At 48.1% G+C, this 71531-nt stretch overlaps 1 protein-coding gene across 1 annotated transcript; it reads right to left on the reverse strand.

Annotated features, from left to right (window-relative positions):
- Positions 1 to 8468: 8468 nt before the first annotated feature.
- On the reverse strand, positions 8469 to 35941 carry LOC308355046 (spermatogenesis-associated protein 31E1-like; the record flags this gene model as incomplete). Its single annotated transcript, XM_080822950.1, has 5 exons — positions 8469 to 8813; positions 29353 to 31836; positions 32350 to 33502; positions 33755 to 33815; positions 35899 to 35941. The coding sequence occupies 5 exons, from the start codon at positions 35939 to 35941 to the stop codon at positions 8469 to 8471; spliced, it is 4086 nt and encodes a 1361-aa protein (XP_080679076.1).
- Between the last annotated feature and the right edge of the window lie 35590 nt (positions 35942 to 71531).

Consider the following 71531-nt stretch of genomic DNA (forward strand, 5'->3'; position numbering starts at 1 on the left):
AAGGGAATGTTTGGAAAGGAATGTCATGCATGGTCAGGAGGGCCTAAGATTGGAACGAAGAATTTTCCAATCAAAAGTAAGCTGGTAAAACATCAGAATTTGGTTGTCCTTCCTCAAGAGAATGAAGGATTTTGTGGATTTTTTTAAATTTTCTTTGGAAGGGCGCCTGGGTGGCTCAGTGGGTTAAGCCTCTGCCTTCGGTTCGGGTCCTGATCCCAGGGTCCTGGGATCGAGCCCCGCATCGGGCTCTCTGCTTGGTGGAGAGCCTGCTTCCTCCTCTCTCTCTCTGCCTGCCTCTCTGCCTACTTGTGGTCTCTGTCTGTCAAATAAATAAAAAAATCTTTAAAAAAATTTTTTTTCCTTTGGAGTATTGGCCCACTTCATTCTCTTTGACCTGGAACATCCCTAAGGATTTGCTAAATTAATTTAGCTTATTTGATATGTTAAATTACATGGGAATCATTGTCAAATAAAACTTCATACTAAGTTTTTTTTTTTGGTATTATAGTTGTAAGATTGTGGCTCATGTAGATAAGGTCCATTCTGGTTCAACAAAACATGGCTCCTCATTGCCAGATGCAGGCCATCCTGATGTCCTTGTAACATGGCACCTGTTTCCTTCTGAATCAGAGAGAAGAAGGTGGGTAAAGAATGGGAGTGACTTAAAGAAAGAGTCAGGGCTACGGGAAAACCAAGACAACCACTCTGTTCTTCCCAGATCCCTGGCAAGCCCCATTTTTCTTGATTGTTTTTTTCATTCCTTCACCCACCATAGGGAATTTAAGATGATTCAAATGATAAATGGACATCAGTGGGAAGTCTTCTAAAACAGTAAAAAAAAAAAAATGTTCATCATCACTAGCCATCAGGGAGATTCAAATTAAAACCACATTGAGATACCACCTTACACCAGTTAGAATGGCCAAAATTAGCAAGACAGGAAACAACGTGTGTTGGAGAGGATGTGGAGTCAGGGGAACCCTCTTACACTGTTGGTGGGAATGCAAGTTGATGCAGCCACTTTGGAGAACAGTGTGGAGATTCCTCAAGAAATTAAAAATAGAGCTTCCCTAGGACCCTGCAATTGCACTACTGGGTATTTACCCCGAAGATACAGATGTAGTGAAAAGAAGGGCCATCTGTACCCCAATGTTTAGAGCAGCAATGGCCACGGTCGCCAAACTGTGGAAAGAACCAAGATGTCCTTCAACGGACGAATGGATAAGGAAGATGTGGTCCATCTACATTATGGAGTATTATGCCTCCATCAGAAAGGATGAATACCCAACTTTTGTAGCAACATGGATGGGACTGGAAGAGATGATGCTGAGTGAAATAAGTCAAGCAGAGAGAGTCAAGTATCATAGGGTTTCACTTATTTGTGGAGCATAACAACATGGAGGACATGGGGTGATGGAGAGGAGAAGGGAGTTGAGGGAAATTGGAAGGGAAGGTGAACCATGAGAGACTATGGACTCTGAAAAACAGCCTGAGGGTTTTGAAGGGGCGGGGGGTGGGAGGTTGGGGGAACCAGGTGGTGGGTATTAAGGAGGGCACGTATCGCATGGAGCACTGGGTGTGGTGCAAAACAATGAATACTGTTATGCTGAAAATAAAAAAAAAATTTTAAAAAAGCAAACAAACAAAACCTGTTTACCTAGTGTCTAACCAAGTGTCTAACTTGTCAGGTCCATAATCCTGAACAACTTTTTGTCTCCAGAGGCTTCAGGCCTCCTTCCTGTGGACCCTTTGAACACCTGCAGCTGGGTTCATTCCACTGCCACTTAGTAGGGTTTGTCATATACCATTGTTGTTGTTTCTGTATTTTCTGGATCAGTTAAAGCCTTTCCCTGCCGAGAGACTGATGATTGCACTGTGACAAAGACCCTGTTAAAAATGGGTTTCTCCCTTGGGGCACACTTTCTGTGATCGCCAGTGACCAGGGCACATATTTCACTGGGCAAACCACAGGAGCCTTTAGGAAATTCTTGCAGACTTCGTTGAATTGTCTCAGTGTACAACCTTTTACTGATCCATTGTGTTGCACGCCGGTCTATCCAACTACTGTAAGACTGCGATGTCCAGTGCTCAAGCCTGTCATCAACAGGTTATGGAAGCCTTCCTAGATCACAGTTAAAAGGATCCTCTCCAACACAGTTCAGCCTGGTGATTAAGTATTTGAGACACATCATTAGAGGAAGGCAACCCTTGAAAGCCAGTAAAAGAGGGACCTTGCTAAGTCTCCTTCTGCAAAACTCATAGGTATTGAGCCTCCAGTGCACATCCCACAGCTACAGAAGTCTCCACCTGACACCTGGTCCTGCACAGACCCTTGATATTTCCGAATCTACTTGGAAGAAAGTGAAATAGCTGACATCTAGGTAGACCGTGCTCACCCAAGACAATGGATCAAGACTCTAAGCTTTGACCAAACATGTGATCATTTCTCTCTCTTCTCTTTTCCTTTATTCTGGCAATGGCCTGGAAAGGTAACACCCTCATCTGTATTGTCCAACCGGGTCATTACTACAGCAGTATCCTCTGGAATTTAGAGCTACCTTTTATTTCAGGCTACCAGAAAAGTCAACCCTGGTCTGAAATTACTCAAGCTAAATAAGACATTTCATTGGTTAACTTCCCTACATTCATGTTCTGAGTTAGAAGGGAACTACCAGGAAAAATTGTGTTCCAAGATTCATGTCTTTGGCTGGCCTTACTTCCCTGGTTAGGGACAAACGTAGATGGAGCATGATCAAGACCTTTTCCTTCGTTCTTGAAATTGTTGCAGGACCCCTTGCCAAAGCAATGTCTGCCCAACGAGAATCCTTCCACTCTGGCCAAAGGAGTTCTTGAAAATAAGACAGCCCTTGGTTATCTCTTAGCTGAGCAAGGCTGGGTCTGTGCAGTAGACAACAGCATGTGCTAAACCGGGATGAACAGTTCTGGGGGAAGTTGAAGCCCAATAACATCAGATTACTGAGGAAGCCACGTGGCTTAAAAGAGTGACTCCTTCAGCAGGGTCTTTCTTACTCGTTTGTTTTTAATTGCTTTGAGTCTTGGAGTACATAGCCTCAAGTTGCACTCCAAACATTGGGAATTATCTGGTTTATCATAATCAATATAATCTGTGTGGTGCTTTATGTTTTCTCAAAAGCTCTAAATGCAAAACAGAGACACTAACCTGCATACTAATGATCTTTCTAAGACTGGAACATCAGGAAAAAAAAAAAAAAGAAGAGCATGACCAACTCAAAAATTGTAAGACTGCAGTGGTGACCTGTGAACATCACAAGGGCTAATCAGAAAGGTCAAGAACTCTGAATAATACATTGAGGAGCAACAAGTACTGTGAGCACTTCAGAGCAGTTGCTGAGAGTGGCGTTAATGCCTTCAATTTAGATCTCTCAGTTAAGCTGAGAGTCTGATCAAAAGCTGGGGTTGTTGAAAAGGAAAACCACAGGCTCAAAATGCCCTCACATGGCTTAAGGCCCTAAGTTGGTAAGTCAAGACTTAATACCCACCGAACTGCAGTTTCAACATCCAGAACTATATAACCTTTAGCCAGTCCAGGTGGGAATTTCCTGGTCAGCGCTAGGAAGTCTACTGATTGGCCCCCTCTGTTTCCCTTAGGAGGGTGATCTTGCCAAAAACAATGGATTCTTAGCTGATTATGTTTTATTTTCTCCCTTGCTGTCTTATTTTTAAGATTTATTTATTTGTGGAGGGGTCAGAGGGAGAGGGAGAGTGAAACACAAACAGGCTCTGTGCTGAGCACAGATCCTTGTGAAGGGCTGGATCCCAAGACCCTGAGATCAGGACCTGGGCCAAAGCCAAGAGTGTGACACTTATCTGACTGCACCACCCATGCACTGCATCTCACAGGCTATCTTGGAAGTCGTTTCTTTCTTGTGGCCACTTGGAGCGCCCCTCTATCTACTGGATAGGATACTATCCAAGTCATTAGTAGATCAATTAATACAGCCCATTAGGTCTCAAAACTTACTGGGCTGCATTTGTCTTATTTCACAGATTCATATTTTGTGCATTTACCTTTGTTTACCTTTTATATACCATAAACATTTACCTTTTCTTTCACCTGGAGTGTGATGAAGATCCCATGAAATCATGTCAGTGAAAATGCTTGCCGTGGAAAACATAACAGGGGTGAATTTATTCATATTAATGCACATCTTATCCTAAAAGTAACACAAGTATGATCACAGAGTCAGCCCCAAGGTTTCAGTTCTACTGCTAACAGAGCGCAAAGCATAAATTTAACATAATCACTGGGCTAAGTGTGCTGTTAAATTTTGATTTTTCTGGTGACCAGAGCAAAGTAAAATGGAGAGTTAAGTTCCCCAGTGAGCATTACGGTAAGGGAGAAGTTCTTGTTTATGATGTATTTCACTCGACACTTCTTTATCAAATGAGTATCTCCCAAGGTCTTCTCATACAACAAAGCCAACGAGGGCATTTCTGTTCATGCAATTCTACGGTGGACATCTAGTGCTGGTTCTTGGGAGCTTTTTTTTCTTTTAGTTTTTGAGAAAAGCTTGTTCATATGTCCGTACACTATACGTGGAAGCCCAGAACAGTGAGTGATTCTGAAGACAAATAAAACTCATCTTTTCCATGATTTTGACCAGCCTGGGTTGAGAAAGAGCACTTAGACACATAGACACATTTTGTTATGCAAACTGTTTCCTTAATGTCTGTATGTCAATCGATGCACATGATGTTAAAAGATTTTTATTTATCTTTTTTACAGTTTTTATTTTCATTCCAGTTAGTTAACTTAAGATTATAATATTTTCAGGTGCACAATATGATGAATAAAGTCACTGTATGGAAAAGAAGGAGACATTGAAAGCACTTTAAGTTTAGCTTTTTAGGCTATTTTAACACTTAACATAATTACGCCAGCATTTTCCTTCTTGGGATTTACTCCTGTGCCTCTATCTCCAACCCTCTTCCAGAACACACCTGCCGCCAGCCCTTATGCAGGAATTCTCTTAGGGCCCACTGATGACGTCCAGGGCGGGCCAGGCAGCTGCTGGGCAGCGGTAAGGGAGTAAGGAGGGCCTGCGTGGGGGACGCGACAGGGGCGGGGTGGGAAGCACAGCAGGGAGGGGTGGCAGAAACCACAGGGGTTGCAGTGAGGCAGTGGGGCCAACAGGGCGGGGCAGCGGGGAAGCGACGGCTCGGGGTGGTGGGCCGGTGGGCGGTGGCTGGGGTGAAGGGGTGGGGAGGTGGGGAGGCCAACACTGATACAGAGGTGTGAGGTGGGACGCACCTGGGCCTCAAGGGGGCGAGGGAATGAGGCGGCACGAGGGAGGCACGGCGGGGGAGGCAAGGATTTGGCGGGGGCAGCCAGGCAGTAGCAGCGGGGGACGGGAGGCGGGAACAGCGGGGTGGGAGCCCTTGAAAAAGGGGAGGGCAGCAGGGCAGCACTTGGGGGTGGGGAGTGAAGGTAGACAGTAGCTCGCAGGGAGGAGAGGGGACCGGGGAGGGGGATGGAGGCGAGGCCACGCCTGGCGTGGTGGGCAGGACAACAGGCATGTGAAGGGGGCGGGGCTGCGAAGCCGGCGCGACAGCAGCGTCTGGACCTGGGACAGCAGCCCATCGGCAGTGAGGCGGCGGTAAGGGTCACAGGGACAGAGAAGTGGCGGGGGGAAGGGTTTGCTGGGGCCACATGGAGGGCGGGGCGTGCAGCCGGGCCAGGAAGCAGGGGAGGGCGGGCAGCGGGGAGGCAGTGTCACTGGGTCGCAGTCGCAGAGGTGTTGGGGAGGTGCGGTGCGGTGGCAGTGGCGTTGGCGGGGCACAGTGGGTCGGCAGCAGAGTGGGGGGGCGAGGCAGGACAGTACTGGGGTGGGGGTTAATGGTGGGGGGTGGGCGGGACCAGCGGGGCGGCGGTCTCATGGTAGTGGGGCGGCGGTCTCATGGTAGTGGGGCAGGGCAGGTGCAGCAGGGCCACCAAGGAAGGGGCGGTGGCCTTGGAGACCCTGGCAGCAGCAGCAGGCCGGCGGGTGGTGGGGCGGGGATGGGGGCGGGGGCAGGGCGGCAAGAAGGGGCAACGTGGGCAGTAGCTTGGGGACGGCTGCAGCGGCGCTGGGCAGATGTGCAGCGGGACAGCAGGTCCTGGGGTGCGGTAGATATGGGGGTTGGGCGTGGCAGCGGGAATCAAGGGCAACTCAGTGGGGCAATGGGGCAGTCATGGCATGGGGTGGTAGGTGGGGCCGTGGGGCTGCCCAGGCGGGAGGTGGTGGCAACCAGGTGATGACCCTATGGTCGGGGGGCGGGACCGGTGGGGGAGGGAGCCGGGGTCCCCAGAGCCAGGTGAGGGGACAACCAGGCGGTAGTGGCACAGGAGCGGTGGCGGGTTGTGGTGGGGGAGCTGTGTGACAGCCAAGTGGGGCAGCCAGGCGGCGACTGGGCGGGGGATGGAATCTAGACAGCAGCAACCGGAGTGGGGGTGGGACCAGCCCGGAGGCGGCGGCGGGGCAGCGGCAGCAGCAGCTGCATTGGGGCTGGCGTGGTGGGCGGGCCCATCGTGCCTGTCAAGGGGGCGGGGCAGCAGCAGTGCGGAGGGCGCGGTGGGCGGGCCCACGGTGCACGCCAAGGGGGCGGGGCAGCAGCAGTGCGGAGGGCGCGGTGGGCGGGCCCACGGTGCACGCCAAGGGGGCGGGGCAGCAGCAGTGCGGAGGGCGCGGTGGGCGGGCCCACGGTGCACGTCAAGGGGGCGGGGCATCAGCAGTGCGGAGGGCGCGGTGGGCGGGCCCATGGTGCAGGTCAAGGGGGCGGGGCAGCGGCAGTGCGGAGGGCGCGGTGGGCGGGCCCACGGTGCACGTCAAGGGGGCGGGGCGGTGAAGCGCGGAAGAGGCCGGGGCATAGGGCTGCAGCGGAGCGACGGCAGCTGAGGTAAGGGGGCCGGTGTGAGGGGCGCAGCAGGGTGGCAGGGGTGCACGTGGCGGTAGCATGTGGTGGAAGCCCGGGGAGGGGCCGGATATTCAGGGCGCTAGTAGTGAGGTAATACGCCTGGCAGCGGGGAGGCGACGGAGCAGGGGGGAGGGGGAAGCCGTCAGGCGGTAGTGGCGTGTGCGGGGAGGCGGGACGGGCCGGGCGTCCGCGGGGCGTCAACGTCACGGCGTGGTGGGCGGGGCTGCATGGGCGTGCGGAGTTGGCAGCCGTGAGACAACACTGAGGTGGGGGGACGGGATCACGGGGAGGGAGCAGGGGTCACCAGAGGCGGGGAAGGGGGCAGGCAGTAGCGGCACAGGGAGGGGTGGGAGCTGCGTGGCACCCGAGTGGGGCAGCCGTGCGGAACCTGTGGGGGATGGGCGGAATCTAGGCGGCAGCAGAGGGGGTGTGGGGGGGGAGCAGCCCCAGGCAGCGGTGCAGCAGCAGTAAGGCGGGCGCGGTGGGCGGGCCCACGGTGCACGCCAAGGGGGCGGGGCAGCAGCAGAGGGGCGGGCGTGGTGGGAGGACCCATCGTGCACGTCAAGGGGGCGGGGCAGCAACAGCGGGGCGGGCGTGGTGGGCGGGGCCATCGTGCGCGTCAAGGGGGCGGGGCAGCAACAGCGGGGCGGGCGCGGTGGGCGGACCCACAGTGCACGACAACGGGGCGGCGTGGCGAGGCTTGGCCGAGACTGGCGGCCCAGGGCCGCGGCGGAGCGGCTGCAGCTGAGGAAAGGGGGCAGTGTGAGGGGCACAGCAGGGTGGCAGGGGTGCATGTGGGCGGTGGCAATGTGCTGGAAGCGTGGGGAGGGGGGCGGATATTCAGGGCGGTAGCAGCGCGGTAATGCAGTGTCAGGGGGGCAGGGGAACAGGCGTGCGAAGGAGTAACGCACGTGGCAGCGGGGAGGCAATGGAGCCAGGGGAGGGGGAAGCAGATGGGCGGTCGTGGAGGGGAGGGACCAGCCTGGCATCATCAGGAGGCCAGTGTCTTGGCGTGGTGGGCGGGGTAGCAGGGCTGCAAGGGTGCCAGGAGGTGTCAGGTGAAAACGCTCAGGTATGGGGGCGGGACCAGCGGGGGAGAGAGCTGGGGTCACCAGGGTCGGGGAGGGGGCAACCAGTCAGTAGTGGCACAGGGAGGGGTAGCGGCCCGTGGGTCGGGAGCTGTGTGCCATCTGAGTGGGTCAGCAGTGTGGCACCTGGAGGGGGTGGGTGGAATATAGGCGGCAGGGCAGCGTAGGGAGGGTGGGACCAGCCCTGAGGCAGCAGCACAGAGACAGCTTGGCTGGCTTGCTGGGCCTGCTCATAGTGCATGCCAACCAGGTGAGGCAGCGAAGCCCAGCAGAGGCCGGGGGCATAGGACAGAGGCAGCGCAGCAGTAAGGGGGCCTGTGTGGGGTGCACAGCAGGGCAGCAGGGGTGCATTTTTGGGGGGCAGCAAGCTGGTAGCAGCGCGGGGGGTGGTGGATGTGCTGGGCAGCCACACGCTTGGCAGCCAGGAAGCATCGGAGTGGGGGGTTAGTAGCTAGGCGGTAGTGTCGCTTGGGGGTGGGCAGGACTAGCTGGGTATAAGCGGAATGTCAGTGTCATGGCGTGGTGCGTCAGGCAGCAAAGCAAGGGCCTGGCTTTGCTGGACTTGATGCATGTGTACAGGGCGACACCACTGTTAGCAACAGCAGCGAAGACCCAGGGCAGCAGCGGAGAGGCAATGGTGGTTTTAAGTGGGGGCGCTGTGGACGGGGGTGCAGCGTGGTGGGTGCGGCTCATGTTGTGGGGGCAGCCTGGTGGTACCAGTGCAGGGAAGGTGGAGTAGGACACTTGGGGCGGCAGCAGCGTGGCAACAGGGGTAGGGAATCGGGAAAGCTCCAGAGTGGGGGGCAGGGGTAGCGGCTAGGTGGTAGCTGCAGGGAGGGGTGGGCAGGAACAGCAGGGGGCAGCGTGGCAAGTGGGGCAGTCATGCAAGTCAATAGGGCAGGCCTGCGTAGGGATGGGCTACAAAGCCCAGCAGCTGCAGGACCCAGGAAAGCAGCGGGACGTATAGGGCAAGAGTGGGACACAGGGTGGCACCAGATCAGAAGCAGGGTAGCGGTAAGGGGGCAGTGATGGCGAGGGGCAGAGGATTGGTAGTGGGGGTGTGGTGTACTCGGCAGGGTAAAGGTGTGGGGAGAGCAGAGAGGGGTGGATGCAGCAATGCGGTGGGGCAGCAGGACAGTAATGAGCATGCTGGTGGGCGGGGTGGGACAGCGTGGCTGGACGGGTGCATGTGGGGTGGCCGGCAAGTGGTGGCGTGTGAAGGGGGGACGGAATCAGCTGGGAGGCAGCGGCACAGCAACTGCACAGGAAGGGCATGAAGGGTGGGGTAGGGCCTTAATGCATGTCAATGGGGTTGGACAGTGAAGGTCAGTAGTGGCCTGGGGCACAGGGCAGAAGTTTAGCTGCAGCAGCGGTGGTAAGGTGGACAGTAGGAGGGGTGTGCTGTGGACTGCAGGGTCACGAGGCAGGGGCACCCAGGTGGTGGCAGCATTGCGAGAAGGCTGGGATGAGTGGGGCGGCAGCAGCAGGTCAGCGGGGAGGGAATCTGGAGGCACCGGAGCAGGGGTAGGGGGGCCAACAGGTGGTAGCTGTTCAGGGGTGTTTGGTGGGACCAGCAGGGCAAGAGCATCAGGTTCATAGCTGTGTGGGCAGGGCAGTGGCTCTGCACAGCCGCAGCAGCAAGGGGACAGTATGCAGTGAAGAAATGGTGCGGGGGGAGGGGCAGTGAGGCAGCAGTGACTTGAGGAAGGAAGTGACTTGAGGAAGCGCAGTTGGATGACAGCAGACGTGGAGGCAAAGCAGAGAGGCAAAGCGGGGAGGGATTGGCCCAGATGTGGTTGGGAGGGACTAGTGGCGCAGCAGGTACGTGGCAATGGTGCGGCATGGCTTGGGGGCCGGGTGGAACAGTGGAGATGGGCGGGAGCAGCAGGGTGACCGCGGTAGCAGTGGTGGTGCTGTTGGAAACAACAGGCACCAGGGCAGTAGAAGCACTGGAGGGTGGCGCAGCAGGGTGGCAGAGTGCTGGGAGGTGCACACGGGAGCGGTAAGGGCAATGGGGGTGGCACAGCAGGGCATCAGTTGCAGCAGGCAGGGCAGCAGGGCGGCTATGGCGAGGGTTAGCCGTTGTGGGACAAAGAGGCAGTGCTGTGGAGTAGCAGGGTGGAGGGTGGCAGCGCTGGTGGCAGCGGCCTGTCGGGAATGGGGGGTGGAAGGGACCTTGGCGGGTGTGTGGGGCGCAGCAGGGTGGCAGTGGGGGGATGGCACAGTGGTGTGGCAGTGGTACGGGGTGTGGGGATGAGCCAGGTGGCAGAAGCACAGGTGGGGGGGGGCAGTGATTTGGTAGCAACGCTATCAAATGCTTTTTGTGCATCTGTTGAGATGGTCCTATGACGTCGACCCTTCGTTTTGTGAATGCGGCACATTAGTTTGATTTGTGGATGTTGAACCACTGTGGCATCCCTGAAATAAATCTTACGGGTTCGTACCTCTTCCTGTATTGTAGAATTTGGTTTGCTGATATTTGGGTGAGGATTTTTATGTTTACGTTCATCACAGATAATAGTCTGTCACTTTCTTGGGGCACCTTGGGAGGTTTCGATAAGGGCCATGCTGGCCTCATAAAATGAGGTGGGGAGCCTTCCTTCCTCTTGTTTTTCTGGCAGAGTTTGAGAAGGATTGGTATTCATTTTTTTCTGTGTATGATTCATAGAATTCACTGGTGAAACCATGGGGTCCTGGACTTTTGTTTGTTGGAAGTTTTTGATTTCTTATTTAATCTCCCTACTGGTCATTGGTCTGTTCGGATTTCTGTTTCTTCAGGATTCAGTCTTGGCAGGTTGTATGTTTCTGGGAATGTCTCCTTTTCTTTTGGATTATCCAGCTTGTTGGGGTGTAATTGTTCATAGTACTTTCTTATGAGCCTTTGCATATTTATGGTATCAGGGAACATCTCTTTCATTTCTGATGATGAGTCCTCTTTTTTGTTAGCTTGAGTCTGGCTGAGACTCTGTCAGCTTTGTTCTTTTCAAAGAACCAGCTCTTTGTTGATCTGTTTTTTTTTTTAATATCTTTCTGTTGTCTTTTTAGTCTGTATTTCATTTATTTCAGTTCTGATGTGTTCCTTTCTTCTACCAACTTTGGACTTTATTTGTTCTTTTTCTGTTTCCTTGAGGTATCAAGTTAGGTTGCTTATTTGAGATGTTTCTTGTTTCTTGAGTTAGGCCTATATCAGTATACACTTCCTTCTTAGAACCACTTTTTTTTTTTTTAAAGTTAGCTCTAAGGGGTGCCTGTGTGGCACAGTCTGTTAGTTCTTGGCCGTTGGCTCAAGTCATGGATTTAGGGTCCTGGAATGGAGCCCTGCATCAGCTCCCTGGTCAGCACGGGGAGCCATTCTCTCCCTCTTCTACTGCCTGCTGCTCCTTCTACTCTGCTCAGTCTGTCTGCCTCTGTCTCTCTCTCTCCCGCTCTGTGTCAAATAAATAAATGACATCTTTAAAAAAATAAAGTGAGCTCTATGCCCAGCGTGAGGTTGAAACTCCAAACCATAAGATCAGGCGTCACAGAGCTCCACCGACTGATCGACTCGACTAATCGACTAATCGGGTGCCCCATTTTAGAACCTGTTTTACTGCATTCAGTAAATTTTGTTTCATTGTATGATTTTTTCATTTGCCTCAGAGTATTTCTGTGTTCCTATTTTGGTTTGCCCATGAACCCAGTTGGTTGTTCAGTAGCATGTTGTTTAGTCTCTGTGTTTATGAATTTCCAGTTTTCTTCTTGTAATTGATTTCTAGTTCTATATCACTGTGGTTGGAAAAGATGGTTGATTTGATTTCAGTCATCATTTGGGAAAATTCTAGGCTTCTGGAGTTTATTGACTCGTCTTGTGGCCTCATATATGACCTATGGTGGAGAATGTTCTAGGTGTACTTGAGAGGAAAGTATTCCATGTGCTGCTTTTGGATGGAGGGTTCTGTGTGTATCTGTCAAGTCCATCTAAGTAACGGGTTGTCTGAGGCCGATGTTTCCGTTGTGATCTTCTGTCTGGATGGTGTATCACTGAGATAAGTGTGTGGTATTAAAGTTCCCTATGGTATTTGTGCTGATTGCTTCTCTTAGGTTTGTTCATATATGCTCTACATATTTAGTTGCTCCACCGTTGGGTGGGTAAGTATTTATAAATGTTGCATCGTCTTACTGCATTGATTCCATTAGCAATTTGTAGTGCCCTTCATTGGCTCTTGTTACAGTGTTTGGATTTTTTCTTTTTCTCCTCCATTGGACTGAAAATCAGAAGATCATCTCTTAGCTCTGCAGCCATGAACAAAGCACACCCCTGCTCTAAGTCCGGTTTTCTTTTTTTTCCTCTGTAAATAAACACAATAAATTCTTCTCCCAGGACCATATCCTGACTCCAATAAGACAATGTGTATAAAAGTGCTTTGTAAACGAGGAGATACTGCCCAGTTATGAAAAGGATTATGCAACCACCAAATGTTCAGGATAAGATTTTTTAAGACATACTTATTTATTGTAGAGACCGAAAGAGAGTGCATGCACAAGCATATGCTAGAGAGGGGAGGGTCAGAGGGAGAGAGGGAATCCTCCAGCAGCGTCCCCGCTGAGTGTGGACCCTGGTGCGGGGCTCTCTCCCAGGAGCTTGGGATCTTGATTTGAGACAAAATCAAGAGTCAGCTGCTTAACTGACTGTGCCACCCAGGTACCCCAAGAATCAGATTTTTTAAAACATTTTTTGAGGGCTTACTCTCATAGGTACTATTCTAAGTGACCTCTATTTCATTCAATTCTAAAAACTATTCTTAAATTAAAAATAGAAGCTGTTCTAAAAGCAAATATTCATAATATCCTCAGAGGTGGGCAAACAGGCGGAAAAGGGGTTAAGTAGGGGCACTGGGGTGGTTCAGTCGTTGAAGCTTCTGCCTTTGGCTCAGGACATAATCCCAGGTTCCTGGGATCGAACCCTAGGTCAGGCTCCCTGCTCAGTGCGGAGTCGTCTTCTCCCTCTCCCTCTGTCCCTCCCCCTGCTTGTGTCCCCCCCTTCTCTGTCTCTCAAATAAAAAATTAAAAAGGTAAGTTACTTGCTCAGTGACATGATAAATATTAGAACTAGATAGAGTCCTGAGTGTGTCACCCTGAAGAATGTGTTTTTTCATTTTTACATTTACCAAAAAATACCTAGCTCTCAAAATACTATAGATTCAATTAGTTTCCTCTTTCTCCATACATTGAGTATCGGAAGATGCTACAATTCCAGGACCCTGGCTGGCTGGGTGGATGGAGTGTCTGACTCTTAATCTCCGGGTTACGAGTTTAAGCCATGTTGGTGGTACAGATTACTTAATTGAAAAAAAAAAAAGATGCTATAGTTGGGCTTGTTTTCTTTTTTCCTTTTGACCCCTTCACCCATTTCTCCCACCTCCAACCCCAAACTTCTGCCATCCCCCATCTGTTCTGTCTGTAAGCTCATATTTTTGTTTTTGTTTTGTTGAAGGTTCTACATGTGATTTCTAGTATTTGCCTTTCTGTCTGGCCCGTTTTACTTAGCATAATGCCTTCGTGGACCACCATGTTGTAAATCGAAAGATTTCATCCTTTATTATGGCTGAGTAGGATTCCACTGTGTTTATCGACCACAATTTCCTTATTCATTCATCCACTGATGGCATTTAGGTCGTTTCTTTATTTTCACTGTTGTAAATAATCCTGCAGTGTACACAGGGCTGAATATACCTTTGTGAGTTAGTGTTTTCATTTCCTTCAGATAAATACTCAGAAAGGGAATCGCTGGCTCCTTTGGGTGTTCCATTTCTCATTTTTTTGAGGAACTTTTGTATTGTTTTCCATAGTGGCCGCACCCATTTGTACTTCTAGTAATGGTGCGCTAGAGTTTTCCTCTACTCTACATCTTCACCAAAACTTGCTATTTCTTGTGTGTTTTTGATAATGGCCCTTCTGACAGGTGTGAAGTGGTGCCTCATTCTGGTTTGATTTGAATTTCCCTGATGATTAGTGATGTTGAGCATCTTTTCATGTACGTGTAGACCATCTGTATGTCTTCTTTAGGAAAATGTCTATTTGGATCTGCTCCTGTTACATTAAATTACTTGTGGAGTTTTTGTTGTTTTTGGTGCTTTTGTGTGTTTTGTTTTGTTTTTGTTTTGCTGTTGAGTTGCATGAATTCTTTATATTTTGAATATTAACCCCTTACTGGATGTATAATTTACAAATGTTTTACCTTAGGTTACCATTTTATTTTGTTGATGGTTTCCTTTGTTTGGACATTTTATACTTTGATGTTGGCACATATTTTGCTTCTTTGTTTGTTTTTACTTTGGTATAAGCTTAAAAGCACCACTACCAAGACCTATGTCAAGGACTTTTCCAAACCCTGCGTTTTCTGCCATAAGTTTTATAGTTCCAGGACTTGAATATATTCAAGTATTTGACCCATTTTGAGTTAGGTTTTGTGTATGGTGTAAGAGAATGGTGCAGTTTTGTTCTTCTGCATGTGGCTCTCCGGTGTTCCCAGCACCATTGATGAAAGAGACTATTTTCTCCCCCTCGTTTATTCTTGGCTCCTTTGTCATAAGGTCCCGGACCATAGATGTATGTGTTTACTTCTGGGCTCTCTCCTGTCTTCTGGTGATGTGTGTGTCTGTTTTTATGACAATGCTAGATTGTTTTGATTACTCAAGCTTTGTCATTATTCTGAAATGAACAAGCGCAATGCCTTTAGTGTGGTTCTTCTTTCTCTAGATTGCTCTGGTATTCTGTCTTTTGTGCCATCATACAAATTTTTAGATCCTTTGTTCTCTTTCTGTGAAAAGTGTCCTTAGAATTTTGATAGGAATTGCAATGTAGATGGTTTAGGGAAGTATAGACATTTTACCACTATAGATTCTTCTCACCCATGAATATGCCATATCTTTCGGTTTATGTGTGTTGCCTTCAGTTTCTTTCCTTACTGTCTTGTAGTTTTCATTATACAAGATTTTACCTCTTGTTGAAGTTTATTCCTGGGTATTTTTTTTAAAGGTTTTATTTATTTATTTGACAGAGAGAAAGATCCCAAGTAGGCAGAGAGGCAGGCAGAGGGAGGGGGGGAGCAGGCTCCCTGCTGAGCAGAGAGCCTGATGTGGGGCTCGATCCCAGGAGCCTGAGATCATGACCTGAGCCGAAAGCAGAGGCTTAACCCACTGAGCCACCCGGGCGCCCCTATTTTATTCTTTTTGATGCAATTTCAGGTGGGATGATCTTCCTAATTTATTTTCTGATGATTCGTTCTTAGCGTATAGAAACACAGCAGGTTTTGGGGTAGTGATATTGTATCCATTCCCTTTACTGAATTTAGTCATAGTTTGAACAATTTTTCATTGGCTTCTTTGAGGTTTTCCTTATAGTCTGTATCATCTGCAAACAGTGACCACTTTACTTCTTTCTTTCCAGTTTTGGTGCTTTGTGATTATCTTCTTGCATAATTGTTCTGCCTTGGATTTTCAATATTGTGTTCAGTAAAAGTGGCAAGGAAAGATCGGCAGTGTTCCTAACTTCGGCGATCTTAGAGGAAATGTAACAGCTAAAACTTTTCGGTATGGGATGTGACATAATCTGTGCGGTTGTCACATACGGCCTTTTTAAAAAAGATTTTATTTATTTATTTGAAAGAGAGAGAGATCACAAGTAGGCAGAGAGGCTGAGAGAGGGGGAAGCAGGCTCCCTGCTGAGCAGAGAGCTTGATGCCGGGCTTGATCCCAGGACCCTGGGATCATGACCTGAGCCGAAGGCAGAGGCTTTAACCCACTGAGCCACCCAGGTGGACCATATATGGCCTTTTTGGTGTTGAGGTATGTTCCTGGTCTATGGACTCTGTTGAGAGTTTTGATTGCAAACGGATATTAAAGTTTGTCAAATGCTTCCCTGCATCTCAAGATGATCACATCATTTTTATTCTTTATTTTGTTAATGTGCTGTATCACTTTGATCGATGTGCACCTGTAAACCATCATTGCATTCCTGCAAGATCCCACTTGATCATAGTATATGATCCTCTCAGCATATTGGTGAACTTGGGTTTCTGGTATTTTGTTGAACATTTGTGCGTCTATGGTCATCAGGGATATTGGACTGTAAGATTCTTTTCTTGGGGTGTCCTCGTTTATTTTTGTATCAGGGTAATATTGGCCTCAGCAAGTGCATTTAGAAGCTTTCTCTCCTGTTTTTTGGAAAAGTGGGCAAAGGACTGGTATGAATCCTTCCCTGAATGGTAGAATTTACCATGAAAGGCATCTGGTTCTGGAACTTGGATTTTTGGGAGGTTTTAAATTGCTGATATGATGAGTACTGGTGTTTTATGTAAGTATTGAATCACTAAAGATGAAACTGTATCCATATCTGGGTGGTGGGATGGATGAAGGGGAACGAGAGTCATGGGGGCCCAGCACTCAGAGGCTCCATCCGCCGCTGTGGCTGTGCCATTCCTCTCAGATGCTGGCAGAGGACGAAGGACGTGGTGGAAACACAGCAGAGTGGTGGTGTCGGGAATGTGGGGTCCGAGTGGGGTGATGAGACTGATGCGTGGCCCTCCTGTCCCACCCACAGGGTATCAGATGGCCTACTGCCTGGCCAACAGCAACTCCAGCACATTAACCACAGTGGAGATGGGTGTCATGGTGAGGCGATTCACGGCCACCGAGCTGGCCCCAGAGTCAGCATACATCTTTAGGCTGATGATCAAGATGAGGCAGGGCTGGGGGAGCCCCTAGAGGCCACCATCATCACCACTGAGAAGCGAGGTAAGGCCAGAGGCCCAGGCCCACTGTCCTGGTGACATGGGGAGGATAGCTGGGCCCAGTTGGGAGCCATAGACTTGCTGGGTCCACGGCTTCCTGGGGCAGGGCTTGCAGGGTAGTGTGTCTACACAGCCTGATATTTACCAGACAGGCAGGAATGTCTCTGGAGAGGAGGTTGTGTAACTGGGATCAGGGTGGCTCTGAGTCTCTGTGTTGGAGGGACGCTCCCTGAAGCCAGGTGCTTTTTCTCTGATGTTCAAGACCACATGACCAGCTGAGCCAGGTGTTCCAAAACACGTTTCCTACCAAGCAATCCTAGGGAGATGTGTCTTCATGGATGCCGCTTCTGTTCCAAGCACTGGTGTGAAGTGCTTATTGTTCATTGTCTTGGTTTATCCTCACCAAATGCTGGGGGACAAAGTGCTCTGAGGCCCAGTTCTACAAAAGACATGGGGCACAGACAAATTCTGTCATTTGCCAGGGACACAGCTGTTGACGCAGTGATGTGGACACCCTTCACAGACACTGGGTTCCCTGTTCCCACAGCAGTCTGTTGTGGGTTCCCATCTCAGTGAGCCCCTGATATGCCGTCCAGCCTCATCCTGGGATCTGCCTCAGGGGGTTCCCTTCCCAGGGCCACCTCAACTACTATAGGCCCTTTTTATGCCACCTGACCTTGGAGGGACCACAGGGGTTCCAGCTTAGGTCTGAGTCAGGGCAGAGAAGGGGCAATCTGGAATGCAGAGAAGCCACTGAACCCCCACTCTGAGGCTGCCAGGAGCCTGTGTGGCTTTCAGGGCAGCGTGGTGCCTGTCAGTTTCTGTGCTACAACCAGCCCACATGCATAGTTCCCTTCGAGTTCTGGCTTCAGAATGTGTGGCTCAGGGACTGCATCCCAGTTCTCTCCACATCCAGGGAGCAGGCTGTGCTTTGGCCCTGCTGAGGTCACAGGGTAGCACACGGTTAGTAGCTTGACTCGGCCTATCCCAGGAGTGGTGTTGAGGGGAACATAGGGCTCATTTACCTCCTGTGCTCTTGAACGGAGAGCCCCATCCCTGCCCCAGAGCTATCTCCCTGGACTTTGGAGGAAAATCAAAACAACAAAATGAAAGGATCCAGGATACATTTGGGCTCATTTCCCTGCAGAGGTGCTCTTGGTCTGTGGCTCATCAATGTCAGAGCAGGGCTTTTACTGGAGCACAGGTAGGCTGACAACCAGGCCTACTGCAGAGTATCTGGAAATGTTGCCGCCCTGGGAGAAACCCATTTGCTCACTACTCAAGTGTGATTTGTGCTGTTGTGCTGACTCCTCCTCTGACCCACCTGCGTACCATGAGAGGCTGAATGAAATACAGTGCCTGGAGTGTAGATTGTGTTGGCTTCTCTATACATCTGTCCCTAGGGGTTATTCGGCTGGTGGGGTGGGGGCTAAGGGGCAGGTTATTTGGGGCCGATGTGCTTTGCTTCTGAGGAGCCCCCTGAGGTTGAGCAGGAAGGCGGGGGCTGCAGTCCGAACTGGCACCTGGGCCCACGTTGGTCACCACGGTGGTTGGGTTGAGGGGAGCGCAGGGCAGGCCAGCTGGAGTCTATGGCTCCTCAACTGCCTGTTGACAGCCTGCAACCCAGGGCTCGGGGCACCGGAGCAGAGCCAGAGTCGCAGGGCCCAGAAGATGCTCATAGGGAAGGACTGGAGCCAGGGAGGGAGGCAGGCAGGCTCAGGCAGCCGCATCAGCCAGCCAGGTCGCCGGGGGGCTGAAGCCCGGCTCTGCTCTGTGCTGCACTGGAGGGTTGGCATGTCTCAGGGCAAAAAGCACACAGCGGGAAGTCTGCCATCACCACAACCCTGAAGTAGACGGTGTGGTGTGGCGCAGTGCGCACTCAGGCACCTGGGTGCGGTGGGGGTGTCTCCTCATCCAGTCTCCTTTCGAATGGCTAGGTCAGCACCTGGGCGTTGGACGGAGGGCAGCTAGCTAGGGGGCGGGAGTTCTTTCTGAGGAGGCTGGCAGGTGGAATGCTGCCCCGTGGCTGGGGTGGGCAGTGGGGGTAGAGACCAAAATAGTCTGCTAAGCGCTAAGGCTTAGGATCTGTGCAAGGGGATTCTTGGAAGCGCCACAGAAGAAGAGCCCCATCTGCACGTCTCTGCAGCTCTGTTCCCCCTGCACAAACCTTGGATGGGTGCCAGGAGGGAGAAAGGGTGGGAAGGAGTATATTTGCTCCTTCCTCCCCTATGTGGGTTACCTTCTTCCAAAGAGATCCATCGAGGACATGGAACACAGAGGCCGAGCGGCCTGGTGGACACCAGGAGAGGGTGTGCTGTGCAACCGGGGTAGGAAGGGCTAGACCTGCCTGACCATGGTGGATGCAAAGGGGGCACTGAACAGGTTTGTGGGCCTGGGGCAAGGCGGTGAGCTGCAGGGCTTCACCATCATCCTGGAAGCCTCCATAAACGCCGCTGCAAATCCTTTACAACCCCTCTGGTTTTTGCCTTGGGAGAAAATTCTAGAAGCAGAACCCTTAGCTCAGAAGACATGAGCGTGTTTGGCTTGGAGATGTGGAAACTCATGGACACGCCATGCCCTGGCGACCAGGATGCAGGTCTTGTGGCCTCTCTGCTTCCATGGTGATGTCTTGCCTTCTGTGTTTGGTGAAAATACATCTCATTAAGCGTGTGTCCGCAGGTCCTTCCTCCCTACTTTGCCATTAAATGCCTGTGACTGTACACGGTGATGTATCTTGTGGGGTCTTAGTGTCTGATTGTGAAAATTCTCAAACTCACCTGGGTACGGATTTGCAGAACTCATGGAAAAGCTGCATTCAAGCCAAACAAGAATTAATAAGCGGGGACTGAGTGAGCTGAGGATCGTGAGTCTACCTTTGTGACTCTTGTTTGAAACCTTGCTGGTTCTTTAATGTTTCTTCTTCCAGATCGAGGGAAACTGTATCTGAAAATATCCATGATCTACAGAAATGTGATGAAACATTTCTGTGTGAACAAATGGGAGCATTTAACTTCTCTCCCTCCCTGAACCCTCCATCATTCAGGAACTCTCAGGGAGAATTCTTTCTTCCAAGGTACTTAGGATTATTGGCGTAAGTTCAGCACAAGCGCCTTTTTCTTGTAACAGGACACCGCTGGAAACGTTGGTTATTTTACCAAGAGATTGAGTGAAATGTCCAATTTGAGAGTAACGTGTATAGACTCGGATAACGACCAGACAATTTTCAGGAATTAAGGGTGACTTTGTGGAGCCCCTTGGCAATAGCGGCTTCCCACCTCGATGACGCAGTGCCGAGGAGCCTTGTCAGATGAGTAGGGAATGTTACTTGTTGGAAGGTATGGGAACCTCAGGATATTTGGGGGACCTTGAGAAGAGGAATCCACCCAAATCGACAGGTATCGCAGTCAAGTCTGATGGGAGTATTGCGCTTGGCTTTGGCCTGGACGCACTACTGAAAGTTCACTCTAGAGATTCCTCATGAAAAGTTTCAGCACAGCAGGGTTTCAAAATCTGTATGGAACAGTCCGTCACTATGCCTGCCAGGCTTAGTTAGAATAGATGCTAAGAAACCAAGTGTGCTTGTGGCTGCCTTCTTGCATCTAAGAAACCATCCCAAATCCATTGAACTGAAATCCATCACCCATGTGGACTGGCATCCGCTGCCACCACCACCAGGTGTTTCTGTGCCTCCAATGGGTCCCGTGAAGCTCTGAATCTATTTAGTTCACAATCCGGTTTGGGGACCTCACTTTGGAGGCTGGCAGTGTTTCCTGATTGGGAAAATCCTATCATAACTATACCCCAAATCGGCCCAGAATCCTCTAGAAGCTGGTTGTTGGAGGGCTTGCCCTTTGGGTCAGTAGCATAATCTCTGGTCAGGAGTGAAACAACTTCAATCTCCAAGGTGTAGGTTATATTCATATTGGGTGGTGATTAGTTGTTGCTTTTTTTAATTCTCTTTTTTGAGTTCCAGGGTCCATGAGTGGTATGTCTTAGAAAGGAAAGACCGGAGGCTCCTTTCAGCCAAATAGAGTTGTGAAAAAAGAAAGGAAGCAAGACTAACAGAGTCACTCACGTAGAGTAGAAAAGACATTGAGGAGGTAGAGTAGATGCATATCTCCTATGGGAGTTGTGTGTCATTGTAGTGACGGAGTAGGTGAATGAGAACCATGTCAAAGGTGAAAGACGATTCCAGGAGAAGTAAGCATCTCTAGGACGGTCATGCAAAATGCAGTTGAAATAGGGTTTATGCAGATTTTCTGTTTTGGTTCTGGGAGCAGCAGGAACTTTATTTAGACTCCTATCACTAGTTGCACATGGTGATGGACCTCTGGGCCATCTCCTGGCCCATATCCTCCTGCTTGGGTCTGGCAAAGATATCAAGGAACTCCCGGTAGCAAATTGACCATGTGTGTATGATTTGAAGGTCTGCCAGCAGCAATGCTGTCTTTCACAGATCGCGGGGCCCTGTGGTTTGGGCATCTTTGAGCTTGTGCTCTCTGCTGGAAGGGAGGGGCACGCTTTCAGTTTTGGGTGACATTGTGTCTTCCCGAGTGCGGGTCCTGAGACCTCAACTAAATGCTCTCCTTGTTTTTACAGGTGGTGCCTCAGGGCTCAGAGGACATGGCCTCATGGGCAGCATCCAAAGGGTCTGGCCTCTGTCTCTTCAGTGCAGATTCAAGTGCAACATGTACAGGAGTGTGACCCCTGCCGTCTCCCTGGTGGATGTACATCACAGTAGTAAGTTGTCTTGGTTTGGAACCTTCCGCCTGAGTTGAGGTTCAGGCCTTGACTTGGGTGTCTTTTTTGCTGGCTTCTGTCTTTCTTCCAGAGGGAAAGATGCCCTCTTATTGTTGATTAAATTGGAGATGTACCCTTAACCAGAATGTCTAGAGTTTGCTGCTTGGGGAAAATTACTTGGTGGCACATATGGAGAAGGTTCTGCAGGTCCCTGCCCCATACAAAACATCTTAACTCCAGGTTGCGTCTGTTAGCAGAATCCTGAGTTACTGCAGGGTTATCTTATAAATAGAAAGTCTCTCCAAAATAGTGTTTTCTGCCAACACATTCTTTTTAGGGCCAGTAAACTAAAGAATATTGGGCATCTTTACAAATGGATCTCTGAGTGGACGTGCTTTTTTTTTTTTTTTTTTTTTTTTTGTAAGAGGGGGAGGTGGGAGAGAGAGAGGTAGACACTGGGTAGGCTCTACATATTTTGCAGAGCATTACACAGGGCTCGATCTCACAACACTGAGATCATCACCTCAGCCAAAATCAAGAGAGTCAGTAAGAAGGTCACTCACATAGAGTAGAGAAGACATGGGGAGGTAGAGTGTATGCCCATTCCTGTAAGAATTCCGTATCACTGAAGAATCAGGGTAGATGAGTGAGAACATGTTTCTAATATGAAGATTCTAGGAGAAGTAAGCATCGCTAAGATGGTCATGTGAAATGCAGTTGTAATAGGGTTTCTGCAAGTCTTCTCTTTGGTTTTGGGAGCAGCGGGAAGTTTATTTAGTCTCTTGTCACTAGTTGCCAGTGGTGATTGACGTCTGGGTCACGTTTTGTCCTACACGCTCCTCCTTTCGTCTGGCATAGACATCATGGAACTCCTGGTAGCCAGATTTGGAAGTGGAGGGACTGAGGGAGAGAGAGACCCTTAAGCAGGCTCCACATGCTGTGCAGAGCATGACACATGTCACGGGCTCGATCTGACAACCCTGAGATCAGGACCTGAGCCAAAATCAAGAGTTGGTCCCTTAACTAAAAGAACCCTACAGGCATTCCTGGATGTGCTTTGTGTTTATGGAAGGCAGTGTACATACCCCGTCCTGTTCTATGATCTTCTAAATTAAGGACTATTTCCATATCGGCAGTGGTCTTACACCTTCTCAGGCCAAGAGATAAGTAACTATTTTTGGTGGTAGAGAAAAGCAGTTGGCTACCATATCCTCTCAGAGGGGGAGGTAGCGCTCACTGCCTGACTCTGAACAGCCCAGTTTTATTCCTGTCCTGATACACACAGTTCTTCCAAAACAGCACCTCTGTAAAAGATAAAATTAATTTGCAAGCCCCTGGGTGACACAGTTGGTTAAGCATCTGCCTTTGACTAAGGTCAGGATCCCTGGATCCTGGGGGATCAGGCCCTGCATTGGGTACCCTTCTCAGTGGGAGGCCTGCTTCCTCTCCCTCTTCCCCCCAGCTGACTCCCAACTATTCTTGATCCCTCCCTAGCTCTCTTGATCTCAAATAAGTAAAGGAATACAAGTATTTCTAAGTAAGAAATTAATTTGTAAGTCGTTTCTAATTTATGAGGATAATATTAGTAGAATTAAGGACACATGAGAGGTAGATCCCAAGCCATGTGTTTGATGAATCTTGTGGCCATTCATCCTTGCGATCTACATACATCGATAGGTCAGTGTTTTTGTGAACGGACGTCGAGCACCTCGTGCTCTGAGATTCTGAGTTCACCCTCCAGTTGATGTTCTCATGGATCCCAGGCAGTGTTTCTTCCTGGGATCCCACTTCCTACCGAGAGACAGCACCCGTGTCAGTTGTGAGAGCTCGTAAAGGAAAAGTCCCCCGTTCTTACTTGGCACAGTGTGCACGGTTGTGAGACCCCCCCCTCCCACGCCTGTTCGGGGATCCTGGCCTTTGTGCAAGTACTGATGGATCGGAGCAGATGTGCTTGATTTCTAGCGATTGGTTACTGGAATAGCGCATTGTGCATCCCTCAGCACGGGACCCAGTTGTATGTGTTTGCACCGTCTGAGTTTGTATCTCAGCGTCACCCTAAGAAATTCCTTGGGAGGTCTTTGCCCAGTGATTTTCGGATGGGAGTGTCCGGGGAAGGGTTTCCCCGCGTTGCGCTGGGATCAGGGATTCCTCGGCGTGAGGGTGTCGTTGCTGGCTAAGGAAGAAGGGATACCTGAGCCCATTCCTTTCCTCATCACACCGGGAGGATTTTCTTGTGTGGGAATCCTCCCAGGGCCTTCCCGTGTTGGCTCCGTGAGGAATGGGATTCCCACATGGATCTCACCGGCATTCAGGCGCAGCGATGACGCAGGGGGTCCCGGGAGGTGCCTGCGCCTTCGCTCCCGTGGGAGGGATGACGCGCACTCTGAGATGGTAGCGGGAGCTCAGGCCCAAGTCCCAGTTGAAGCTTCTCCCACCAGGCTACAGCGCTCGTGGTTCTCCCCGTGTGAGTTCTGTGGTGTTGGGAAGGGGCCCACTTCTGGCAGAAGGCTCTACCTCCGTGACGGGAGACACGGTGTCTCCCCTGTGTGGTTTCTGTGGTGGTGAGAAAGGTGGGCGCTCTGGGTCCAGGCGGGAGCCCAGTGATGACAGACCCAGGTTCCTCTGCTCTGAGTTGTCGGGTGTCTCCAAACGTGAGAGCTGTATCGAACGGCTCTCCCCCGTTGACCGCATCGGTCGGGGTTCCCGCTGGTGTGAATCCTCGGATGCTGGCTCAGGGTGTGTCTGGACTAAATGCTTTCCCCCGAAGGTGGCATTCAACCAGTTTCTGTCTGCGGGAACGTGCCCATGGCCTCGAAGGGATGCGTGTTGCTGCGAGCTCTCGTGCAGCAGTCCCACCACATGGCTTCTACCCCGTGGGAGGTGCTGGGCGTGAATGAGAGCAGAGCTCTCCGAAGGAAGGGTCTCCCACCTTCGTTCCCTCCCTAAAGGGCCTCTCCGGTGGTCTTGCTGTGTACCGAGGTGAGCACTGCCCTGCAATTGTTTGCCCCATGCGTGTCATGTCTCCTTTCCTCGGAAGGGTGAGTTCTCTCGTGCCTCCCGAGGGGAGAGCCCCGAGTCAAGGCTCTCCCACCCTGGGGAGAGGTGTGTGGTGCGATCCAGGATGCACGAGCCCTGATGTCCTTGGCACCGGGGACACGTGGCTGAAGGCTCTTCCACATTGTCAGTAAATACAAGGTGTGTCTTCCCCGGACGCGACACACATGGAGCGAGGTGAGGGACGTGAGACATCTCCCTCCTGGGCCCCAGCATTGGCCGGGTTCCTGGGCAGTGTGAACCCTCTGCTCATGGCCAGAACAGGAGGGGCTGTGGAAGGATTGCTCCCTCATGTCCCTCCCTTCCCGCCTCAACGTACGCATTGCAGCCCGTTCCTTCAGGAACGGTCTCTGCGTCTACCTCTGCAAGCCGCTTGTAGTCGGGTGCCGTGTGCCTTTCCCGAATTCAGATAGATCTCTCTACACGGTAGCCTCACACCCACGTCAACTGCTGCTTCAATTTTCGATGTTTCCGTTTCAAAGACTATATACCTGTGAGTCGTGTTGAAGGCAGTGACTTTTCCAGACACTCGGGTGGTGGCTCGCCTTGAGGCCCATTTCAGCCGAGAAATGAAACTCTTCCGATTTCTGGTGGGACAGCCCGTATGCTCGGGGTCTTGGAAGACAGGAGAGTGTGGGGAATGCTTAGCGTAGCCCATGTCCAGCTGTGGTGTGGAAGGCCAGGGTTCATGACCCTGAAGCCTCCCGTTGACTTGCAGAGAAGCAGACCTTTGAGATGCCCCCGTGCGGGTATCCCTTCATCCTTTCTGATAGGGAACGTATCGCCGTGAGCTCCTGGGTCTTCTACAGACAGAATGAGTCACGGAACACTAGGCGAAAAAGTCCTGAAGGGCTGTATGGGGACTACCAGAACAGAACGAAAGAAGGAAAGAGGGGGAGGGAGGAAGGAATACAAAGAACAAAAAGGTACTGCAGGGGAGGAAGGGAGGGAGGGTGCGTGGGCGGGCGGGTGGGCGGCCTTGAAAAAGGGAGAAGAGAACCTGGTACAGAGGCATTAGGGGAAAGAAGAATTTTGAAAGTTGTGAGACAAATTTTGATGTATTTGAGTTCATCTATTTTACCTTATGTTGTCTGTGCTTTTAGTGTCCTATCCAAGAAATCATGTGTTAAAGCTTTTGTCCTGTTTTTCTTCCCTAAGAATTTTTATCGCCCCAGGTCTTATGCTGAGGACTTTGATTCATTTTGAGTTAATTTTTGTGTACGGTATAAGGTGAAGGTCCATTTTTATTCCTTTGCATACTATTATCCAATTTCCCTAGACTTGGTTGTTGGAAAACTGTCCTTTCCCTGTTGAGTAATCCTGGCACCTATGTTGAAAATTATTTATGGATCACATTGCGAAGCATTAACATCTTAAATATTTCAAGTTTTCCAAACCATGAACATGGTATGGCCTTCCAGTTATAAGTGTATTCTTTCATTTCTTTCAGCAGCATTTCATAGTTTCCAGTGTACAACTCTACTACCTCTTGGTTAGGATTATTCCAATGTATTTTATTCTTTTTGATGCTGTTATACATGAAATTGTTTTCTTAGTTTCCTTTTTAAATTATTCATTGCTGGGGTATTGAATTGCAGCAGATTTCTGTATGTTGATTTTGATCAACTATCATTAATTAGTTCTAAAAGTGTTGTTGTATTCCTGGAATCTTTAGGGTTTACTACATATAAGATCATGCCATCTGCAAACAGAGATAATTTTATTTATTTCTTTCCAATTTGGATTCCCTTTCAAGCCTAATGGTGCTGGCTTGTACTTCCAGTATTAGGCTTAGTAGAAGTGACAAAATCTGGCACCCTGAATCCTTCATGATCTTAGAGGGAAAGCTTGTAAACTTTCCCTGTGGGGTATGATGCTCACTGTGGGTTTTTCCTATATGGCTCTTATTATGTTGACATAGTTTCTTCTATTTCTAGTCTGTTGAGTGCTTTTATCATGAAAACGTGCTGAATGTGGTCAAGTGCTTTTTCAGCATCACTTGAGATGATCATGTGACTTACCTTCCTTTCATAATATGACCTATGACACTGATTTTTTCTTGTATATTGACACATTCTTGCATTCCAGGAATTAATCCCACTTGGTAAAGGTGCACAATCCTTTTCATATGCTACCAAATTCAGTTTGCGAGTATTTTGTTGACCATTCTTGCACTGGTCTTAATCAGAGATGTTGGCTGGTAGTTGTTTTTTCTTGAAGTTGTTTTTTTTTTTTTTTTCATAATCTCCAGGATTATGGAGTAATGCAGGCCTCATTGAATGAGTCAGGGAGTTCTCTCTCCTCTTCATATTTCTGGAAATGTTTAAGAGGATTGGTTTTGTCTCTTCTTTAAATATTTGGTTGATATGTTTTGTTTGTTTGTTATGTTTTCGTTCGTTTGTTTTTGGGGGGTGGTCCATTTTGAATGAAGGAAGGATGGTCTTTCGATGCTTATGGGAAGGAGGGTCAGAATTTTCTGCCTTCCTTTCCACGTGAAGCAGGGCTGTGAGGGGCTAAGCTGTACCTTCCTCCTCCAGATGTCCCTGACTTCTTCTGATGTGGAATCTTGGCTCTCTCTGCTGTCCTTTAAGCTCCTGAGCATTGGTGAAATCTTGTCATGGGGTCTTTCTTTTAGTCGAAGTTTGTGGGGCTTCTGAGCCCATCCGTCCGAACCCTCCGCGTGCTGATAGGGTAGTTGAAGTCATGAGACAGATGAAGGATTGACTTAAGACAGACAGTCACTCAGCACCCTAGTCTCGATGTTTCTTTCTTGGCGTTTCCCCTGAGAATTCCTACTTGGTGTTTCCATGACTCAGTAGTCCTCTTTGGTAGGAAAGCCGAGGAGTATGTGTAGATAAAACCTCCCGTCAGTAAGTGGATAGGAGTCGGCAGTGCGGGATGCCTGCCCTCAGGGCGCCCTCCCCACTCCCCCGTTCGCACCGGGGCGTTCATGGCCCCTGCCATGGTGTTCCTCACAGCCCAACAGCAACAGCTGCCGGGCGTCTCTCAGTATAGGATGGGCTTGGTCTCCGGGTGTTTCTGAGAAGGCCTTGCCGTCTACAACGTGGATGAGAATAAGTAATGGTAACATGATAAGCAGAAACCTAAACCCTGCCCCTGTGAGTCTCTGACAGAGATCTCTGTGTAGGGTCGTGCTGAGGGGTCTCTGTGGAGTCTGTGTGTGGGTCTCCGTCAGAGGTCTCTGGGTAGGGTCTCTGTGTGGGTCTCCGTCAGAGCCTCGGAAGACAATGCTGGGCTGGGAGCGGGACACGCGTGGGGGGCCGTCCTAGACTCCACCCTCCTTCTGGACACGTCCCTTCCAGCCGGGGTAGGAGAAGCCCCATCTGAGGGCCTCCTGCCCCTCCGGGCTCTGGGTAACCAAGACTGGGAGCCAGGTCAGTCCCTTGGCCTCTGAGTCCCCACCAGTCCCCTGGGAGCCGTCCTTGGGCCACACGTGTACAAAAAGGTCACAGACCACAAGTCTGTCCGGGGCCCCCAGTCCTACAAGCTTACCAAATTGTGCAGAAGTTAACTTCTCTGCCTGAAGGCCTTGCTGCCTCTGGGCACCTGGCCATCTGTGTGGGAGCTCAGGTGGCTTCTGTGCAACCCCCACCCCACTCCCTCCAACCCCTACCCCTGGGATTGGCAGCTGGAGTGGGGCGCAGACCCTGCAGGGACAGTCCTAGGGCCTCTAACTCTCCCCTCTGGGCCCTTGGGTGGCAGTGGGGCACCAAAGGTTTTCAGTCGTCACACCAGGCATGGGCACACCCTGTCACTTGGCCTCCTTCCTGGCCTCCCACCCTAAGCGCAGGGACCCCCCCCACCCACAGCCACACCCCCTCCATCCCCCAGAAGGGGAAGGGGGTGCTGGTGAGCAGGCTCCTTCAGTGCCCTGGGGCTGGGCACGCTTGTCCCTGGGGGTCTCTGTGGCACCCCCCCATACACCCTCAGCGCCGGGAGCGAGTTTGTCCCTTGCTGCTCCGAGTGTGAGAAGAGGGGAACACGGAGCTAAGATGGGATTCCCTGGGGTGGCTCCTGGGGTGGCCATCCTCTATTCCCTGCAGGAGACTTGGCGGGGGGGCCGGATTTCTCACCTCTGACCTCAGGGCCAGCCTTGTGTCTCCCAACTGCAGGCCCTACTCTCACCTAGGATTCTGTCTTCCTGAAGCCTGAGCGGGATTTCTGCCTCGGCAAACCCTCCCTAAAGCCACACAAGACCCAGGTGGAGGGAAAGTAGGAGAGGATGGGCAGAGTGAGGTCCCGGTCTGGGTCTTGTTCACCTTGTCGCGGAAACAGAAGGAGAGGGAGGAAGGGGGCGGGCGTGGACCCCAAGATAACCCGTTGTCCAAGGTCCCATTCGTTCCGGAAGCCATAGCACGTCCTCCGGGAGAGCGGACCCTCATCCTTCCCTCCCACCGCAGCAGGGCACACACAGAGGCCAGCACCACTTGTGAGGGGGAAAAACACACACACACACACACACATTTATTTTGGGGAAGCAAAGTAATTGTGGCACAGAAGAGCCATTAGTCCATAGAAGATGTGCTAATGTGAGGAAAAAAAAGTTTTTCCCCGCACTGTTTGCGTTTTTTCTTGGAGGAAAGTTGTCCTCCCGGGAAAGGCGTGGGAAGAACCCAGTGGCTGGCCAGGCGCGATGTGTCTTTGAAGGAGGCAGTGCCTGGGGCAGTGGGGCTGCAGGGTGCGGCCTGAAGAGCCCGGCACCGGGGACCCGTACTGGCAGGGTCTGCTTGGGCACTCTGGCACCCTGGTGGGGAAGGGCCACCCGATCCACTCGGTCTTGTTGGCATAGTTGTGGCCCCTGGGGGTGCCCTGTGGACTGGCTGTCTCCCTCATCACTCTCCTCTGCTCTTGGTAGGAGAGGACCCTGTGGTAGCAGACACTGGGGTCTGCCGAAGCCTGGAGATCCTTTTTGCACCAGCTGACCTCCGGGACCCTGAGTCCCTGGTGAGGCACCATTTCCTCCTCCAGGACCCGCGCCACAGCCGTCACGACCACCTGAGCCTCGGCAGAAGCTCTGTCCGTGGCTGACCTGCCCATGACTTGTCCCCGGCCCTGGGATGACGGAGGCTTGCCCTTCTGAAGGGAATCTTCCAGGCCTTTGCCTCCACTGGGAAGGAACCACTGGAGCAGGTGCGTCATCCTTCCCCCGAGGTGGTTCTCCCGGGGCGCCTCCTCCTTCTTCAGCAGGTTCTCACAGGCCTTGCTTCCCGAGGCCTCTGCTGACTTCTTGCTCTGGACGGGACGGCTCACCTCACTGCTCTGGAGGACCTTCATGTCTGACAATTCCTTGGCAGGCTCTCTCGAGGGGGACCTCCCGGAGCTCTCTCTCTCCTCGGGGGGGACACGTGACCTGCTCAGGCTCTTACATGGGTGCCGCAGTCCCAAGGGTCCCGGCTGCCTGTGGGGGCTCTGGCCACGGGATCTTTGGCCATGCAGCACCTGGGAAGTAGATGTGTCTTCACTGGACCCGCTCTGGGAGCCAGACAGACATCCCTGAGAAGCCAAGATGTCGGCAGCAAGGAACACGTTGGACTGACATTCTTGGAGGAGACTCTTAGTCGCACAGTCTTGGAGGAGGACCCCAGTCTCACAGTCTTGAAGGAGCACGGTGGGGGTGGCATCACGAGGCCGGTTCTCTGACTCCATCAACTTCCGGGGCTCCGATCCCTTGCGCCGTGCCTCAAGGCGTAGCTCTTCGGGGTCTCGGGCGACCAACTTTGTAGGCTGCAGGGGGCTGTCGCTTTTCCCTGAAGACCCTGATCGTCTCAGCTTGTCACAGAAGCCTTGGTTGTTGGCCAGCACACGGGGTCCTAAGGTGACTCCCCAGGCAGGGGCCTCCTTGACCTCCCCCGCCTCCCCGGGCTCTTCGGCACTCAAATCCTGGGGCTCTACGTTGAGCTCTAGCACGGTCACATCCCTTGAGGCCCGACCCCCGTTCGCCCTCCTTGGCTCCTTCGTGGCCGTTGCCGGACTTGGACTTGACTCCAAGGTGCTGTTCATAAGAGTCCTCGAGGCAGTCTCACCGTGCCAGATTCTGCCCACAAAGCTGTATGTGAAGGTCCGAGAAGGTTGCCTGGTCCCCTGTCCAGCCGGAGGACCACCGCCAGGTGAGGTCCCTTCCAGAGCCTGCTGGATTTCCTCACACGTAGGCTGGGGAGCACCGAGGGGACCCCCCCAGGTGGGGTAAGACTCTTTCATCACCTCTCCTTGGTAGGGCTGAGGAGGATTTCCCACGAACTTGGTGCCCGTGCCGGCCTTGGATATGCAGGTGGCTGAGTGGGATGGGAAGGACTGGGAGAGGAGGAAGCCCTTCTTCAACTTGAAGAGGTTTATGGTCTTGAGAGCCTTGAGGGGGAGGCCCCACCGGTGCTTCACCCTGAGCCTTATGATGTGTGCTTCTAGCATCCGCTTAGCATATGGACTGAGGATGGAGAAATCGTGGGAGGGTTCCCAACACTTGGAACGCGCTGACTTTCCAGGTTTCCCATGAGGGCTTGGCTTACCGGGAAGGTCCCAGGCGTGGGCAGCGAGCCTGGGAGGATGAACATCGAAAGGCATCTGGCCCTCTCTGAACTGCTCCAACTTCCTGAAATGGGCTCTCAGGTCGTTCTCTGGACGCTTCTCGTCTGTGCTGCTTGTGGAGGGCTTCAGGTCTGTGTCTGACTCCTCACGATTTCTTCCTGGAGCCTTCCCTGGAGCGCTCGTTGTGCCCCTGTGTGGGTCTTTCTGGATCCACCCTGCACTGGACCTTGAATCCTTGCCCAGTCTTTTTCCTGGGTACCTGGACCCAGTCTTCTGTGTGGCCTGGCAGCTTCCATCTGTAGACTCAGACTCGGGCGTGGGACTGTGCCAGCTGTGTGCCTGGGGCACCTTCTGGAACTCTTGGTGAGGCTGTATCTTCAGGGATAGCTGGATCCTACAGGGCGGGCCCCTTCCTTGCTTCATGAGCCTCTCCCAAAGGTGCCAATCCGGTTGCTCCCAGAGCTCAGAGTCGATCAATTCTCCAGGAAGGACAGAGCCTGACCCATGGCCCTCGGGGGCCTGGCCACCCTGCTGAAGGTCGCGAGGACCTGGGCTAAAGACTTTCTGAGATCGTTTCACCACAGGGGGTACCTTGCCGCTTTCTAGTTGCTTCTCCAGAAAGCGACCTTCCAGGTTTTGAACAGCAGTTGACACGTAAGACGGTGTCTTCTGGGCTACAGGGCAAGACACCTTGCAGCTCCCCATCTCGGGTGGCAGAGAAGGGGGTCCCACTGGGACAGAGGGTGCAAGGCATGCCTGGGTCTGGGGCTGAGTTAGAGGTGGGAGCTGGGGCTGATCCAGAGGGAGGGGCTGAGGCTGAGTCAGAGGGAGGTGCTTGGGCTGAGTCAGAGGCAGGGGCTGGGGCAGGGGCTGATCCAGAGGGAGGGGCTGGGGCTGAGTCAGAGGGAGGTGCTTGGGCTGGGTCAGAGGCAGGGGCTGGGGCAGGGGCTGATCCAGAGGGAGGGGCTGGGGCTGAGTCAGAGGGAGGTGCTTGGGCTGGGTCAGAGGCAGGGGCTGGGGTAGGGGCTGATCCAGAGGGAGGGGCTGGGGCTGAGTCAGAGGGAGGTGCTTGGGCTGGGTCAGAGGCAGGGGCTGGGGCAGGGGCTGATCCAGAGGGAGGGGCTCGGGCTGAGTCAGAGGCAGGGCCTGGGGCTGGGGCTGAGCCAGAGGCAGGGGCAGGGACTGGGACAATCTCTGGGTCAAGGATTTGGGCCAGACCGAAGGGTCATGTAAGTCCTGGGTCAGGGAGAGGCGTGGAGCCACGTTGCCCTGCATCTGGAGTGGCAAGGCATGAGAGCGCTCATTGAATATGACAGAGGGGAACTCCAGTGGGGGATCGGTCACCCTGACAGTGGCCACCAGGGACTCGCTGTGCAGAAAGGGGAGACCCCAGAAGAGCTGGCTGCATTTCTGCTCCAAATTGTCCCTTGGAATCTTGGGATGTGGGGGCTTCTCAGGACCGAGTAGCTGTTTTGCTTTGCCCCTCATGCTCCAGAAGGATGGGCAGCCCATGGTGTCCTGCCCGTCACCTGGAGACTTGAACGCTCTCCCGAAAGAAGTCAGCTGGTATTTTGACCTTTCTTTCTTTTCCTTCTCCCTCCAAAACTTCAGCTCTTTTCTCCTGGCCATGAGTATCTCCAGAAGCTTCTGGACGTCCGGGTTGGTGGAAGGGGGGATCCTCGTCTCCTTCTGTCTGCGTGCGGCGTCTCCCCAGAACAAGGCCCCTGGTGGGTCGTGGGACAGAGGCGCTTGATGGGACTCCAGGCGTGTGGAGGTGGACAGGTTCCAGGCATTGGCCGCCGCCCGCCACCAGGACAGGGCCGAAATGGGGCTGCGTGAGCGGCCCAGGCCCGAGACGGCTGGGACAGGAGACGCTGACCTGTCAGCGGACCAAGGCGTGTGCGGAGCCGAGCTCTGTGGGATGGGGCACGGCGGGGGTGTCCTTGAGTCACACTGAGGGAGAGTCAAAGGAGAGTCCGGCCGCTCTGGGGCCAAGGAGGCTGTCAGAGGCCCAGGGGAGGCCTCCGAAGGAGGGACACATGGCGGGGAAGGGGGAAGAGCAAGGGGCTGGTGTGAAAAGCCATCCGGGGGGAGGAAAGGCTTTGCCAGCCAGGAAGTACTCAGGGAGGAGCGTGGACAAACAGAAAAGGAGGAGGTCATGCGTCCTGCTGGCAGGGTGGAGGCCAGAGGCCGAGGGAACCCCGTCAGTGGAGTTAGGGCAGGTGATGGGGCCACAGCGGGAGCAGTATCTTCCACAGGCTCCCTGCATGGCTGACGGGCTCCAGCTGGCACCACTCGGCACACCTGCGCAGGGGCTGCTTGATGTAAGAAGTGGTGAAAGCCCCCCTGGTCAGAGAGCCTCTCCAGGTGGCTGTGGGAGACAGGAGGCGTGAGCGGCCGCTGTAGCAGTTGGGGCCGCGAGCCGTCTCCACGGCCCTCCACGCCCCACACCCACATCACAATGCTCCTGCTGTCCCTCAGCCCGGGGCTTTGGTCACAGTCTGTCCCCACGGCTCCTCCCAGCCCCACTCCGAACAGCCCCAGAGGCTGTTCCCTGCAGCCCAGGGGTCCCACCATAGACTCGGGGGGGCCCACCCAGGGGAGAAGGCGGCAGATTCTTTACCTTTCCAGAAGGGAGAACAGGTCCTGAACCTCTTGGAGGTTCTTCAGAAATTCTCTGAAGCCTGGAAACAGGAGACCGGGTCACAGCAGAAGGCGGGGTCCAGGGATCTTACGGGAGGCTGGGTACAATGTCCCCTTAGGGGAGACCTTTGGGGGATTGGACTCGGGAGCCCCAAACAGCACTGTCCAAGGCCACATGCCCGCACGGTGATGACAGGATTCATGATGGGGATGGCTTTGTCTTTTCCAAAGGGCTTCCCCGTTCATGACCTTGCTGGGGGAGGAAGCCTCCAGAGGAATCTGAGCACAGTTGAACAGTTGAACAGCTTGTCCACAGTGGGAGTGGGAGGTCCCGCCCCCAGTCCAGGCCCTGGGGCCCCTGCTGAGCCATACTGGTTTCCAGCCCCTCAGGGCTTCCTTCTGGCGCAGAATCTGGGAAGCCTCCGGTTTCGCTCTCCCTCCTCGGAGCCCCCAACCCCCACCCAGGGCTCTGTTTCCTGAGGGATGGGCTCGGGCTCTGGTGTCCTGGAGACAGTGGGGCTGGGCCTTCAGAGCGGGGGGCACAGTGTAACTGGGGCACGCAGGGGTGAGTGGCAGATGCTCACCTTTCAGGGTGTGATTTTTCTTACCTCTGTTGCTCCTTCCCCATGGCTCCGGTTGGTACTGAGATAAAAGAGAACACGGGGAGGCTCGGACCCCCACCCCAGCAGCAGGTGACCCAGTGCTCAGGGGCCTGACCTCCGCTAGAGAGGCAGCTCTTAACCTCTGGTCCTCGGCCACTGGCCACTGTGCTTGGGACGCTGTCCTGGGCCCCTCCACCACACCTGGACTCCGGCCCAAGATCTTCGGGGAGAAATCCTCGTGTCCCTCTAACCCTTGCCTGGTCTGGCTTGTCCTGGATGAATGGTGGTCTACTCTCTCCTGAGAATACCCGTTCTAGTCTTTCCTACTTCAGGAGTCTCCCCAGTGACTCGGAAAAGTGGAAAGAATAATAGAAAAGATGATAGGATTACACTCTGCTGGGTCTGGGCCGAGGGTTCCTTACCTTCCTGCTCTTCCTGTGTCTCTTGCCTGGTGGTGAGGATGGATCAGGCTGGAAATAGGAAAATAAGAAGGCGACGAGCCCCAGTCCACATATAAAGGCAAGGATGCCATTAACTGCCAAGATAGTGGGACTGGGGCTCAGCCAACCATCAGTAAGGAATTCCTGAGGGAAGAGATAGTTCTCCATCTCTTCCCTCGGAAAAGAGTTAGTGTCCAATCGCACTGCTGCCCTCAGGTAACCGAGCCCTGAGAGTCAGTGACCGATCGCACTGCTGCCCTCAGGCAACTGAGCCCTGGGTGTGTATGTGCAGACACAAGCCCCACGCCCACATCACAGAGCTGTGGTCTGGTCACAAAGGGCCCTTGAGGACAGGTAAGGGACGCAGGTAGCCGGACCACATCCCCTCTCCACCGCCAGCCCTGGAGCTCTGTCACCCCTCCACCCTCCCAGGCCTGACACTCCTACCCGCTCACCGTGCTAGAGACAGACCCTTCGTCAATTTGCCTTTCATCCTGCGTGGAGCTCAGAGAATACCTGTTCCCCTTGAGCTCTCCAGTTGTGCTCCATCAGTTTCATAGCTTTTAAAAATCTGGAGTTGTCCTTGAAATTTTGGTTAATCCCAGGAACTTTTGTCCTCTGTCTGCAGCTCCAGTCTCCCCACATCATATGTTCTTGCCTTGCATCACCCTAGTACAAAAGAAACTCAAATTTCTTTTGTGCTTCTTTAGCCATGTGCATTTTGAAAACATCTTAAGATGTTTTGTTTCAATTAACCTTCACTAACTTCAGCTAAAGGGACTTAGAAAATTAATGATTATTCAAAATTTACAAAGCTAAGTGCAGGGGCCTGGAATTAGTTGCGGGCCCCGGATGTAGGGGCGGGCCAGGCCGGATGGAGACGGCCAATCAGTGGGGCACGCATATATTTGCTGTGGTGGGCTGAAGTCCCATTGGTTGCCTGTGTGTGGGCCGGGCTCGGCCACCTCTATACAGGTCAGTTTGTGAGGCTGGGTGGGGAGGGTAGGGGGAGGAGTAGGAGGAGGAGGAGGAGCTACTCAGGGAGAGCCACTAGTCAGGGAGAGCCGTTAGTCAGGGAGAGCCGTCAGGATAGCCGTGGTAGGGTAGTCCTCGGAGCGTCGTCATGGTCGGCGGGAGCATCGTGGTCTTCGTCCCGTTCGTCATTGTAAGGGCTTACTTCAGCAGAGGGAGCCATATTGTTGCAGTGAACTTAGGTTGACCCTGCCCCTCCCAGAGGAACTTCCTTGCAAAGCCTAGATACAAGGGCGGGTCAGGCCAGGTGAAGACATCCAATCAGAGGGGCACGCATATGTCTACTAGGGTAAATTGAAATTCGATTGGGGGCCCGTGTGTAACCTAGCAGTTTTTGTGTGTGTGTGGCAGATCTAGCATGACTGTGCAGTTTTCTCTGTGTATTGCAATCTCATTGGCTACCTGTGTCTAGCCCGGCTAAAAGTGCCTCTATAAAAGTTGGTTTGCGAGGCTAGTAGAGGCAGTCTCGCAGTCTCGCCGGAGCAGTAAGAGCTGTCAGCAGGAGCTGTAAGAGTCGTCGGGGAGTGGCCTTGCCAGAGCAGCCTCCCCTCCGGGGAGGGGCCTTGCCAGAGCAGCCTCCCTCCGAGAGTGGCCTCGTCTGGGAAGCAGCCTCGTCGGCAGCAGCCTCCTCTGGAGCAGTCTCGTCCAGATCAGCCTCGTCCACAGTGGCATCGTCTTTAGAGCAGCCTTGTCCAGAGTAGCCTCGCCGGGAGCAGCGTCATGGGGAGCAGAGTCTGCGTCATCGGGCTGTCGTCCTCATAGTCGTCCTCGTCGCCTCTTCCTCGTTGGGAGCGGCCTCGTCCGGCGAGCGGCCTCACGGGGGTCGTCGTGGTCACCTCTTCGTAAGAGACGGCCCCTACCGGCCGGGTTGGTTTCTGATGCTGGCGCAAAATCAAGCTTTGCTTGACTTTCGCTTTGCATCAGTCTCGTTCCTTTGATCACGGACCCTAACACTAAGGAAGTAGGTAAGGACTTCCAAATGAGTCCACATTTCTCCCAGGCTTGCAGCGAATTGCTACACGAGAGCCCAAGTTTCTCAACATTCACATTGGTGTCTAGAAAGTAGCGTCAGTTCTGAGAATGTTTTGGGTATGGAGTGTCTTGCTGACATCATGGAAAGCTGCCTGTGTGATGATGTCACGCCTGTGCCCATGGGCTCTGACTGTGGTAGGGCTGTTACAGCCACCGCTTTTGAAAATGCTTCACCATGACCTGGGCCAGGCTGAAGAGAGCAGGCCTTTTGAAAGAGTGATTCTGCTGCTAGAGCTAGAGAAACCCCGCCATTTTGTAGTAATAAAAAACGGGGACCAACCCAGTCCCGTCGAGTGGAAGGTATGTGCTCTGCAGTATCATGCTCAAGTTACGGTGAACTACAGTGAAACATCATAAGTGTAAATTACGTAGACATGCTACCGAGGAGAGACAAAAGCGACTTGCAGAAAAATGGTGCAGGATGGTTGCATTTGTTCTAGTTTCAAAACCATACGAAATCAAATACGATTTAGCGATGCACTTACTTTGGTAAAAATGTAAAGTAAACACAGAGAATAGCGAACAGGACTGATGGACAGGGGGAGGGATGTACAGACGACTCCAAAGATGTGGATGATACCACATTTCTTAGAACGGTTGGGATGTGTACGGGTTTCTTTTCCTTAGTCCTTACATCTTCTATGTAATTCATAAATGTCAGCATGTAGCTTTTAAACACTAAGATACACTATCATGTAAACAACCCTTTTGGAAATAAAATTAGACATAGCAAAAATAAAATGACCAACAGGAAGGGAGGAGAAAAACCGATTGTAAGATGTTTTGTCCCCTGCAGGGGTCTTTGTTGCCAAGACCTTAAAGATCCCAGCGTGACTTTCAGTTTTGAAACCTCCCCACTGCCCCGTTTATGACAAGCTGAATCCAACTAAGGTCACTTTCTGATGGTTCCGAAACCTAAAAGAACAAAATGCAGACCTTTGATTCTTAGTGGATGGTGCTCGCTTCCTCCCGGCTGGAGATTTTCAGCAGTAAATGCAGGTATTGGGCTGCGGCTGTTAGTGGGCTGCATTCTGACTGTGCCAGGCAGCAGGGCCTGGGTCTGGCTGGCCCACCACCCGGGCTCGTGGAGCAAGGTGACCGTGACTCGACAGAAAACAGATCAGACCAGGCCTCACCCTTGTGGATGGATTTTATTAAATCAAAGAAAAGGAGGTGAAAATGCATTTGAATTCAGGACAGGGACTTTCAGGCTAACAAGCCCTGAGCTTGCCAAGTGATGGACAAAAAGGAGCTCTTCATAAATAAAACATGGGGGGAAGTAAACATTTGAGATACATAGCAGCTTTTGGAGAAATGTAGATGGGACTTTCATGTTTGGAGCATTTTGCGTGTTTGGTTATAAACACTGATCTACACATCTTTCTTTTCTACTGCCATTTATGAAACACTTATGTGACAGGCACAGTGCTAAGAACATTACATGTTACCTATGAAATAGGTATTATTGTCCTCATTTTACACATAAGAAAATTAACGCTTAGCATAGTTAAAATATTTTTTCCAAAGTAAAAATGAGACTTAGTCCCAAATAATATATATGTATGTATATACACATATATGCTTTATCCACTACTCAAAGTATACATTAACTGAACAGAAAATGATATTTACAAAATGAGTTCAGAATCCAAAATTTCCATAAAACATTCTTCAGCTGAATTTAAAAATGGGACTCACTGACATCCACATCTCAGATGAATCTTCAGGGAATCAGGCTGAGTTAAAAAAAGCCAACCTCGAAATGTTACATATTATGTGATTTCATTTATACAACATTTTTAATTTTTTTGAAGATTTTGTTTATTTATTTGACAGAGATCATAAGTAGGCAGAGAGGCAGGCAGAGAGAGAGGGGGGGAAGCAGGCTCCCTGCTGAGCAGAGAGCCCGATGCGGGACTCGATCCCAGGACCCTGAGATCATGACCTGAGCCGAAGGCAGAGGCTTAACCCACTGAGCCACCCAGGCGCCCCTACAACATTTTTTAAATGGAGAAAAGTTTTTTGGTTACCAGGGCTTAAGGACTGGAATAGGGAGAGGAATTGGAGTCAGGGAGGGGGGCAGAAAGGAGGGAAGGGTGGTTATAAAAGGGCAAGAAGAGAGGTGCTTGAGTGGCTCAGTCGGCTGAGCTTTTGACTCTTGGTTTCAGCTCCGGTCACGATCTCAGGGTCATGAGACTGAGACTCGCAATGGGTCCGTGCTCAGTGGGGAGTCTGCTTGAGATTCTCTCTCTCCCTCCTCTGCCCCTCTCCAGTCCCTCTCTAAAAAAAATTAAATTATTTTAAAAAGGGCAAGAGGAAGGATCCTTGTGGTGATGAAATTGTTCAGTATCTTGACTATGGTGGTGGATACGGTGATAAAAGTGAACAGACACGAGGGAGACTAGGAGGGCTCTGCGTAAGATCAGCGGGTGCGTCAGTGTCAATGTCCTGGTGATAATACCGCACTGTATGTTTGCCAAATGATACCAGTGGGTGAAATTAGATACAGTGTAGGTGGCATTTCTTTGTATTATTTCTTACAACTGTTTGGAACCTGCACTTACCTCGATTAAAAAAAAAAAAATGGGACCCAGGTTGTTAAAGATCATTCGTGTGATCCATTAGAGGAATCTATGCACAGATGATCAGAAAATGGAAACCAGAAATTCCCAGTTGTTTCTTTCTCATGTTTTCCCCCTAGGAATGCAAAGGTGTCCCCAAACTCCCTACAACATAAACAGTCAGAGGTATATGATCTTTAAAGAACAAAGGATCGTTCACAACAATTTTGGTTCTAGAATTCTAGGTGCTTTACTATCCTAGTTACTAAGATCCTGTCACTAACTCTATGGAATTTTATTCCATTTCTCTAGCTTACTATTTGTAAAACTTCAAATTCTAAGTAATTGTGGAGAGTGGGGGGAGTAGAAATACCAACTGACAACTTTCTAGGTTTTAAAAATACTTTATCCAGTGACTGCTCTTTCTTAAAAATATTTCTTAATTGTTCCTTTTTAGTAAACCATCATATTTTTAAAAAATATTTTAATTGTGGTAGAGGCTGGGGTAAGGTATACAAAATTATCACGTACTTATTTCTAACTCTTAAATACTAAGACAAAAGCCTGCATATCACCAAATTTTTAAAAACAGAAATAGAGAGGTGCCTGGGTGCCTCTTGGCTGAGCATCTGACTCTTGGTTTCAGCTCAGGTCATGATCTCAGGGTACTGGGATGGAGCCTCAGGCCGTCCCTGCAGGCTCCCTGCTCAGCAGGGAACCTGCTTCTCTCCCTCTCCCCACCTCCACCCCTTCTCTTTTGAAAATAAATAATCTTAAAACAAAATAGAAATAGAATCTGGCTATTATCTTTTAAGTCCCTTTCTAATTATAGTCATCTCCCTCCCCCTGGAGGTAGAATAACTTATTTTTGTTAGTTACTTTTCCTTACAATTTCATCACATATGATATATCCCTAAACAATATAGAGGGTTCTTTTTGTTTTTGAACTTTAATATTAATGACATGCTTCTTTTGCTAATATTTTTGACAGCTACCCACCATAATGAGTTTTATGGTCATTCACTTTCCCTGCTGTAAACGTTGCATTATATGAAAATATCACAGTGTATTTATTCTACTGTTGACCTGTAAGGTCAGCAGAATAATGGCCCCCCAAGATAACCATGCCATAATTCCAGAAGCCAGTGAATATGTTATAGTACATGGCAAAAGTGACTCTGCATACGTGATTAAGATCTTGAGATGGTAGTTAATACTGGGCTATTTAAGCAGACTCAATAATAAGATCCTTGAAAGAAGAAGACAGTGTCAGAGTCAGACTGGAAGGTGCTACATTACTGGCTTTTAAGACAATGGAAAAGGACACAGGCCGGGAACACCAGCAGCCTCTAGAAGCCTGGAAAAGGGAAGGAATGATGATTCTCCCCTAGAACCTCCAGGAGAAATGCAGCTTTGTTGATACTTTTATTTTATCCCTGTAAAACCCATTTTCAGACTTCTGGCCTACAGCATTACATGATTATAAATTTGTATTATTTTAAGCCACTAAATTTGTGGTAATTTGTTAGAGCAGCAACAGGAAACTAATGCAATCCATATTTAGGTTGTTTCCAGATTAAGTTAAAGAATAATGCTACACAAACACTTTTTTCTTTATCTCCCTGTATATATTTATAAGAGTTTCTCCAGCTTATATGCTTACAAGTGAAATTACTATAGCTCATTTCCAAAACAGGTATACCACTTTACAATCCTACCAACAGCAGATAGAAGTTACTGCTAAATCATATCTTTACCATTATTTGATATTTTTAAAAAAAGATTTTATTTGGGGCACCTGGGTGGCTCAGGGGGTTAAGCCTCCCCCTTCGGCTCAGGTCATGATCTCAGGGTCCTGGGATCGAGCCCCGCATCGGGCTCTCTGCTCAGCAGGGAGCCTGCTTACCCACCCCCCTCTCTGCCTGCCTCTCTGCCTACTTGTGATCTCTGACTGTCAAATAAATAAAATCTTTAAAAAAATATTTCATTTATTATTTGACAGAGAGATAGAGAGCACAAGTAGACAGTGGCAGGCAGAGGGAGAGGGAGAAGCAGGCTCTCCGCTGAGCAGGGAGCCTGATGTGGGGCTCGATCCCAGGCCGCAGGATCAAGACCTGAGCCGAAGGCAACTGCTTAACCAACGGAGCCACCCAGGCACCACCATTATTTGATATTTTAAAAATTTTTACCAACATAGTAAGCAGAAAAGGGTATCTGATTTTTGTACTAATGAAGTATAATGTTTTATGTTCCATAAGACATGTGTATTTCTTGTGTGAAATACCTGTTTTTCATTTTTCTCCTGGGTTGTCTTTTTCATATTAACATGCAGGAATCAATACTTTTTCCTTATTCTGGTACATTCTTTTGGAACTCCAACCTGACATATTAGACTGTGTCTCTTAAGCTCTCTTTAAAATTTACTATCCCATTATCTCTCTGAGCTTCCTTCTGAATAATTCATGCTTTTATTTTCCATTCATTCATTCATTCATTCATTCAACGTATTTGAGAATCTGCCTCACATAAGCCTTGCACTGTTCTACCTGCTGGGAGTGCAAAAAGAGAAGAAAGAAAGAAAGAAAAAAAAAACAGACAAAAATCTCTGCCCTCCATGAGCTTACATGCTCATAGGAAAGGGAAAAAAAAAAAAAAAAAGAATGAGCCACATACAGTCTGTCAGATGGTAATAAAGTAACAGGAAAACCAGGGAATAGGCATCGCAGGACTGAGTTGCTACTATTTTCAAAAGGAGAGTTACAAAAGGTCTCAGTCAAATTTTGCCAACGCTTGAAGGAGGAAAAGGAACAAGCCACACAATTTGGGCGAGTGGGGGAAAGCACTCCAGGCATCGGGAACACAAACTATAAATGCCCCGAGGCAGTCAGCTTGCCCAATGTTTCTGAGGAACAATAAGGGGGACTATGTAGTAGGTGAAAAGGAGAAATAAGAGACCATTATAAGACTTTGGCTTTACTGGAACCCGGGGTTTTCTCACACCAACCAATTCTCCAACTCTCCAACGCCAACTGAGTGCCCAAATCAGTTCTGATACCACCTGGAGTCAGAGCAGACCTCACAGAATTACGGGCTCAGACACACAGACTGTCCCCACCTTAGATATCAGTCCCAAGTTCCAAGCCACCTGTACCTCTGACTGACCAGCTATAAATCGGGGTTCCCATGACTCTCTTCTCTGGTTCAGTAATTTGCAATGGCTTACAGGACCAGGGAAACGCTTATGTTTCCTGTAAAGGATACAACTCAGGAAGTACCAAATAGAATAGATAGGGGCGTAGGGCAAGGTATTAGGAGGTGAAAGTACAGACCTTCTCTGCCTCCAACCCACCCTCCCAGCAAGGGTCTATTCGCCCACCTGGAAATGCATCAATCTTGTCTTAAGAGCTTTTATAGAGTTCCTTCTCTAGCACCCCTCTCGCCATCCTAGTGGTCATGGGTGGGGCCCAAAGAGGAGAAACCAGCAAAGGATACTGGAAAGACTAGCCTGAAAGACAAGACAAAATCAGAAAAGTACAGCATCCTGGAAGCCCAGAGAGAAGAAGTATTTCAAGGAGAGTAAGTGATGAACCGTAGGGAAAAAACTGCTGTCTATAGGTAAAACTAAGGTTTTAAAACTAACTATTGGCTTTAACAAGGAAGACACTACTGACTTTGACAAGAGCAGTTTCCGAGGAGCTGGAGTAGGCTAAAGAGAGGACCAGGATGGAAGGAGTAAGGAGAATTCCTTTGAGGAGTTTTTTGGATAGAGAACAGAAAACTGGAGCAGAGCCAGGAGAGATGGGCAGGTTGAGAGGGAACTGTAAACTAGAATTAACACCGTGTTTTAGAATGACAGTCCATCAGAGAAGGAAAAACTAAAGATCCAGGAGAGAAAGGGAAGAGTTGTTGAGCCACGTGCTTGAAAGAGGGAACGGGACCTAATGCAGAAGACACAGGGATTGACCTTTAATAAGAGTTCACAGTTCGTCTACGATAATCCACTGGAAGTCATGACGTGTGGATACAAAAACCAATAGGTAAACACATATGGATTACACTGATGACTCCAATTTTGTTAGTGAACTATGAAGCTAAGAAAAGGGGAAGTGTTGGAGGATTAAGTAGAAAAAGACATAAAATGGTAGCATGATTCAGTAATCATTTCTTCTGCTGGATATAATCAGCTATCTAATCCATCCATTGAGTTTTTAATTTCAGCTCTAGAAATCACAGGTCTTTCTCCACAGTCTGTATTTCTAGTACCTCATTCATGGAGCCTCGTGTTTGGTGATTTTGGCTATTAGCTGCTTATTCTCCTTGACACTGTATCTTCAAGAATTCTTTAGGGCCTGGGTTGAAAATAAATTCTTTCAGAGGAAATGAATATTTGCTTTTACCAGTAAACCAGCCCCACTTCTGGGAGACAGATCCAATAAAATGAGATAATATATATTGAAACACGTTGGAGATTAAATACTATCTATAACATGCTCCAACACTGTATTAGAAAATACCACTGGAAACAATAACCAGATGTATCCACTTTTGAGGACTGTTTCACAAAATGTTCCTTTGAATATGCACAAATCTTTAATTTTTGAACTATATGTATTCATTTGGACATGATAAAATGATACGTATTCATTTGGATATAATAAAAGTAAACATGCAATTATAAAACAGTAACACATGTAATTAGTAGATGAGAAAAACCTAAAGTGAAGTTTCCAGATTGATGACAAAGTATACAATTAACATGGGCTATAAAAAGAAAAAAAATGAGAAAAGTCTCCTTTTAGAAAAATATCTAAATGTATACCCGAAAACTATCACCCAACCAGTCGCTAGAAGATAATTTTGCTAAAGACAATTTGGAAAATTTACTCTTTAGAAGATTTCCAGATTTCCATTAGTTCAGTGTTTTCTAAGCGGACTCACAAGGCAGTTCCGAGGATAACTGCGTTACAGTTACTTACAAACAAGTTGTAAGTAACCGGTTTAAAACTGCTGATCGTGGGTCCCATCCAGAGCCACTAAGTCCGCACAGACAATCTGCATTTTTAACACGCTCAGCAATAACGAAACCGAGAGTCTGCCCCTTCGGTTTTTACCAAACCACTCATTTAAAACATACCCACACAAATGCAATGTTCGCGCTCTCTGGGATTTAGTGCACGACCCCGTGACGCCACGAGGGAAGTGTGTGAACAAAGTCAGAAAAACACGTTTCCACGGTCGCACTCACGGCTTCAGCGGTGCCCAGCCGGGAGCACCAACCGCCTCACACGACGTCGCCACTCGCCGTCGAGCCTCCGGGACCCCCCCCCCCACGTCGCAGCAGGGGCGACCGGCACAGCCACCTGCCGCTGCACGAAAGGAGCGACCGGGGCTCTCTGCGGAAGGCTCTGACGTCCACCCCTCGACCTCCAGCGCACGCTGTCCCGCAGGGGTCACGAGGCGCCCCCCGGGCCGGCCCACCGTCCAGACGTCACCCGTCACCCACGGGCCCTGTCCGCGAGCTTCCCACGCGGGCTCCCCAGACGCCGCGGACCGGCTCATGCTGACCTCTCCCCACAGCGCGGCCGGCCGGGCCCCTCGGGGCCGGGGAACGGCGGGCGGCCCGGGCGACGACCCAAGGGGACGGCTCCCGGCGGCTGAGGGGCCCCAGGGCCAGAGGTCGGCGCCGTCCGGACGCGGGGGACGCCCTCCCCGGCTCCCGGCAGCCGCGAGTGAGGCGCGAGAGCCGGGCGCCCCCACTTCATCTCCCAGGCGGCCCCGCCCCCGGCTTCCCCTGCGCCCCGGCCACGCCCCCTCCGAGCGCGGGGCCTTGTGGGAGTTGTGGTCCCTGCGCGGCGGCGGCCCCGCCTCCCCCACGGCGGCCAATGGGGCGGGACCACGCGAGCCTCCAAAACAAGAGGCGGTGCGGGCGGGGCTCCGTCCCCCTGGGCCGGCCCCGGCGCCGCGCCCCCTCTCCGGCGGCGGCTCTGGAGTCCCGGCCCGGGGGCAGGCCTGGGGGGCCGGTCCCCGACGCCGCGCAGCGCGGGGACTCCGGACGCGCCCGACCCCGGGCACCTTGGGACGCGCTCCGCGGGGCCTTCGACTGCGTCCGGGGCGCGCTCTGCGTGTGCGGCAGCGGCCGCGGCCTCCGGCGCCCGGCGGGTGCCCCCCCCTCCCCGCCCCGGCCCGGCCCTGCGCGAAGCGGCTCCGGCCCCTCCTCGACTCCCCGCCCCGCGGGCTCCGGCCCCTCCTCGGCTCCACGCCCCGCCCAGCCCCGGCCCCTCCTCGGCCCGCTCCCGCCCCTGGGGAGGCCGCGCGCGGACGGAGGGGGCCGAGCCCCCGAGTGGATCCGAACGTGTGGGGCGGGGACGAGCGCGCGGAGGACCGGGGCGGGCTGCGGCCCGGCTCCCGCCCCGCCTCTGCAGCCGCCCGGGTTCTCGCGCGGCCCCCGACGGCCGGAGGCTCCGGGACGCCCGCGCGCAATACCCACCGCAAACCGTCTCGGGCCGTGCGGGACCGTACCTGACGGGCTCTGGACGGTGCCGGCACGAAGAAGTTCAACGACGGCTGCTCCTCGTTTTACTAATAGCCTCGAGTTCTAGAAAACTAGCAACGCATCGGCTTGCACGCGTGTCGTGGGTCTCAGACTCCCGCTGCTTCTGGAACAAATGGACACGCACTTACTGGTGCACACAAAACATGTATTATCGCAGAGTCCTGAACATCCAAAGTCCGAGTTAGATCAGCGGGGCTGAGTCTTCTAAAGGCTTTAGGGGACAAGGCGTTTCCGTGCCCCTCCCAGCTTCTAGGAGCCACCTGTGTTCCGTACAGCTCGTAACTGGACACCACATTGTCACATCTGCACTCCCTGGGCTTGCATCGTTACATTCTTTCTCTTGCGGACCCTAACTCTACTGCCTCCCTCTCATAAAGACCCCTGTGATTACCCAGGGCCCACCCAGATCATCCAGGATAATCTACTCAACCTCAAAATTATTATTTTTTAATTTTTCAGGAGAAAAATGTATTGGGTAGGTAGGTGGGCACCAGACCCCCAAATTCTTAATCCCATCTGCAAAGTCCTTCGTGCCATATAGGGTAACAAACTCACAGGTTTTGGGGATTAGGGTGGACACATGTTTAGGGGACACTGATCAGCCAACACATAGTGTGTTATACCTTTCTGAGCCTTTCATAATTTGAGGGTCTTGTGCAAAATGAAAATTCAGGGTCCTGGTTTAAAAGACGGGAAGAATTTCAACCAGAGACAACAGAGCATTCAAGCAGGTGCAGGGCCCTTCTGAGCGCGGAGCCCCGTGTGGCCGCACAGGCCGCACTTCCAAAAGCCAGCCACGTCAGTCCTCTTCCTCTCCAGCAGCTTGGAAATTTTGCTGGACCCTTCCAGCTACTTTTTCACGCTTCCTCTTTTCTTTGCCAAACCTCTATTTTCTATCCTTTTATCCTTTTTATTTCCTTTTGTCCCTTATATAAATGTGATCTCTCCCCATTCTGCTAAAGCTTTTCTCTTGTCCAATCCAGTGGAGTGTTGTTTTTTTTTTCCAAGATTCCTCATCTCTGCACCACGTTTGATTTTATTGCTAACATATACTTTGTGGGATTATGTTAATACAAAAAATCCTGGGAATTTTTTGTTGTGGTTTAAAAAAAAAAGGTTAGGGAAAAAAACGTTTAGACTATACATTTTCTTATTACAAAATCTCAGGTCCTCTAGTGGACCTTTCATCTCAGGTCCTCTAGTGCTTTTGAAATCAAGGGCAGCAACCACGGCCTGTAGTTAGAGTCCTTCTAGATTTGTTCCTGCGGAACAATTTGAGTGGTCAGTGGATGGAAGAAGGTAAGGGGTCACAGAACTCCAGTGCAGGGGCCCAATAGCTATTGTCTTCCTGGTTATCAAACCCAGGAAGTAACAAGCAAGTGAAATTAGAAAGTGTTGGTGTTTTGCATGAGATATGGTGCACCCAAATGCATACCTAATGACGTCTACTGAGATCTGTCTTACAGTTAATTGTTATGAGTGTTAGGAGGGGGGGTTGTTCCTTTGTGAACAAACTGTTCCATTTGTCCTCTCCCCCTGCCTCTTTGTGTACCTTTGCTTTCCCTAAAATCAACAACACTGAAACCAGCTTGTGCAAGGTACCAGTGATGTCATCCTTGCTTCCAGCAGAGTTCCCCGATGACACTCAGTTTGAACTTTTCCACTTTGAACGCTGTGGCTGGAAGTTGTGACAGAGGAAAGAAAGTGCCAACACGAATCCTCATTGGTTGAAAGAAAAACCAGCTCCTGCTAAACTTTCCAAGAAAAAATAGCAAATGACAAAAATGTAGAAGTGCTTATAGTACCGAGGAAGATTTCACTGTTCATGCTTCCAGAAAGGCAAGATCATGAGGACAGCATTCAGGGGCACTAAGCAGAGTCTTTCCCAGGGCACTGCCATTGGACCCATCAATGCCAATTGCTTTTAGTCCTTTGTCCTTCCTATCAAAATTCAAATTCCTTCTAGAATTTAGCTTGGAGGGACAGAACAAGCCCCTTGACTGACAACCCTGAAAGTCTACAGGGAATGAGCAAAATGTTACACAAATCCACAGTGAGTGCTACTACCTTCGATTCTTAGTAGAAAGGGAAGGGGTGGGGGAGACGCCTGGGTGGCTCAGTCGATTGAGCTCCAACTCTTGATTTCGACTCAGACCATGACGTCAGGGTCATGAGATTAAGCCCTGCCTTGGCTCTGCACTGAATGTGGAGCCTTCTTGAGATTCTGTCTCTCCCTTTCCCTCTGCCCCTCCCATGCTCATGCGTGTGCTCATTCGTTCTAAGTAACCAAACAAAATCTAAAGAACGAAAGAAAGAAAACGGAAGAGATGCTGGTCAGACATGACCCTTGCCTTCAGGAAGACGTGGTTGTATTCAGATACTGGATACTGGCAGCTCAGAAATAGCAACAATTTGCCTTTTGCAGTTTATGAAACTTATGATTTTACCAGCCGCATCTGGACTGGATGGACCTAATTTTCTGGAACTAAGGTATCTTAAAAGTGACATCATTTTGCAAATTGAAGAATTCATGGACCTCCCAGATCTATTAATCTGAGAAGGGGCAGGGCCAGCTATGAAGCTAGTCGGTACAAGGCCCTTATGACAAACAATGAGAATTTGTCATTGATTTGGTTGGGACAGATTATGGGAGGGGGTTAGCCTGGAGCAACAATCTTAGTGTAGATGGTAATTCCACTAGGACTAGCCATGACTCTCTTTCCCATGATTCTTAATGGAGCCAAACCGAATCCACCTATGTGTCCCGAGGATGACCCGTGCGGTTTAGGTTTTAAATGAATAGTGTCAAAATGTGCTTAAGGTTAATCCTATTCATTTTTGAAATATAGACACACTGACAGCACGCACAAAACCAAACTAATATTTGTTGCAGTATCTCTCCATTTAGCTCTCAAATACAAATGATTCCCCACCCCTTTTTATCCCTTTGTTTCCCCTTCCCTCCTTTATACTCCATACCTCTCCCTTCTCTGAGAGGATGGCGCATCTCATCCCGTAACCTGGAGTGAGTTTTCTAGAGTCCGATTGCTGTCCCAACCCATGATATTCATTCAGCACTAACAATCTGCTATTCTGTACCGAGTTAGCTTCTGCTGCGTATACATGTATTATAGACATCTAGACGGTAAAGTTTCAGAAGACTCTGTCTCTTGTACTATATCCTCGTTAGTGGCTATCTCAGCTCCCATGAACAATAGTTGATGAATGTTTGTCTCTTGGTTACTGTTTCTTACAATCTCAATTTCTCTTAGAAGGTATCTGTCTCAGAACCAAACCTGGATTGGGTACCCCTGAACGTTTCCTGTGGACAGCTGGGAAATAGGGTCATTGGACAGGAACATTCCTGGAGGAGGCAGTAAGAGGAAGCTGACAGCCTTTCATCAAGGTGAGGGACTCCAGTTCCTTAAGCAGAGGTGTATTTGGGAACTATCAAAAAGACTGAGGACAGTAACAGACTTGTCAGAGGGTTGGTTGAAACCCATTACTGGAAATTCATTACTTTAAGCGTTTTGTTTTTTTCTCAAACACTATTTGAAATGTCTACACCCAAGGTTGTTGAAGCAATGGTGTGAGAATGGTCTTGAGCAGATTACTATAATGCTTAAGAGACTTTGCACTGGGTCTTTAGGGTTCCGAGATACCATCAAATGTATTGTGTTTTTTTGATGATTTTTTTGGCTTGGTGAACTCGTGACTTCTAGTGAAGGAAATCATTGATGTGTGGTTCCAAATGAAAGTCAAGGTAATGGGGTGGAAATTTAATAACATCAGTAATTTTCACTCCTGACAGCAAGCTGAATTGTGATTAATGAGCCTGCTGAGTAGAGGCAATCTGTTGTGTTTAAACACGTGTATTTGCAGATAGTACTGCTGTGTTAACAACCTGCCAATGGCAATTTTTAAAAAAGTGAATTTCCACCTGTAACTTAGTTATAAAGGGAATTTTGGCTTGGTGATAGGATTTCTTGAATTTTACCGAGGACATCTCTTCTCCTGTTCTTTTGACAAGGGATAGGGATTAAAAGTAATTAAAACGAAAGACCTTGGCTGGCCTGTGGCTTGCTATTAGTTACCTATGTAAAGCATTCACTGTTTTTCTTTAGTATTTACTCAGCTGTGACATGCTCAAGTATTTTCACTTAACAGCATTAGAGCTGATAAACTTGAGCACGTTAGAATTATTTCCATTTCTAAAGGAGTTTACCCGGAGATATATGCAGTTTGCACAAAACTTTCTTTTACGTAACAAACACATGGCATTATGTTAGACGTTAATATAGAATGCGATCACAGGGGAAATCTATAAAATGTAATAATGGGGAAAATGAGAATCATTATTTTGCCAATTTCCCTCTCCCACCTAATGTCTATAATGCAGAAGACTTCACATAATCCCAAAGTTCTCTGCCACTTGCCTGCACGCTGGGACTGTCTGACTTTGGTCCAGCTCTCACTGCAGTCCACTCTGCATCTGATCCCGGGCACGGTGCGTGAGGGCGACCGCCGCAGATGTTCTTACGATGTGAAGATGAACGTTACAGGAGGTAGAGAGGGCCAAGGTCATGGAGACAGGGAGGGCAGGGAGGCAAAGGCAGGGAAGGCCGTTGGTGGCCATCAGTGGCCGCCGGAGGTGCTTCTGTGTGGGCCCCAGCTGAGTTCCCTCCTGTCAGTGCGCTCCCACGCAGTCATTGCAACCTCGAGAAGTGTCAGTTTTTTCCAGATCCAGTTGTTTTTTCCCGAGCTCAGTCTCATGTGTATATTGAGTCCAGCCGGTTGCCTCGTCCTTGCTCGGTGCTGCCGCTTGTTTTCCAAGGCTCACATTCACGCTTGCTCCCCGACTGCTGCCCTGCGGGCCCCTCTTCCCCACTGCCTGCAGCCCTGGAGTCTCGTTTTGATCGTGTAGGCTCCCCACCTCCTGGGCCTTTTCTTCTCTCACTGGCCAACATCTTGGTCCAGAGTTGGATTCCATTTGGCCTTAACAGAATCACAGACTTGCTGGCTTCCCTTTTGTGTTATTTTCTTTCCTCTGTTTGGGAACTTCTGACGACCTCTCATAGATGCAGACTTGAAGGATCTTTCCCTTCTGCTTGAGCAGGATGTCCATCTTGCATGTAGAATCTTACCTAAAACCTCGTGCTCTTCTCTGGAAAAAAAAATAAAAGATGAGCATAGCATCTACTCCTCAAGGCACTATAAGTGCCTTTTACATGATTCCTCTCAGGGTTGGAATCCCAGTGGGATTCTCATTGTTTGTGACTATCCACAGTCCCCCACAGAAACAGGATGACCCACCACAGTAGATGACATCCTTGGGACTTTTCTAGTCCCCCGAGAATGAAATGGGTCATTTATGCCTCTCCTTTCTTCCATGATCCCAAGGATTCACTATATCGCTATATAATAAAATCAACAGGGATACCTGGGTGGCTCAGTTGGTTAAGCGTCTGACTCTTGATTTCAGCTCAGGTCATGATCTCAGGGTCCTGGAATGGAGCCTCCAATTACACTCTGTGCTCAGCATGGAGTCTGCTTGGGGTTCTCTCTTCCTCTCCCTCTGCCCCCCAATAAACAAATAAATCTTTAAAAAAAATCAATTACAATTTCTTAGAAAATACTACCAGTTTTTTTTTAAATATTTTATTTATTTATTTGAGAGACAGAGGTCACAACCAGGCACAGAAGCAGGCAGAGAGAGAGAGGAGGAAGCAGGCTCCCTGCTGAGCAGAGAGCCCGATGTGGGGCTCGATCCCAGGACCCCGGGATCATGACCTGAGCCGAAGGCAGAGGCTTTAACCCACTGAGCCACCCAGGCGCCCCGAAAATACTACCAGTTTTTATGAGGCTGCAATTGCCGCTGGGTTATGAAACAGTCAGAAAACACAGAGAAAATATTCAGTTATTTTAAAGATAACTTTACAATTACTTGAGACAATCTTTTCCCCAATTTTCAGGTTCTGTTTTCAAAATGTCCTACTCTGTGGTGCTTTTTTCCAGACATTTAGTGGTTTATCATACCACTAAATTAGCGTGATTCTTTGCTGTACAAAATTATTTATCAAAGAAGCCCTCTTTTCAAATGCCTTCATTGTACTATTTTAATTGCCATGTATAGAAATTTATTAATTTATCAAGAATGGCTCTAAGGTTTTTAATGACAAGAGAACACTTTGGAAATGAGAGGTCCCACTTCTTCAAAAACCTATGTTTGTATCCGAAAGGTTTGTGGAATTATTTTTTAATAGAGTAGTTTCATGTTCACAACACAATGCAGTGGAAAATACAGTTCCCCTCTACCCCTCCCATCAACCTGCACGGCCTCCCAAATAATCAACATCTCCCACTAGAATGGCGTATTTGTTATAATCGGTGAACCAACACTGATACATCATTAACACCCAAAGCCCATAGTTGATATTAGGGTTTGGTTTTTGTGTGTTATACACCTGATGAGTTTTGTCAAATGTGTAATGACATGTGTCCACCCTTGTCCTATCAGATGGAATAGTTTCACTGCCTTAAAAATCCTGTGCTCTATTGGTGTCTCTCTCCTCAGGGAAATCATTTTTTCATCAACTTTCCTGCCCCGAGGTTCATGTCATAAATGGAAAAATCTGTATCAGTCGGAATTAATTCTAACCATGTAGAATAAAACAAAGCAAAACATCAAATTCAACTAAACTGAAATGGTTTCTCTTCACTGTGCATGATGTGATTTCAAGAGGAAAAAAAAAGATGTGTAGTGGTGTCCAGTTATCTTACTAAACGTTAATTATCATCAGTTCAATCTTCTGACCACAATTATGACGGAGGGTGGGATTTTGAGTGTAGCAATACGGATATCTTGTACTAAGGCAGAGACAAGAGAGGTGTCCATAGCACTGTCAAGGTTATGGAAGAAATTGAAGGTATAGGGCACCTGGGTGGCTCATTCGGTTAAGCATCTGCCTTCAGCTTAGGTCATGATCCCAGAGTCCCAGGATGGAGTCCCACATGGGTCTAGTTCCTACTTGGTGGGGAGTCTGCTTCTCCCTCTACCACTGCCTGTCCCTCCCCCTGCTTGTGCACACACACACACACACACACACTCTCTCTCTCTCTCTTCCTCTCCCTCTCTCGATGTCAAATAAGTAAAATCTTAAAAAAAAAAAAAAGAAAGGAAATGAAGATAGCCTTCCTTTGGGATAGCACCCTACAGCTCAGAGTCCGTATACCCTTGTGTACACTCACCTATTAAAGGACTAGCACTTCATACCAAGATTAGCTGAGGATTCTCTGCACCTCCCCCTACTCCACAAAATATGTATGCCATCTGCAATCCCATTTTGTATTTACGTAAAAAAGCCTAATTCTGATTTACGTTTTTTGAGTAACAACTGGAAAATCTCTTGACTGTTCCAAAAGTAATTTTGAATAGAAAGCTACTAATGTGTTTTTGTTGATGAATTTCTTTTTTTTCTTTTCTTTTTTTAACTTTTATTTATTTTTTTTATTTATTTTCAGCATAACAGTATTCATTGTTTTTTCACCACACCCAGTGCTCCATGCAATCCGTGCCCTCCTTAATACCCACCACCTGGTTCCCCCAACCTCCCACCCCCCACCCCTTCAAAACCCTCAGGTTGTTTTTCAGAGTTGATGAATTTCTATGACGTAGAGGAATAAAGTAGTCACTTCCTTGGTGCTGGAGCTAGGGACAGGCCACCACTCAGCAGGCGGGGGGTGGGGTGGGGGGTTATAAGGGAGCATAAGCATCAAATGAATGATGAGACCAGGTGATTTTTTAGAGTTTTTCAATCCTGACTTTCAGTGAGTCCACTTAAAAAACAGAGCACTCTACTTGGACCTTTTATTTTCAACCAATGATCCAACAAAAAGCCTTTTCCTAACATTGTTTAAACATTTTAGGATTATCCTTTCCAATTTGCAGTATGAGCATCAGTATCCGCAATCAGCAAATGGCCCATTATCCCATGTTCCCACATTTAATAGCTTGAAGTGGAAAGTAGCTATAGATTGCAAATTGAATGAATGCAGCAATCAATAACCATATATCACCAACTTTTGAAATTGACTAGACTACACATACTAATGCCCAGGAAACATGAATGTAACACACTTTGAGAAAAAAGAGATAGCAAGAAAAACTTTTGACTCAAAGATCTGAACTAACAACTGGCTGATGTTTAGATAAAAAGAACTAATTATTGTGGGGTTATTTTAATAGAGTTGATTGTTTAGAAAAACACTTTAAAACGTCCGATAACAAGGGCGCCTGGGTGGCTCAGTGGGTTAAAGCCTCTGCCTTCAGCTCAGGTCATGATCTCAGGGTCCTGGGATCGAGCCCCGCATCAGGCTCTCTGCTCGGCAGGGAGCCTGCTTCCCTTCCTCTCTGCCTGCCTCTCTGCCTCCTTGTGATCTCTGTCTGTCAAATAAATAAATAAAATCTTAAAAAAAAAAAGTCTGATAACAGTGTCAGAAAGAATTATTTGGGAGAAAAGCCACTGGGCTGTCTTGGAATATTAGTACACCATTGTCTCACTGTTCAGGGTGACATCATTAGCAATGTGCAGACTTTTCAGATTATAAAGATACTCTTTTCATCCCAGGCTCAGCACCTCTACCATGTCTATCTTTGTATTTAAAAAAGAAGTACATTAACCAGAAATTTTATTTCATTTCCAAAAAGCATATAGAAACCAAAGTGTAGCCATGTCTCCCACCGCCTCCCCTACCCCCTCCCCTCCCCACCTACCCACCTGCATCTGCCTTTTCTCCTGTGCCTCCACCCCTCACACCCAGCTCTGTTCCCTTTGCCAACCAAAAGGCATTGCCCTAACAATTCTCTCATTGTGTTCTGCATGATGGATTTCCCACCCTGCAGACGGATTCCGTCAGTATTAAAAACATGTTGAAAGTACTCCCACCTTTTAAAAACACTTTCTTGGCCCTGTTTCTGCCATGTCTTTCTTTTTTTACAGAACCCTCCTTAAACTAGTTATCTATATTTGCTGTGTTCAGTTCTGCTTCTCTTGTTCTCCCATTAACTCCCTTAAATTAAACGTTTGCCCCCACTGCCCCACCAAAACTGCTCTTGAGGAAGCTCCCCACTGACTTCTTTATTGCTATAACCAACGCCCGTTCTCAGGACTCATTGATCTGACCTAAAGCAGCATTTCACACTGCTGAGCACCTTCTCCTTGAAACACTTTCTTCACATGACTTCCCTGGTTTTGCTCCTATACCTTAGTTTTTCTTTCCGCTCAGTCTTTTTGCTGGTTTGTCCTCAATTCCACGACCTCTAAATAAAGCCTCCTTGGGACCCCTGGTTGGTGCGGTCAGTTAAGACTCCAACTCTCGGGGTGCCTGGGGGGCTCAGTCAGTTTAGCACTTGCCTTCGGCTCAGGTCCTGATCCTGGGCCCCGGGATTGAGACTCATGACAGGCTCCTTGCTCAGAGGGACGCCTGCTTCTCCCTCTCCCTGTGCTCACTGCTCCCCCTGCTTGCACTCTCTCTCTGTCTCTCTCTGTCAAGTAAATAAGTGAAATCCTAAAGAGAGAGAGAGAGAGAAAACACTCCAACTCTTGATCTCAGCTCAGGTCATGATCTCCGCACTCAGTGGGGAACCTGCTTGGTTCTCTCTCTCCCTCTCCCTTTGCCCCTCCCACGCTCCCCGACTCAGGAACACTCACTCTCTCTCTTTCTCAAATGAATAAATGAATCTTTCAGGACGGCCTTCTCTTTTGTTATTTACTCTCACTCCCGTGCGATTTCTTCTCGTCACTTTGAATGCTGTCGTATGTTAGCGGCTCCCAAATCACTATCTCCAGTTTCGACCTCTGCATTCAGTTGCAAACACGTGTCCATCTGTGCCTGGGACACATTCGCTTCGATGTGTGACAAGCATCCTGCTCTAATATACTCTTCTTGACGTCTTCCCCATGTCAAGAAATGGTGGCTCCCTACTTCCAGGGAGTCAGCCCCAGGTCTGGATGCTGTATTGTCCCTTCTCTTTCTTTCTTTCTCACCCCAGTCTGGTCCAATAGCAAATCCTCCTGCTCTTTCCTGGAAATACATCGAGAATCTGATCCCTTCTCACCATTCCCACCACCGCCTCCCCAGATCAAGCCACCATCATTCCTCATGCAGAATATGGCCAAAGCATCCTAACTTGTCCTCCTGCTTCTTTCCTTATTTGCCTTTAACTTTTTCTCAAACACACACTGTAACAGTCTTGTTAAAAACATACGTCAGATCATATCACTCCTGTGCCTGTAACGCTGCAAAGGCTCCCTTCTTGTTCCTCATAAAAAGCCCGAGTATTTACAGTGACCTCATGTGATCTGACCCTCATGACTCTCTGACCTCAGCTCTATTTACTTTCTTCTCAACGCGTTCATCTTCAGCCAGATCTGCCTTTGTTGTTCTCCAGACACATTGAGAAAGTTTCCACCAGCTTTGCAACTCCGTTCTCTGGCAAACCCTCCTTCAAATACCAAAGGCCTACGTGGCCTGCTCCTCTACCTTCTCCAGATATGCACTCAAAATTCAATTTCTCGGGGCACTTCCATGCCTAGAATTGTGATTCCCCCAGCCTGATAGTTCCTCTCTCTCCTCTGTTTTATTTTCTCCTTGGCACTACTTGTAAATACTACCCATTTTACTTCTCTTGTTTATTTCCTTTCTTTTCAACAAAAAAAGCAAGATTCCTCTGCAAACAGAACAGCACCTGACATGTAGTAATGAACAGATGAGTTAACAGTGTAGACTTTATGCCAAGAGCTTTCTAGCCCATAATACAGATATGTCCTACAATCCTCATTTACAAAAAAAATAAGCTTGTGAGCTGTTAGGATAAACCAATCGCCTTGGCCAAGGATGGGAGTAGGGTGCCTGTTTAGCATAGCTAAAACAATGCATGTGAAGAAATGGTGGCAGTCACCCCTGAATGATTTTTCTGGTGCTCCACGTCATGGGAAGGTACTGAGGGAAATTACTCTCCAAGATAGTTATATTACTGCTGGTTCAAATTCAGGAGGTAAGATGACATAAGTATAATAAACCCAACGTTGTATAATCTGTTATTTAATACATGACGAATGATTCCCTACTTCACTTCTCTCTGTTCTCTCTGAATGGGGACTCACGCAGTGGGCACACAAATGGAGTCAGGCAGAAAAGGTAGAGTTGCAAAAGTCCAACTGATCATGAAGCATCGTGCCTTTTTTTTTTGTTTAATTTTTTTTTTAATTTCTTTTCAGCATAACAGAATTCATTGTTTTTGCACCACACCCAGTGCTCCATGCCATACGTGCCCTCCTTAATACCCACCACCTGGCTCCCCCAACCTCCCACCCCCCGCCCCTTCAAAACCCTCAGGTTGTTTTTCAGAGTCCATAGTCTCTCATGGTTCACCTCCCCTTCCAATTTCCCTCAACTCCCTTTGCCAAAGTCACCCAGCCTGGGGATGGTTTTTAGACAGTGCGGAGTTGATCCAGACAAAAATGTTTCCCGTTCTAATCTTCCTTTTCACCCTTTAGCAAACAGGAAAACATTTCCTGTAGTAATACTTACCTTTTCCAGTGTTGTGTCATAGTGCAAAATTCATAGATATCTATCTGAACAGGTTTAAGCAAGGAAGACTATATTACAAGGACATAGGAGGGACCCAAGTACCACAAGAGCAAGGAAGAGGCTAGGCTGTGAGAATAAAGTAGAATTAGGGACCCCCAGTTCCTGGGGAATCTCAGTGTTTCTCATGTCTTTGCCCTTTCCTGGCTGTCAACTTGTCTTTTTCACCACACAGCAGCTTTCTCTGCTTCTCATTGCATAGACACAAACCATGGCAGAAACCCTTTCTCTAAGATTTACTTCTTGTCCTCTCTACAATAAGATTATGATCTCTTGGTCCCAATTCCAAGTTTCCAGAAACTGCCCGAGCCTGGTACCCACTTCTGAATCACCGTATTTGTATAAACATGGATACTTTTATTTGAACGGGGTGGACGACCATGGACAGTTTCCAGAACATCTGGGAGTGGTTTGGGAGCACACTGGTCAGGACAACCCAGCGGACGTCCACTCTATTTAGGCTTCATGGACATTCATGATCAAAATGTTCTATTTGTAATACTACCCTTTCTCCTACCTCTCAGGTCAGGGTTAGTCTGACTTCTCAAAGAAGGCAGTGAGTATTTTACAGTAAGATTGGGGCAACCCCTAACGAAGTCAAATAGGGGAGAGAGTGGGGTTGTCAAGAGGAAGAGAAAACTCTAAGCTCAGTGAGCGCGTGGAAGGACGTGCCCGACTAGTTCACTGCCGGATCCGCGCTCCTAGCATCAGCCTGGGGATAGGACTCTATGAATTTTAGCTCTTACTAGTAGAGTAAGAACTCAACAAAACTGGGGCGCCTGGTGGGTTCAGTGGGCTAAGCCTCTGCCTTTGACTCAGGTCATGATCTCAGGGTCCTGGGATCAAGCCCCACAGCGGACTTTCTGCTTAGCAGGGGGCCTGCTTCCCCCCTCTCTCTGCCTGCCTCTCTGCCTACTTGTGATCTCTGTCAAATAAATAAATAAAGTCTTTTTTTTTTAGATTTTTTATTTATTTATTTGACAGAGAGAGATCACAAGTGGGCAGAGAGGCAGGCAGAGAGAGAGGAGGAAGCAGGCCCCCTGCTGAGCAGGGAGCCCGATGTGGGGCTTGATCCAGGACCCTGCGATCATGACCTGAGCCGAAGGCAGAGGCTTTAACCCACTGAGCCACCCAGGTGCCCCTAAATAAAGTCTTTAAAAAAAATAAAAGTATATGGGCAATTTTGAATGTTCAGGGTAGCAAGGAATACCACCATCATGAACAAGTTAGATAAAACATTAGTTACTTAGTTTTCTTCTAGTAAAACTTTCAGTCAAATCTGTTACCAAACAGCAAAATGATCAAATCTGAAGTTCACTTTCTCCCAGAGTCTTCCCCTTCTCTCTCTGCCCACTTGTGATCTCTCTCTCTCTCTCCATCAAATAAATAAATAAATAAATAAATAAATAAATAAAAAGAACTCGACAAAACTCATTGAATGCTGTGGATATGGAGGGGGAAAAAAGAGTTATAAGAGTGTCCCCTATAAAAGCCTCCCTTCCTGTCACATAAAACTTGAAAATTCCTCCCAGTAGGAAGACTTAAAGCTCAGGCACTTGTAAAACCTAGAGTAACAGAATGGAGTCTTTTTGCTTTGAAGGGTAGTTTTCCATTAGGACTGGGGCCCCCTGTCCCTGCCTGCCTTTCTTCCAACGTCCTCCATCATAAGCAGGGATCTTTCATGCTCACACTAGATTAAAAAGTAAACTAGACACAGGTAAGAGATTTAGTTAACTGGAAGATAATTCTGAAAAAGTACCTGGATTTCACACAGAAACTGAAAGCTGGAGAATCTGAACAAGAGGGTTAAGAGACGTGAATTCTACCATAAGGAGTTCCATGAAAACTGAACTGAAAATGTCAAGCGACGAGAAAAGAGAAAATGAAGGAAAGGGAATATTCAAGTAGATAGTGACCAAGAATTTTCTAGAAATGAGTAAATATGCATATCCACAGGCTTAAGAACTTCAGGGAATCTCAAGATGAATAAAAAGAAACTCACATGCACATGCTTTGTGGTGAAATTGCAGAAGAGGAAATGAGAAAAAATGTCTTAAAAGCAATCATGGAGAAAAAGTGGATCACTTCTGAAGGAATAACAGAGAATTAAATTAGGCCGCAGACTTCTCGAAGCAGCAGTGTGAGAACAGAGTACAACAAACAACTTCAAAGTCTGAGAGAAGTACATGGCAACCTAGAATTATGTATCGTCAAGTCCGTCTTCCAAAAATGAGGGCAAAGTAATGACATTTTTATATTAACTAAAGCCAGAGAGATTCTCTTTTAAAAAACCCTCATAGTCTGGGGGCACCTGGGTGACTCAGTCGGTTAAGCGTCTGACTCTGGATTTTGGCTCAGGTCATGATCTTAGGTTCATGAGATCAAGCCCCACGTCGAGCTCTGCGCTCAGTGGGGAGCCTGCTTGAGATTCTCTTTCTTTCTCTCCCTCTGTGCCTCCCCCTGCTTGCTCTCTCTCTCTTTCTAAAAAATAAGTAAATCTTAAAAATAAATCATAGATGAAACTCCCCCCAGATGAAAGTCTGACATGAAAGAATGGATAGGTGGTCATTAAATACAAATTAATATAAACACACACTGTCTAGTTTTTCTTTTTTAAATTACATTAATACCAGTCTAGGGATGCTTGGGTGGCTCAGGGGGTTAAGCCTCTGCCTTCGGCTCGGGTCATGATCTCAGGGTCCTGGGATCGAGCCTCACATCGGGCTCCCTGCTCAGCGGGGAGCCTGCTTCCTCCTCTCTCTCTGCCTACTTGTGATCTCTGTCTGTCAAATAAATAAATAAATAAAATCTTAAAAAGAATTACATTAATGCCAGTCTGATGAGGCATTTAAAAAGACAATAATACTAAGGAAATTGGGAAGGAATGATGGGGTAATGTTCTTTTTTTTTTTTTTTAAGATTGATTTCTTTGAGAGAAAGAGAGAGCACGATCTGGGGAGGGGAAGGAGCAGAGGCAAAGGGAGAAGCAAATTCCTGGATGAACAGGGAACCTGACATAGGCCTATCCCAGGGCCCTGAGATCATGACCTGAGCAGAAGTGATGATATGATCAAGTTCTTCATCTTGGTGGCTTCATGGCTTGAGAAAATGGCTCCCACCTGCAAACCTTCCCTTTGCTACATATTTTATACTAAAAAAAAACAAACCTCGGGACGTCTGGGTGGCTCAGTTGGTTAAGCAGCTGCCTTCGGCTCAGGTCATGATCCCAGGGTCCTGGGATCGAGTCCCGCATCGGGCTCCTTGCTCAGCGGGGAGCCTGCTTCTCTCGCTGCCTCTGCCTGCCTCTCTGCCTGCTTCTGTGTACTCTCTCTCTCTCTCTGGCAAAAAAAAAAAAAAAAATCTAAAAAAAAAAAACACCTGAGTCCTGAGAGACTCTTGGTAATGGAGGCTATTTGTGCCTTAGTGGTCTGTTGGTGAGGTGCTTGGGGGAACACTACCCTCTGCACTGACGCTATCGTGAAGCGCCTTGGTTGGTGGCAAACAGTGGGTTCCCAGATTTATGCAAAGGCTGAGCTTCACACAGCTCACACATCTGAGCTGTGGGGCCTCTTAAAAATAATTAAAAGCAGACATCTGGAAAACACTGATTCCTGAGGCATTCATAGCCCCAGCAACATTCTCTATGGACAACCAAGGCTTAGTTTTTAAAAAAAGGAGTATTTTCCATTTTGTTTTAAAAGAAGCTCATTGTCCATGCATATGAAACACCAATACTTAAATGGGGAGAGCTCATTCTGAATTTTTTTCTTAGAAATTTCAGAAGCAGAATGATTTCTCCAGAAAAGGGCACTTGGCAAGATCACAGTAGGATTGCACAGTAGGCAGGTAAAGTTTTATGCCAGCGTCCATTCTGCAAGCGTTTCCAGAGAACCTGCATTATGATGGACGGCTGTGCCAACTTCTGAGAATACAAATGTGAATGAGACATTTTTCTCCAGTCTAGTGGGATTTAGAAACAACACATCAGTGGAAACAGAGTGGTGCTCTAGTGGAAGCATGCACATTGTTGGTCCAAAGCAAATTTACTGGCTAACTTTTAGGGATAAATTTGATGCCATGCTTGGCTTTTAATAAATGACCAAGAAAAACTGAAAATATCCTAAATTCCTGCTCATTTTAAAACTCCGTTCTTTAATGTCTGGGTAGATGTGTGATAATTGGTTTATGGTAACCTCAAAGCCACCTGAGACCTAGATCTCCATCCCATCTCCCTCCCTGAATGGTGGTAGTGCGGCCGAGGGACCAAATGGGATATTAAGAAATAGAATACAGCCTGATCTTCCTGTGGAGAATAAACATCTTCCAGTAGTGTTAAGTGGATGCTAAATACACAAAGCTAATTATCTTCCGCAACTGGCGTCCTTCAGAGATTAAATTGTAGTCTATTTCCTGCCCACTCACCATTGTGTCAAGAATTCTCCGAGCAATGCAATCTAAGAACAGCAACCATGGTAGAGAGTATTCCTGCCATGCTGGTCCCTGAATATCTTTTGAGGGGACTTGAATTATGTTGCTAATTATTTCAAGTGTCCACTTTCCTTTGCCGGTGTTGACCTGAAGAATGTACGGTTCTTTCCTCTAACATCTCAGCGGGTGTCTTTGAGAGCAGGAAACCCTCATCTGTGGAAGACAGAGCTGAAATGTTTACACTGTGAGAAGGGATAGTCATGCAGCATTTATCAGACCCAAGAGCTCCCTGAGCTGGGCGTCCCTCTGTTCAGTTTTATTTCCTGGAGGTGCTGACTGAGGTGAGACCCCAACCACAGTCATTAAAGTGAGTTATTTGATCTCTGTATGGGAACAACTAGATTGCTTCTCCAAGTATAATGGCTATCAAGCGGAAAGAGAGTTCTTTGAAAGTTTAGAGGAAAACAAACTGCACCCAGACCTCCATCTCAGAGAGAGGCCTCAGTCTATTCCCCTCTGGGTGGCCCGGAGCACATAGACTCCGCTTCTGCCACCTTCCACTGGCAGAGGACGGCCCCAGCCACTGTCTCAGGGGTCACAGGAGCTCTGGCTTGTCTCTGCACCATGGTGCTACTAAAGCTGCAAGCAATATTTGTCCAGGGAGACTGCTTTTTATGAAGCCAGAATTACCCTGATCCCCAAACCAGGCAAAGACCCCAACAAAGAGGAGAATTTCAGACCGATATCCCTGATGAATATGGATGCCAAGATTCTCAACAAGATCCCAACAGTACATTAATAGGATCAAACAGCACATTGAGAGGATTATGCACCATGAACAGGTGGGATTTACCCCTGGGATGCAGGGGTGGTTTGACATTTGCAAATCAATCATTGTGATACAACAAATCAATAAGAGAAGAGAGGAAAACCCCCTGGTCCTCTCAATTGATGCAGAAATAACATTTGAAAAAATACAGCATCTGTTTCTGATTAAACCCATTCAAAGTATAGGGATAGAGAGAACATTCCTCAACTTCATCAAATCTATCTATGAAAAACCCACCGCAAATATCATTCTCAATGGGGAAAAGCTGACAGCCTTCCCATTGAGATCAGGAACACGACAAGGATGCCCACTCTCACCACTCTTGTTCAACATAGTATTAGAAGTCCTAGCAACAGCAATCAGACAACAAAGAGAAATAAAAGGTATTCAAATTGGCAAAGAATAAGTCAAACTCTCTCTCTTGCGGATGACATGATACTTTATATGGAAAACCCAAACAACTAGAACTCATACAGCAAATCAGCAATGTGCAGGATACAAAATCAATGTACAAGGGTGCCTGGGTGGCTCAGTGGGTTAAAGCCTCTGCCTTCGGCTCAGGTCATGATCCCAGGGTGCTGGGATTGAGCCCTGCATTGGGCTCCCTGCTCAGCAGGGAGCCTGCTTCCTTCTCTCTCTCTCTGCCTGCTTCTCTGCCTACTTGTGATCTCCGTCTGTCAAATAAATAAATAAAATCTTTTAGAAAATCAATGGACAAGGGTAGATGGAGAGGAGAAGGGAGTTGAGGGAAATTGGAAGGGGAGGTGAACCATGAGAGACTATGGACTCTGAAAAACAACCTGAGGGTTTTGAAGGGGCAGGGGGTGGGAGGTTGGGGGAACCAGTTGGTGGGTATTGGGGAGGGCACAGATTGCATGGAGCACTGGGTGTGGTGAAAAAACAATGAATATTGTTACGCTGAAAATAAATTAAAAAATTTAAAAAAATGCCAAATCCAAAAAAAAAATCAATGTACATAAATCAGTTGGTTTCTTATACACTAACAACTAAAATATAGAAGAGAAGATTAGAGAATTGATTCCATTTACTATAGTGCCAAAAACTATAAGATACCTGAGAATAAATCTAACCAAAGAGGTAAAGGATCTGTACTCGAGGAGCTACAGAACACCCATGAAAGCAACTGAAGATGACACAAAAAGAAGGAAAAGCATTCCATGCTCACGGATCGGAAGAATAAACATTGTTAAAATGCCTATACTGCCTAGAGCAATCTATACTTCCAATGCCATTCCAATCAAAACTCCACCAGCATTTTTCAAAGTGCTGGAATAAGCAATCCTAAAATTTGTAGGGAGCCAGAAGAGACACCATACTGCTAAGGAAATGTTGAAAAAGGAAAGCAAAACTTGGGGTATCACGTTGCCTGATTTCAAGCTTTACTACAAAACTGTGATCATCAAGACAGCATGGTACTGGCACAAAAACAGACACATTGGCCAGTGGAACAGAGTAGAGAGTCCAGAAATGGACCCACAGCTCTATGGTCAAATAATCTTGGACAAAGCAGCAAAGAATATCCAGTGGAAAAAAGACAGCCTCTTCAATAAATGGTGCTGAGCAAATTGGACAGCTATGTGTAGAAGAAGACACTCGACCAGGCTCTTACACCGTACACAAAGATAAACTCAAATGGATCAAAGACCTCAACGTGAGGCAGGAATCCATCAGAATCCTAGAGGAGATCATAGGCAGTAACCACTTCAACATGGGCCACAGCAACTTCTTTCAAAACATGTCTCCAAAGGCAAGGGAAACAAAAGCCAAAATGAAATTTTGGGACTTCATCGAGATCAAAAGATTCTGCACAGCAAAGGAAACAGTCAACAAAACAAAGAGGCAACCTACGGAATGGGAAAATATATTTGCAAATAACACTACAGACAAGGGGCTGATATCTAAGATTTGTAAAGAACACCTCAACCTCAACACTCAAAAAACAGATAGTCACATTGTTTAAAAAAATGGGCAGAAGACATTAATAGACACTTCTCCAAAGCAGACATACAAACACTAACAAACGCGTGGAAAAAAACTGCTCATCTTATTAGCCATCAGGGAGATTTCATCAGGGAGTTCCTCCAGTACAGATCCTTTACCTCTTTGGTTAGTTTTATTCCCAGGTATCTTACGGTTTTTGATGCCATAGTAAATGTAATCGATTCTCCCATTTCCCTTTCTATATTTTCATCGTTAACGTATAGGAAACCAACTGATTTCTGTACATTGATTTTGTATCCTGCACATTGCTGAATTGCTGTATGAGTTCTAGTAGTTTGGGGGTGGAGTCTTTGGGTTTTCCATAGAAAGTATCATGTTGTCTGTGAAGAAAGAGTGTTTGACTTCTTCATTGCTAATTTGAATACTTCTTATTTCTCTTTGTTGTCTGATTGCTGTTGCTTCGACTTTTAACACTATGTTGAACAAGAGTGGTGAGAGTGAGCATCCTTTTCATGTTCCTGATCTCAAAGGGAAGGTTGTCAGCTTTTCCCCATTGAGAATGATATTTGCGGTGGGTTTTTCATGGATTTGATGAAGATGAAGAATGTTCCTTCTATCCCTATACTTTGAATGGTTTTAATCAGGAATGGATGCTGTATTTTGTCAAATACCCTTTCTGCATCAATTGAGAGGACCAGGTGGTTTTCCTCTCTTCTCTTATTGATTTGTTGTATCACAATCATTTGCAAATGCTGAACAACCCCTGCATCCCAGGGATAAACCCCACCTGGTCATGGTGAATAATCTTTTTAATGTACTGTTCGATCCTAATAGCTAGGATCTTGTTGAGAAACTTGGCATCCATATTCATCAGGGATATTGGTCTGAAATTCTCCTTTTTGATGGGGTCCTTTCCTGGTTTGGGGGATCAGGGTAATGCTGGCTTCATAGACTGAGTCTGGAAGTTTTCCCTCTGTTTCTATTTTTTTAAGGAATTTTCAAGAGAATTTGAAGAAAGAAAATTCAATAGGATAGGTATTATTTCTTCTGTGAATGTTTGGTAGAATCCCCAGGGAATCCATTAGGTCCTGTGCTCTTGTTTTTTGGGAGGTTTTTGATCACTGCTTCAGTCTCTTTACTAGATGTTAGTCTATTCAGGTTGTCAGTTTCTTCCTATTTCAGTCTTGGAAGTTTATTCGTTTCCAGGAATGTATCCAATTCTCCTAGATTGCTTAACTTATTGGCATAAAACTGTTGATAATTTCTGATGATTGTTTCTATTTCCTTGGTGTTAGTTGTGATCTCTCCCCTTTCATTCATAAATTTATTAATTTGGGTCCTCTCTCTTTTCTTTTGGATTAGTTTGGCCTTTGTTTTATTGACCTTATTGATTCTTTCGAAGAACCAACTTCTTGACTTTTTTGATGTGTTCCACTGTATCTCTAGATTCTATCTCATTGATCACTGCTCTAATCTTGATTGTGCATGGGGTTGTGCATGGGGTTGGCTTAATTTGTTGTCAATTTTCCAGTAATTTAAGGTGTAAAGAGAGCTAGTGTATTTGGGATTTATCAATTTTTTTGGGGGGGGGAGGCTCGGATGGCTATCTAATTCCCCCTTAGGACCACCTTTGCCATGTCCCATAGGTTTTGGACTGATGTGTCTTCATTCTCATTGGTTCCATGAATTGTTTAAGTTCTTATTTGACTTCCTAGTTGTTCCAAACATTCTTAAGCAGGGTGGTCTTTAGCTTCCAAGTGTTTGAATTCCTTCCAAACTTTTTCTTGTGGTTGAGTTCCAGTTTCAAAGCACTGTGGTCTGAGAATATGTGGGCAATAATCTCAATCTCTTGGTATTGGTTGAGCCCTGATTTGTGACTCAGTATGTGGTGAATTCTGGAGAAAGTTCCGTGTGCACTTGAGTGGAATGTTCCGTATATACCTATGAGGTCCATCTGGTCCAATGTGTCATTCAAAGCTCTTATATCTTTATTGAGTTTCTGCATGGATGATCTGTCTATTACATGTGGCATGGCATGTTAAGATCCCATACTATTAATTATTCATATCAGTCTGACTGTTTTGATTAAAAGTTGGCTTATGTAGTTGGCTGCTCCCACACTGGAGGCATAAATATTTACAATTGTTAAATCATCTTGGTGGATAGACCCATTAAGAATGATGTAGTGTCCTTCCGTATCTCTGACTACAGTCTTTAGTTTAAAATCTAATTTATCTGATATGAGAATTGCTATACCAGCTTTCTTTTGAGGCCTGTTGGCATGAAAGATGTTTCTCCATCCCTTCACTTTCAGTCTGGATCTATCTTTAGGTTCCAAAAGGGTCTCTTTTAGACAGCATATGGACTGGTCCTGTCAATTTATCCAATCTGCAACCCTGTGAAATTTTATGGGGGCATTTAGGCCATTCACATTGAGAGTGATTATTGAAAGATACGTTTTTATTGATATCATGTTGCCTATGATGTCCTTGTTTCCATAGATTGTCTCTGTAAATTTCTGTTCTTTGTCACTGTGTGGTTCTTTGTTCTTTTATAGAACCCTCCCCCCTTAATATTTCTTGTAGTGCCAGCTTGGTGGTCATGTAGACTTTTAAACCTTGCCAGTCTTGGAAGCTCTTTATCTCTCCATCTATTCTGAATGGCCTCGCTGGATAAGGTATTCTTGGCTGCATGTTCTTCTCATTTGTTGCCCTGAATATGTCTTGCCAGCCTTTCTGGCCTGCCAGGTTGCTGTGGACAGGCGTGATGTTATTCTGATGGTCCTCCCTCTGTATGAAGGGGTCTCTTCCCCCTAGCTGCCCTGAAGACATATTCTGATTTTATAAATCAGGAATTTCACAATTATGTGTCTGGAGGTCTTTCTAGCCTTGTTGTTCTTGGGTGGTGTCTTCTCTGCCTCTAGGACATGAACACTTGTTCCATTCTCCAGGTTAGGAAAATTTTCATCCAGGATTTATTCAACTATATCTTCTAGGGGTCTCTCTTTCTTCTCCCCCTCATTCTTCCCAGTAATTTTGACACTGGAACATTTCATGGCATCCTTTTTAGACTAAGTCTGTTGTCATGGCTTCTAAGCTACTTGTTCCAGGCCTCCTCCTTATTCTTCTTTTCTATCCATTATTTTCTAGATCAGTAAATTGATCTTCTGCCTTTTTTACCCTAGCTGTTAGAGTATTTAGATTAGATTGGATCTCTCTGATAGCATTTTTAACTTCTGCCAGATTTGCTCTCACTTCAGCCCTTAGAGATTCTATGTTTCCACTAATGGTCTTTGAAAACCTAGCTAGTGCTAGGTGTTACTCTGTTTTTGTTACTCTGATTTCCATTTACAACACCTTGTTTATGTTGATATCCAATAGTTCTGTACCAGAGGTCACGGTCTCTGAATTTTTCCTCTGTTGGGTGTTCCTCCTCCTAGTAATTTTGGTGAGAGGTGGATGAGGGGATGTACAGCTGAATATATCAACCAAGATCCAGGCAAGGTGCAATCTGGAACATTGCAGAGCTATCGAAGTCACCACCAAAAAGAAAGAAAAAAACAAAACAAAAACAAAAAAGGGAGAGAGAAAGAGAGGGAGAGAGAAAAAAGAGAAGGCCCAGCCAAAATGAGCCCCCAAAGTAAGATTCATAATGTATATGAACAGAAATGAACAAACAAAAAGACTGACAAAATTAAATGAGAAAAAAAGAAATAAATGAAATAAAAAAAGAAATAAAGAAAAGAAAAGAAATAAAGCCAAAATAAACTCCAAGAATAAGATTTATATAATACCAGTAAGAAAAAAAAAAAGATATGCAGAAACACTGACAGAAGAAAAAGTTGGAAGGTGGTTATAAATCCTCAGTGTGGGTGAGGAATGTTATTTTGGTTCTTCCTGGGACTATCTTGATATCTGTGTTAAAGGACTCAACTTTCCAGAGATAAAGGGAGATTAAAACTGGTTTATATACAGGGATAGTATTGAATAGGGAAAAAGGAATACCTTGACGCTTATATCTATATGTATATTTAAAAAAGAGAAAAAAAAAGAAAAAGTAAAACACATGTATATGTATGAAAAACATTCAAGTTAAAAAAGTTATTATGAAATATGTTGTATTAAACCTCTAATTGTAATGTTAAGTATGTTAAAAAAATTTTTAAAAACAAGAATCCTGAGAATGAATTTTTAAAAAGTTATATCTATGAAATTTACAGGTTTTAGGGAAATACCATTAGCTAATATATTGCTTTTCCCCCTGATATTGGAGTTTTATAGTTTTTGGAGACCGTGTGGTGATTGTTTTCTCATTCTTTTGGCTTGTCTTATGGGGGAGGAGCCTGCCGCATTGTTTTTCAGTCAGTCTTGCTTGGGCTGAGTCTCCCCAACCCCTCTCGAGGGGCTGGGCTCTGTGGAAACTGGTTTTTCAGGGTTTCGTTCTCTGGAGGTTTTTTTCCTTTGGCGGCTTTTTGGAGGTTTAGTGGAAAGCAAACTGCACCCGGACCTCTGCCTCTGAGAGAAGCCTCAGTCTACTCCCCTCTGTGGTCCAGAAAACATAGACGACCCCCGCCCCCGCAACCTTCGCTGAACAGCACAACCTCCCACAATCAGTGCGCTCCCCCAGCCACTGCCTCAGTGGTCACCAGAGGTGCCTGCTTGTCTCTGCACCTCCGTGCCACTAAAGCTGTGAGTGATATTGGTCTAGGGAGCCCCCTTCCGGAGGCTGCCTTTGCCAGGACTACTGTCCAGGCCCAAGGCAGGGTTTGTTCGTGGGAGGCTGCCATTGAGGCACTCTGACCAGAGATCATGCAACGTTCTCTCAGGCCTGGCCTGGAATCATTCAGATCCTTTGGCCAGTGACAGAAAGCCACAGTCCCAGAGAGCACTCGCTGGTGCCCACACCAGACTCTCACACACGGGCGATAGTGCACACAGACCCCACGGTCCATGCAGGGCATGAAGAGTGTGGAAGCCTGTGGACCTAGAGAGCACCGGCAGGAGCTCACACCAGACTCTCACGTGCGGGCAGGAGTGCACCCAGCCAAGTGGTGGTGCAGGCAGCAGAAAGCTGGGGGCTCAGGGGCCATGGACTGGAGGCTCTGCCACACTCTCTCTGGCATGGGTTGTCATCGGTAGTGGCCATCCTAGGTCTGTGGGATTAGGCCATGTTCGTGACTGCCTGACTCCATCAGTTGCCCCTTAAGATCTCTTGCTCTTTTTGAGTTCTTTTAACCAGACTCCAAGTTACTGCTGGCCTCCTACCACAGGGCACTTTTGTATTGGGGTATTGCTTTCCAATGGGGTTGCTTCTGGTGGCTCCCTCCCCCTTCTGTTTATGTTCTGATAACAGTCTGAGCATCCCCACTCCGCTTTACCTCTCAACTGGTGTCTTCTGCTCTCACAGAGATCAGAAGTGTATAATCTTACATCTCAGACTGATTTCCTAGATGTTCAGAGTGTTCTGGTAGATATGTAGCTCAATTTAGGGGACGGGTTGAAACAGGGTCTCCTGCTTCTCCGCCATCTTGCCCCTGCTTCCCAAGGACACTATTTAATGCTCAGTTCACTATCACATTGAGAAAGTTGTGGGAGTTTAAGATTCATTTTATCTGAAAATAATGAAACTCGGGAATCTAGTTAAGGGAAAGGAATAGGAAGTAAGCATCATGTTTGACCACCTAGAAATTATCCAAGTTCATAATTTTATTTTCAAGTTCTTTTCTATGATGAACCAGAAGTGTTCCCATAAGAAGCCAAAGTTTCTACTATGACGACTAGATTCTTTACTGCATTGCCTAGAGGCAAAAAATACAGAAATATCATTACTTTGAAAAACAAATCTTGCTTTATATAACATGCTTTTTAGGTTAAAAACAAGGTATATTTTTGGGAAAATATACAGAGTCTTAATATTATAATAAAAATACTATTTGCACTACAAGCAAGAAGTACAAAGTTAAACAAGTATATTAGATCCAATTCTATTTACACCATAAGAAAACACTCATCATTGTATTTTAACTGATGTTTTATAAAAATCAGGAACTTAAAAGAAATCAGGAAGTTTGTTGCACAGGCAGAAATTCTCAAGATTTTTTTTTTTTTCTTTCCTCTCAAGGAAGAAATCCAATTCTTCTTCTTTTTTTTTTTTAAAGATTTTATTTATTTATTTATTTGACAGAGAGAGACCCCGAGTAGGCAGAGAGGCAGGCAGAGAGAGAGGGGGAAGCAGGCTCCCCGCTGAGCAGAGAGCCCGATGTGGGGCTCGATCCCAGGACCCTGAGATCATGACCTGAGCTGTAGGCAGAGGCTATAACCCACTGAGCCACCCAGGTGCCTTCAATTCTTTTTTTTCTTAAGAAGTTGCCAATGAAATTATTATTCTAACTCTAAAGTAGACCAAAGAGAAAATAAGTAAAGCATTTATGTTTCAGTTGGGAACCAAATTGGAAAGGGTTCTACTATTTATAATTTCAATCACTAAATTAACAATAAAAGTATAATCTGGTAACATTTCAACATTCAGATAACATGCCCTTGAAAACCATGATGTTTCCCTGACATTGGGTCTGCAAAAAGCTCTGGAACAATAACTGTTAATACACCAGTTATATATAACTTTTTCAACAGGTCATGTCAATGAAAAAGTCAGGATGCTTGGAGGGTA

This window comes from Martes martes, assembly GCF_963455335.1.
Source record: "Martes martes genome assembly, chromosome: 14".
In the NCBI taxonomy this organism is placed as follows: Eukaryota; Metazoa; Chordata; class Mammalia; order Carnivora; family Mustelidae; genus Martes; species Martes martes.